Source organism: Ascidia mentula, chromosome 3, assembly GCF_947561715.1.
Source record: "Ascidia mentula chromosome 3, kaAscMent1.1, whole genome shotgun sequence".
NCBI classification, from domain to species: domain Eukaryota; kingdom Metazoa; phylum Chordata; class Ascidiacea; order Phlebobranchia; family Ascidiidae; genus Ascidia; species Ascidia mentula.
In genome coordinates this window covers 6868984-6927944 of record NC_138568.1, presented here as the reverse complement: position 1 = coordinate 6927944, position 58961 = coordinate 6868984, and the positions used below count along the sequence as shown (strand labels likewise).

The window sequence follows — 58961 nt, the reverse complement described above, 5'->3', positions numbered from 1 at the left end:
GCGACGCCGGCAACCCCGACGTTGGAGGACTGCAAAAGGCGATTAGAGGCCCTCAAACCCGCATATCTGTGCATGGTCTCCTCATCAACGCCGCGGTAATGGTGACAGATCAGTTCCACATAAGCTAGTGGTGTTTGGTTGCACTTTATAGATAGCTCGCCTGATAAGTGAACAGCCAACGGAAATACACAGGTTAGCCTCCTAAGATAGTATCCAATTGGCTTGATAAAAACCTTGTGATTGTGTTAAAGTGCCGTATTGGATTTCGTTAACTTTAGCATTGGGCAATAACGATGGCGTTTTAACATTTTGCAACACCGAAATACTGTATCGCAAAAATATTTTTTCGGTAGTTTTAACATGTAATAAACCGCATAGCGTGAAGCTTTCCAGGTTTTCTCAATATCCTTCTGCCAATGATTGTTGAAAAACTTCCATCGAAAAGTGACTTTACATATATTCCAACGCGCCTTGTTTACTAACACTAGAAGAACAACGTTGTCGATCTATTCACGTCGTAGGGCCAAGGACACAACATCGTTCCCCTTTAGAAGTAAATTGCCACAACCGATCAAGCCACGTTGGGCTTGAGGTGTTCCTTTTCTGAGAACAACATACATCGTCGAAACGCCATCTTCCTGTCGCGTGCGCACAACAAATTACAGTCATGGAAAGGAAAAAAGGCCAACGAGACGTACATCTCTGTCGGTTCACCGCGACAGAGCAACCAGTACAGTCTGTGGCTTGGAAGGCAGACAGATGGCACAACGCGCCGATAACTTTTAGTTGTTGTTGGGCATTTTGTATTTGCTTGTGGTAAAGTTTCATTCCCTTGGTGGTGTTGAATGTTGTCTGTTACCAGTGTGATATGATAATACATGGAGAATATGTTGATAATGTTGCGAAACATTCCCCTTGGAAAGGCAAAAATCAATGTTTGAGAGCAGTAAAGCGTTTAGCTTAGACGGAGTCGTATTGCGCAAAGCGGTTTATTTCTCTGTCGACAAAAGCGCCAAGTGTTTGAGTTATCGCAAAATAACTTTCAGTCGTTTATTTACTCAGTACCTTTAAATCTATAACGCAACATAACGAACCTTTTGTGCAAACGCAGGGTCATTGTTTTTCATACCAGCGACACAAAACCAAAATCTTACTTGTTACGCCGCAACAGGCTTGACTGTTTGTCATTAGCAAACTTCCGTATTAGGAGGGCAGAGCCTCCTATTAGACAAGCATTCTAGGTGGTTCCTGGCAAAGTTAAACACCAGCCAGGGTGTGTGAAGCTTTTCAGCAAGGCGCCGTTCGAACTGCCAGTCGTCACGAAATGTGTGGGTAATTACGATTTCGCGCTTTCAAAGTGGCCTCTTCGGCGGAAGAGCCAGTCAGGCTATGCCCGCTAATTAGAAATCGTTGCTCCGGCGAAAAAATTCCCGGACCTCTTTGAGTCGTTGGACATCGGTGATATAAATTGTGCGAAGATTCGAGAAGGTGTTTTCGAATGTGTATGGGAGAAATATAAGTGAAGTTGTGTTTGGATTATATTATCTTGTTTGAACGGGACCGAAGCTCGTGACTATTTGGTCTCGCAACAGTGCGCGTCTCATAATGATTACGTATTTATTTGACGTGTCGATCGCCGTTGAGATGATCTTTAACGTAGGCGTTGTCGTCGGTACTTCCAGCCCCATTAGGATCGTATGAAAATCGCTGCACGATTTGAGGAACTTTTCCATATTCGCGTCGACGTGCATCGGGCTCATCGCGGGCGGGGTTCATTCGTACACGACCGCAATCTTCAAACACGGTCAGTGGGCCGAGGCGGCGATATTTGCAGACATGGCTTGAATCACCGACCCGCAAAGGGAAATCGATCAACCGACGGTGACGAGCGATTCCCGCGGGCGCTGCAGGTAGTTAGAGTTGTATCGATGCGTGGTTTTGATGCTGCGCACGACCAGCGCTGAGCCTCGACCCCGCGTGACTTAGGGTTTAATCGATAAGGAAGGAAGAGCGATTGTCTTTGAAGTTGCAAAGACTTGGCGGTCTCCGTCTGGCCGGTAGATCAAGTCAAGACCGAACGATTGATAGAGCTTTTAGAGTGCAGCAACTTTGAGACAAAGGGAAGTGTTGTGCGTTCGGCGTTTAGCTAAGTGCGTTAACATGCGCTTATAGTTGCGAAGTTCTGTTAGCGTCTTGCTCCTAAAAAGGCAAATATGGATTTGGTCGCAGTCAGCTGGTGCAAAACTGATGTATATTAATTTAATGCCTTCAATTAACCGACTCAAGCTCGTTTTACTGCAGTGTCAATTTTAATTCCGCTAATGCAGATTTGGATTGATAGCTTACTCTATTGCAACCTCCTCAAAAGCATTAAATAACACTCTAGTGCCGCAAAAGCCGCGATTTTTCCATTATCGACGTCTTATAATGCATCACTGTGAAGTCTCTGCCATGCCACCGCCTTATGCATTTTATCTGTCCATCAAAAGTATCTACCGATCTCTTATTCAACTTTTCTCGTGCCTTTGCAGGTCCTTTAAATATTTCATGAGCGCTTAGCTTTTAAGACAAGTGCACGCAACTGCAAGCATGGGAGTACTCAAGGAAGGCCAGACGCAAGCTTATTATCCCGCATACAGAAGTGAAAGCAAAGAAATCGACGACGCACTGTTCCTGCAGAGCAAGGGCAGACAACACCGACAAACTCGAAGCAAACGGAACCGCCAACGTCTTGTGCGAATGACGGACAAAGAAAACGAGCTTAACGACGCGCTGACGTCAGTGCAGTGCCGATGTTCCGACGATGATGACGTCACGACGCCGTGCGGTTCCCCCTCAGCACCGGCTAGCAAAGATCCGGTGGTATTTCCAGTTTACGAGAACATTCTCTTTTCGGAGGCTTGCGTGGCAGCCAGGGAGGGCAATCAACAGCAACAGGTTGCAGGGAAAGTGGCAGCAGGCAACGAGTGTTATTACGACGTGAGCTTGGCACAGAAATGCCACAAACTTCTCCACCAGCAAGCTGGGAAGTGCCCGAGCACAAGGGTTATGCTTTTCCCGGAAGAGGAGTGGGCCAAAAACGCACCAGGAATTCAGTGGAGCATCAAAATGAACAGGTATGACATATTCCCAAATATTGTGGAAATAGATAGATTGATATATGCAAAAAAGCCATAATATTGGAGAGCTGCAGACAGGGTGTGTACACGCACTGTTTCGACCTGTAAGGTTTCATCAGTGCAGCTGTTGAAGTGCTTCTACACTAGCAGGCACACTAATTTCCACTCTGTGGTACCGTTCCGATCCACGTCGATCTGTTGGGTAGATAGAGTGACTTGTACATAAAATCCAGCAAATAAAAGTAATCATGTACATTCAAAAAACGTAACGCGTAAACGAGAATATCTCAAAACCAAGCTATCATGAACCATGCAAGTCAGTCATTTCAGATCAAAAACGTTTACTTTCTATTTTGTTCAACTGTCAAATGCTGTCCCATTGCACGTCTTAAGACACGGAACAAGTGCTATAGAGTAACATGTTTTCTTCTTTAACAGATGGTGGAAGCGCTACTGCACTGTAACCGAAACGCGCGCTGGCGGAAGAAGAGTCATCTCGTCAGTAGGAAAAGTCACACAAAACCGGGACGGGACATTGACCATAGCCGGACACTTTAAGCGCAACAAGGATCCAGATTTCAGACTCCACCTGTCCGCGCGCGTCACAAAAGACGATTTCGAGCGGGGCTACGTAATGACGGGGGCCCTGCAGTTGGGGGACCTCAAGGGGGAGGGTCGAATGGAGATCACCCACTTTGCGGTGGTTCCCCGCTACCAAACGGAAGACAAAGATTTGGAGTAAAGATTACTTATCCCTTTTTATTATTTATTCATGGATGCAGTGTTATAAGTGACACAACCGCAAGACTGAGGTGTAACAGCAGTACGGATACAACACGTTCAACGAATGGAATTTCACGTCAAGGCGGTGGTTGGTGTGATTACACCACTTCCAAGGCATTACGTAAGATGCATTGCTCGCCATCCAATCGTCAGCAAAGTCGGTCTTCGGTTTCGAATTGATGCCGTTAAGCCAGGGTACCCCAGCGCCACGGCCTTGACTATCCCCGTTTTCCGCGTATCGATTTATCTGGATTTGCGCGTCGGGCCCTGGACTAAAACCGCCACAAGCCTTCCATTGTCTGGAAGAAGCCGTTTCGCGCCGCGCGACGACAATTTCTCCACAAGCAATGTGACGGATCGTCTCGCAAATTTCGCGATTCGCGCCGGGGAGCGTTGTTGTTCGTTACCAACTTCGTCCATTGTTTCAAAGGGCACAAAAATGTTTAAGAAAACGCGATGACCGCAACTCGTGACGTCGGCGGCAGCTGTCATGGTTGAACACAAGTGCGTCATTGTGTTGTGCCGGTTTTGCGCTGTGGCTCTTCGGTCAACGAACAACAGAGAGTGGTGTGTTCATACCAGCGGCCAAACAATATCGGATTGTCGTCCTGACCAAAAATTTTTCAAAATCTTGCCCGACTGAATTGATTTGCCATTCCCAGCCACCCTGTTTCGCTCTCTGTTGTGTGCTTTGCTATTTTGCCTGTTCGTTAAACATTCCATTCGCTGTGTGTTTGCTTCGTGGGGTCAAGGTTTGGTGTGCATCGTTTTTTATATATTCCCCACATTATGAAAGCACTTCTGCGCAAGTTCCAACGCCGTTTCATCGTATGTCATACAGAACCTACACCGAAGAAAACACACCAAGAAATGCCAAGAAAAAATCTTACTGTAGTCGACCTGGTAATCCGCTGTTAACACTTGAATATTGAAGTCAACCTTTTCGGATTGACAATAAAGTAGTTGTTTAACACCTCCTTTCAGCACGTGATTGTGTCTTCGATTGCTCTAATGAAGTGATACACTAATCGAGTAGCATTCTAAATCAATCGACCCCGGTCAGATTTTCTTTGTTGCTAATTGGCCGACCGCAATTATCGCTTCGAAAATCCTGCATGAGTAGTGGGAGATGATCCCTCTTCATATGTAAATTTTCGATTTTCCACTTCTTCTGATTGATTTCCTGTCGTACATCGATCGTCATGCCCCCTTTCTATCTTGTAGCAACTCACTTACAAAGATTATTACACGACTCTGTCCACTTGTGAGATCCGTGTATGAGCGAATTGCGTTTGACTGCGTTAAAATAAACGTTACACAACTGTGTATAACTTTTGTGCTAAGCAGTGACTTTTAAGTGTTAAGCAGCGTGGTAACACGTATCACAAAAGATATGAATACACAAGTCTTGAAATACAGTGGTAATTAAAGTTAATTCAATTGCGCAGCATTGGTTAGCCATAGTTTTAAAGCATTAGGAGAAGCATAAAACATTGTAATTCGGTTTAACTGATTAAACCCTTTTTGTGATAAACTGAAAGTCAGGTTATATAAAGCGATAGAAGAGTAGTCATCTAACAATACATTTCTACAAACGAAAAAATGATTTACTTAATCAAAAATATAGGTTAAGATTAGAAAGTATACACATGTTTAATGTTTAATATTTTTGTACAAACGAAAATAAACTTTTTTTAAAAACCTAAAATTACCCATACACTAATGTGTCCGCCCTTTCCGATTAGGGCGTGTGTGCATTCATGGGAAATGGGGACTACATGGTCAATCGCAAAGCCGGAATGTCTCCATCTTGAACAGCGACAGACAGTTAACCTGCTTGGGCCTCTCCCAACAATTCAGTTTCGGCCTCTCTGACGTCCAGGGCCTCGAATGGTGCTTGTTTACTTGGCGCTCGAGTTTGCTTGAAGGGATGGAAGGCGCGGTGCTTCCGTTATGTCCGAGTGTTACGCGTGGAATCTATTTCTACCAGATCGGTCGAGTTTCCCCGCGCCTTGTTACACCACTTTCGGTCAAAAATTCGGGAACCAGAGGGAGGGACAATTGCTGACGAGCGATGGGTCTGGGGCTTGTCGGGCTATTTAGTGGCTTATAAATAGAAATTGTTGGGACGTTAAAAAAAACTCCACGACAGATACAGTTTATGTGACGTGAATTGTCACGAGATGGAAAAGTATGTTTTTGATTGCCAATGAGCCGAAAATAACTCGATTTTAATATGTAGTTGAACATTTTCAGCCCATTCCGAATAAAGTTAGGCTCTTCCCCATCCCGCGAATTCGCTAGTTTAAGCAATATTTTTTCAAACAATAAAAAAAATAATAATTGAAAAAGATATGCAACCCTAAAGAAAATTAAATACAACAAAAAATATTTTTTAAAAAGCGAATCCCAATAAAAATTCTGCCAAACGTTCGAACCATCTGTCCAAAGCAACATATCGAGCTGATATACATTACCCACCAAACCGGGGTTCTCCTAACAACCGTTTCTACCTCACAAGTTCACCTGCGCGTAACGCCATGTTGCCAAGCAACTTTGTGGGTTGCGTTTCAAAATGTGATCAAGTTTTTAGGAAACTCTTGCCGGGTGTATTCATAGACAGGTGTCTTGTCGTTTCCGTTATTCTCTCGTGTCAGGTGTGACGTATGTTTGGCGTTAAATTAATTTGATGCGCAGCTATGTGTGGAACAGCCAGGTGCGCAGCCGTATACGTCTTCGCCGAAGCGCATTACTATCGATTCGATTATGGGCGGACAGAACTGACTTTGTACGTGGGACAAGGCGTGGTAATTGGCGAGGGAACAATAAAATGTGTGTTTGAAATGGACGGACGCTAATGTTAATATTTCTTTTTGATAACTAACGCCTCTCGCATTAGCTTGTTGCCAATAAATCAAGACATATATGTCTAAACGCCAAGTTGCTACCGATATATAAATATATATATTTTTATCATTGTTGAAAGAAGGACGCTAAAGACGTATAATTGAAGAAAAGGCTAAGCAAGAAGACGAAAAAAAGGAAACAAAGGTTAAACATAGTGGCGAGAAATCCAGTTGCTACCGATAGCTCTTCACAGATACAAAATTGTCACCTTTGCGACGTCTAGCGGCGATTTAAAAATCGATTTGAGTTCCAGCCATTTGTATTCACTACGTGCACCAGAAAAACGACATTTCAAACTTATTACTACTTCCAATGACTGCTCCGCTTTTCAAGTTTCAGTTTGGTGACAGTCTCATTGGTGCCGCAAACATTGACTAAATTTCCTTAGATATCAAACATGGAGAACATTCGTCAAGAGTTTTGCTTTATTTCGCTTGATTTGGAAAAAAACATACGGTTACAATCAGTCAAAATTTTCACCAGATAAAAACAGCAAAAAAAACGTAGTACAGCATAACAATTGCAAAATAAAAGTGAAAGTTATTTCCACAAAATCTCGAACAATCCTGACGTCATGGTGGTTGAAGAAAACGTTTTAGTTTTCAGTGAGATCGGTCAGGATTTTTACTGGTAATAAGTTAAATCATTGTGAAGGCCTTTCAAAGGCTAATTTAAAAACATTGCCATCGAAGTCGGAAAACCCACGCATGATTTCGAGTACGTGTTTGTAAAATCACATTTTAATGATTTATGGAATCAGCACCCACAAGCACGATAAAAAACATCGACAATGTTAATGGCAACGCGAAGAAAAACGGAGCAAATTGAACAACATACGTAAGTAAAGAAAACATTACTTACTCACAAACGCAAATTTAGGCTGGCAAATAAAAGAAAACGAAGAAAAAATTAGTGCGAAAAAAATTAGTGCACTTTCCCGTATGGTTAAGAAAACCAATCGTCGGTTGAACTTGAAAAATTCTCCTCAGCGATGATTTGGTCAAACTGCTTGTTGATATGCGATTACAGGTGAACCTTTAAAAAACATTTAAAAAAAACTGCTGTACAAAAGATTCATTGACGCACAACTGAGATATGCAGTACACTTTGCGAGTGAATTCAGTGTAATTAGAAATGATGTTTCAAAGCTATTGTTTTTTATGATGTAAAAAATTTAACCTGTATATTTTGAACGATTATGATTTTTATGTAGATTGAATTAGTCTTACTCGTTATTCCGTGGGCGCCAGGTTCCGCTTCGTTGCTTCCTGAATTATCACTGCGACGCTAAAATGAATAAGATTTTGTTTTCACAATCAACGAATAATGCATCAATTTAAGGTTTATTTTCCTCTTCTCAGTAATTAGTTATTTTATTCAAAATAAATCTTTGAGGTTTTGAAAAAAATAACAACACTTAATATCAGCAAAATTGGTTCAGCATTTTTTCAAAAAGATGTACTTAGATGTTGTTGGTTGCTCGAAATGTACATCTAAACTTTATCACAAGAGGCTAACAATTTTTCACCAGATATTTTTTTATCAAGCAAATTTCAATTAAAGAGATGTGTGCTAATCGTGCAAATGCAGCAATATTTTAAAATTCCACAACATGCATTCAATCCAGTAAAATTATTTCCAACTTACTTCTTGCAGGGGATTGAGGTCGAAGTGGGCGTAAGTTACCGGGCATTGTTGAAAAGCTGAAAACTCCGGTTTTAGTTGAGCGGCGTGATAACTTTGCGCAGAAAGGTAGGCACCTGGAAGGACAGCTGACAATCAATCTTATTCCGATATTTGTGGCAGTTTAAATGGGACTTGAGACTTTATCCAAAGAATGTTTGTGACAATTTTATTTACAGGTTATCTCATCAACTCTAACTATGCAAAACAATGAACATAAAAACCAACAGCGTATCACAAAACGCGCCTATACCTGAGGTGTGTTGCTGCATCTGAACATTTAGTTGTTCATGTACCTGTCCCTGCCCTTGGGACTGCTTAATTGGGGTCAGTGAAGTGAAGACAGGCAAAGGCTGTGACGACGTTACGTTGGTTGCTATCAATAATAACAAATAATAATGACCCAGGTAATTTTTGAAGCTTCAAGTGCGCATAAACACAAGGACTGCACTCACGCAAAATGCCGTGCGCAGACAATAGGACCCCATGCGGCAAGGTGGTGTTCATTGGCACGGCTTCCAACACGTTGCCATCTGCGTTCGGTGCGGATGGATGATACGTCATGGAAGTATTCACGATTGGGGAAAGAGTGTTTACTGAAGGTAAACCCCCGTAGCTGGTCGTCTGTGAATAATGTCAGTGCGTTTGTGATTTACGTTGATGACAACGAACCAGTTTTGACCATTGTTGACAGCGTAGTAAAAGAGAGCCATAAACAGTAAGCTAGACCGTTGTTTATGCCAATACGTAATATGGGTTGTTAAAGGCAAAGTAGGGCGTGCGTCCAACTAGGTTGACAGGGCTAAGGTTTGGTTGGACGCTGGGTATAAGACACAATGAACTTGCCTGCCTAAAACCATACTATAGCATTTTGTTAAAAAATTGACTGCTGCGTAAGGATACAAAATACACATCGAGCAGAAGGCATAATTCTTATGGGCCTGATATAATTTTGAAGATAAAATGAGAATCACTGGTTTTATAGCGTGTAAGCCGGTATTTTTGGGGGGAATGTAATAGAGATTGTCTAACCTTTGACGATTGCGAGTTGCTGAGGCGTGGAAACATGAAGTTCCCTTGAACTCTGGGATCATCCAAGCCTTGAGGAAACTGTATCGATGCAGATGAGGCTGCAACATAATGTTCATGACTTAAATTAAAGATCATATACACAGTTTACAGACAACTTTACACAATTATTCTTGCAATCATTGCCAATTAGCAGCAGTTGTTTTTTGGAACGACTGCACTATGAATAAATTTTGAACGATTTGTTTATTCAAATGGTAATATTATTTTTCTGGTCACTAAGTTTTCTTTACTGCTAAAAAAAAAATTTTCGTGTTCAAACTGCAATGCAGGCGGTGTAAAGCTTTAGTCTTGCGTTGTCAGTCCTACGAACATTTGAAACATATACAAAACTTCAATAGTAAACAATCAAATTTCCCAACAAGAGAATTTGACGTTTAGCGCAGATGCAAACTTTCACCGCCAACTTTCATCATTAGCAACAGCATATACCTTGCTTACAATAATATAGACCAGTCCCGATATTTACCTGATACCAAACTAGAAGGCTGCATATGATCTGATAAGGTCGGTTGCTGCGGAGCAACAGCGCGCTGATAGGGTCGAGACGTTTTCTTCGCGCGACTGTGCGATTTTGCCGTATCCGAACGCGATCCGTTGTTGGATGAGCGCAAGACATCGAGATCAGGCCCGTGGGTCACTCGGATTTTCGTCTCACTGTTGCCCTCTCCGGAGATACTGCGTGGTCTGGTGTATTCCGCTGCAGAAGCGGATTTAGATTAGTAAAGATTAAGTAAAAACGGCCGTGATTGATAGTCGAAGATGTGCAAATGACAGATTGACGGCATTCGTTTTCCTGTCATAGTGTTATACCTATCAGTTTTATGAGATATATGGGAATGTAACCAAATATTTAAATGCATTTTTTAAACCAATTACTAATTGGGTAGTAGAATTATCTTTCAATTAAGTCGCAATTTATTATTATTGTAACAAATCAAAGGTTCCTAGAGTTTCACAATCTTACTTTTTGGAAACTCGTCGCCCAAGACTTTAATTTTAGTTGGAGGAGGGCCTTGACTAGAGTCTGGAGACATTCCATTTTGCTGCAGTACGGAATCGTCCTGTGATTTGCGATTGAAAAATTTTATTTAATGGGGTTTACAAGCGTTCTGCAAAACAGCTGTATTGATTGTAAAACGTACAGTTTAATTATACATAACAATGTGGTCAATATTTATTGTTTTGCACAAATCGCTGTAACAATAACTTCAATGCCTCATGCTACCTGATATGAGTCCAATGCTAGTTTGTGTTTGAATGCGTCTTCCTTCCGTCGGTTCGCAAACCAGTTGTAAACACGCACCTGGAAAATGTTAAATCGTACGTCATGCTTTAGCATCAACATTCATGCATTCCCAAACGCTAATCGTTTTCGGAAGCACAAAATTTGCCAATGATTTGACAGAAGAAATATTTCGCTTGCATTACAGTATAAATGTAACCCATACCAAACTGCGGTTTAAATGGACGCTTGAGGAGGTCAAATAACTTCATTAAAATTGACATAAAAATTATTAACAATAAAACCCCATTTCATGTGTAGCGCAAGGGGCTTTACATACCTCTGTCACCAAGTTTGAGCCAAGACCGCTTGCATGGGAGGGTGATACGCCTCTCTGGTGACACTCAGCGTTATTGCATTCCCCTACAAGTGTCTCGCGTTCTTCCTTGGTCGGGTTTCTCTGTCGCTGATAGGCATCGTACAAGATCCGCTAGAGAGAGCAATTGAGCGATACTAAATAGTCGGACAATGCTTCAACGAGGTTGCAAGCTTAAAATCAATTTAAACTGACATTCTTTGCATATGGAACGCAAAACCTAATACGAAAACTTTCCTCGTGACATTACGATACCGAAATATTGAGAGACTATGTCAGTGCAACTTCAGAATAACTAAAAAGGGTATGATTTAAAGCGTATTTCTCAGACATCTCTACCTATTTTGTGCTTACTTGTGAAGCTGGACCCCATTTAAAGCGATTCCTGCGTGCTCTTGAACCGACGCCAGCCGCTTCCTCCACTTGTTCTGCGCCCATCCCAGACTCCGCTATTCTGAATTCTGCAAGACGTTTTGCTTAGACACCTAAAGTCTCTTATACTTTTGTCATGGAGTACGTCTTATGGTATAGCACGTCTTATATGGTACCAGGTGTAATAGGGTACCACGTGCCATGGAGTGCACCGTTGGTGAACAATTTTGGTATATTCAGCAAAAGATTAGTAATTTGTAAGAATCACGATATTAGAAACACAATCGCCTATCTTGCGATACAACTCACGTGCATTAACTTCGTCCTGCTTTTTAGTCCACCAAGCGTAAAGCAACTGGCGTTTCTGGTTTTTCATTGGAGTCCCTTTGTTCAAATGCTGCGAAAGGTGGCTCTGATTCAATCCTGAAACGGGGATTTTTTGAAAAAATGTCCACAAACAAAAAAGGACCACAGTTTCATGTGTCCAAGGCTTTGCGAAACACTTTGTTATGTGAATAACGTTTCTCAACCAACGCGTATTGGGGGACAAATCAACCGCGCTTTTAAATAATCAAATGGATAAAAAAAATAATAAGTGTTATTACCTGTGCAGTCGACCACCTCTCTCTGTGGAATGTTGTGCTGAGCCATGTAGCTCTTGATGTGCTTTGCTGCTTTCCATGGGTCTGCCCTGTAAAAATGAAGAGAGGTTGTTTCTGTGTTGAAGATTTTGTTTCAGGCTTTCTCAGTGTACTGTCGTATGGTGTTTAATTGTAACCAAGAATTAGGGCTAACAGTTGGAACCAAAATACAAAAATCTTTTCAAAGGGGGTTGTAGATCTGTTAAGTAAAACAAGGTACTCACAAAACTAAAGTAAAATATTTGTGATCTAAAGTTAAAAATTTATATTCTCAACGTTTGAGACTCAAGTCTTAAGTTCAGAGAAAGGGCTGCTGATACAGCAGCTGGAATGCCGTACGTGACGCCTCATAAGGTATTCCATATGTGTTCTCACGCACACATGGCCACAGTAACGTTTTGCGCCGTCGCATCCAATAAACCCGTCGTGCATGTTTGCCTTCAGGTAAATGATTAAACTCGGCGTATCGGACATGTTTACCGAGCCTCGCAAGGGCCTGGTATATTCCAAGGAGCGTAGATATGTTGGCCAACTGATCGCGTATGCCTAAGCCCTTGAAAGCTAAAGGCCACCATGTGGTGCATCTCACAACGAATAATGGCATCCCCTCTTTGGAATGAATTGTGGCACCTGAGTTTTATTGTATTGAAGGCAGATGGTCAAAATTATCCAAGAGCGTTGTATGCCAACCTCCTTTACTTTCAGGCAATAGTCCAAATGGCACTTATTAATAGTCACTGCTTGTTTCAACAATGAAAATATTAACTCTCAAGAAGAACATTACCTCTAGTCATTATTCCGTAGCAGATAAAAGGCTGCGACCGATCTAACATCGCATATGAAAGCTCGTCTGCTGTCCTTAATATAGACAACGACATGTACACTCTTTACCAACTCACGTTTTCGTTTAAAATAAACAATTTCAACTGATTGTCTCCTGGAATAAGACGTCTGACTAGTAACGCGGCTGTCACCAAACTGACGGCTTACAACCATACGACGCAAACTACAAGGAAATTTGGGCAAATCATTTACTATTTTGTTTTACAGTTTGGACGCCGGGGCCGCGTCTACATATCGTTAATATTTCACTGAAGCCGGATTTGTGAACGAGAGGATTTCCTTCTCTCGGCAACCACGCACACTCCCCTTGACTCGGGTAAATTTTAACCTAACGGTCCGTATAGTATTCCTGACTTCTGTGGTTGGTGAAAGGCTTGAGCGCACCACGCTCCGTGTATCTTTTGTTGACTGTTTTGATGATAAGGTTGGAAACCAACGTGTCCAGCAGCGCAAATTGTGCTGTAATTTCAAGTTTTAAAGAAACACGGCCAGTATTATTAACGAAAATATAAGTATGATTTTTTCGTAGGTATGTTGCGCAAAAGTTTGTAGAGTGTTTAGTAGTTGTGGAAAGCAGTTGGGTTTTTATTCAGTGAAATTCTTTCCTCTTCAAAAGGGAAAGAAGCAATGTGGGAAATTGGACTTTGCAGCAAACACCACTTTAACGGCGGGAAACTTTCGAAAGAGTTTCACATCTCAGCTAAACCACTCACACGCGTCTGACGCACAACGTGACTTGCACCGAGGGCAATATGGCGATAACATGCCCGTTATGGGGAGGTGTGTGGCACTGTGCAAACTCGCAGTAAAGTTAATGGGACAGGGCAAACAAAGCCCAGAACGACGACCTTGTTTGCGCCGCTGCTGAGCGACCGCTTTCCGGCTGGCAAACATTCCCGTTATCGGGCCAGAAAGGGCGCTTGGTGCCATTATCAAACTGGTACACAATTGATCCTATATAAGGGGCCAGAATCGTAGAGTGGGACAATAAATTGTGCAGGCGGGTACATTGCACTGCAATCAGTGGGTGGGTGATTACGCGGTTTGCTGATATGCGACTGGTTACTTAGGGCACATGCGTGGGAGGCTATCGATAAAACATTAGCATAAATTGGGATAACCCTAGTTTATTAAAATAGGTGTCGTGCAAAAGGAGTTTTTCTAGCAGGTTTCACACCCCCCCCCCCCCCCACCCTACCACCTCGAATCATTTCACTTAATAATATATTTTTCATCACCAATAACTACATAAATAACTACATGCAACCATATTCATTTAGGACTTTGGCGTTCTCGTACAAAAGGCAAGCGTAATAAAAAAAATGTTATTGGTAGGATGACCCAATTGCCAACAACAAATATTACAATAGCTATTTCGCCAAAACGCTGATTAAATACACAGCAATTAGTCACCCATGTGGCTTTTACAACAATGCCATTAGAGCTAAACCCGGTAAACAGCAATTGAACGAGGGGTCATATACCTCTGCATTGGTTTCTGAATTTGCTCCGAGTCATTATGTTTGCTCTCCGAAGTGCAAACATAGGGCGAGGTTTTATGTTTAAACGCGCTCCGAAAGCGATTCGCACAAAGGATTTTTCGAATCAGATAACGGCAGGTATTGCCCGCCTTTCTATTGGGCGTCGTTTTCACTGCTCTGTGATCTTCCTAATACGATCAAACCTTGCGTATTTTGGGCCTCGAGCGCTATAGGACCCAGAAAGTAAATTATGAAATAAAAGAAAGAAGGGTTAGGAAAGGGAATTGCAAAGTTCTTTTATCCCATCTGTCCGGCTAAAAATAAACGCGACCGACTGATCAAACCACAAAACGATCAAAGGTCAGAACTGCGCATTGCCGTTCCTAAAGGTATGACTTATATAGCAATTCTCCTATTTCGCAAGCAACTGACTATAACAAGCCCAATTATTTTTATTCTCATTTACGTCACGCGCACGTGATACAACCTGGTTTCGAACAACACAAATATATCTCCAAAGTTACCTTTTCCCCATGCAACATCAAAACAATTCAACAACCATTCCTCGAAGTTTGGAACTAACAACGACCCTTCACACTATTTTTACTTGTTCAACTACAGCTTGCATCGCAGTTATCAGTGACACGCCTGCATTGCAAACGAAGAACCCGTCTAGGATGCGAGGGATCGGGCAAGTCTATTCGCGACAACAACTATCTCGACTACTGCGCGTTCCAAAGAGGATGAAATTCGAAACGCCGGGTTAGTCATTAATATGATTTTCTTTGTTGCTGGAAGCGCAAAGAGCCCAGCAGTCTCGCACAAGACGGCGAACATCGAGAGCTGTGAGTTAATTTTTAGCCGGATCGTTTTCCATTGTGCTCCGTATAGTGCTCCGGCAGCCGCCATTCAAAAGAACCCGGCCTCTCCGTTAATGCTTAACATACCAAGACGCGACAGTCCGGGGTTTCTTATCGTTTATAGCGTTTAATGTTCCATGACCATTGGAACGCAGCGATGAATAGACCGCGCACTACGCCAGATAGTCAAAGATTTACGTGCGGCTTCGCGAGCTAATGATCTACCATATCCATGCCAGTTGATGTTACTACTGGCGTGGATGAATGGAGGCGACGCCGCTTGAAAGTTGAAGACGCAAGGCCGATCGCATCCGATCAAACACAGCTGAGTGAGGCCCGGGTTAAAAATTACCCCGGCCGTCAACGGCAACAAAAACGACGGCCGGCGGGAAACAAAACAGGGGAAGAACCTTTTGGGGAGTGGGCAGTTCTACTTTATTGCCTTGGGCTAAGTTGCTTTGCTTTTGATTTTTGAGCACTTTCAAGTCACGATTTAAGGCCTTGTCTGTGGAATTAGATATGAATTTGGAAAGACCATCGTGTTCGAAATATGATTAATCACAATGCCAATTTATTTACATATAATGACAACGGTGGCTTTAGACTCTTTTTAGTTCAAATCAAGTGTTCAACTTACTTTAGCAAGCTGTCTATTTTCTCCCTTCGTTTCTCATTTCCAGGTGTTCCCTTTAAAATATCATCGATGCACTTTTCTGGAGCGTGCTGTATCACATCAAAACCATCCTGATCCAATTCATCCCGCTTGTCCAAGTCCCTCTTCCTCACTCTCATGCCGCCCAAATGTCCTTGATCGAAATGATGAGAATGTGCTCCAGATCCAGGATATAAGGGATCGTTGGGCACCTCCGTCTTCGGGATCTGCTGGAGGCCTATGTGGTGGCCGGAGTTGTGCATGTTCTGCATCTGATCCTGGCCATCCATGGAAGTATTTGGGTAAAGAAATATTCCTCTTGTCTGGTCGTACACAGCTGTTGGTTGCTGCAGCTGGATTACATCTTGAGAAATTTCAATGCCCTGAGACTGAGCCTGAGCCAACAAAGCGTCCGCGTCCATGGGCTGGTACTGTTCGATTTCATTTGGTCTGTGGTGTACCACGTGGGACTGGGCAAGGCCTCTGCCATCGGCATTGTTTGCGAGAGTTTGTTCGTGAGGGTAATGCGATATGTAGGCTTGAGACTGAGTGGAGGTAACGGTGGACACCGAGTTGCGGTCGTTTCCCGCAGGCAAAGATAGCACCTGCTGAGCAGCAGTGTTGTCGGCAGCCGCAGCAGTGTAGTCGTTCATCGTTGACGTGTTGGCCATAGCACTGTGCCCGACTGACGTGTAAAACTGCGACAAAGAGTCCTGAGTATATTCAGGTCCGCTTGTTTGATTTTCGCTGGTAATTACTGGTGGCGGAGGAAGAGCTTGTAGATTAAAACCAGCTTCGTTGGTCCGCTCACCAGACTGCTGTTGTTGATGCTGCATCATCTGAGCTTGGTGGTACTGCTGTTCTTTGTTCATTTGTTGCTTTACTTCCTCGTATTGGTCGGCGTCAGTCACTTCGTTATGCGGTATATCCATACTTTGCATCTCCCGCACTGGTGCCTCGCCGTCCTCTTGCCCGCTGAAATACACAGGGTCCTGTTGGCAGTGCTGGACGTCGGTCTGATCCTGATTAAAGCTGGTGGTTGAAAGTTTTCGTTGGTTCTGTGAGCTCTCGTTTTCATACGTCGGCCCCTGTGCGTAGAGATTGGTATCCTGGAGGTTGACAAAAGAGTTCGAAGGCAGGTCGGGCTGTGATACTTTGCCGTCACCGTTTGACGCTAAATTATTGTCTGTGTAAGAGTGTTGGCTTTGATCTTCCAGCGAAAATCGTCTTTCGCCATTTCCAGTTGATTGCGAATCTCTGCAACACGTAAACACCAAATGATCAGTTTCAACCAAAAAAAGTAATATAGCCAAAATCAGGCCAGTTATCACAGGCGTCACGGTGGATATTCAGAGAAACAAGGCATAAGTGTTTGTAAGAACCATAAGTTGTTAAGTTATATGGCAATAAAAATATATCTTATACTAATCAATTATAAATCAACCAACTAATAAACTTTACCAACCTATGAGTTTCCACGCCAAAGAATTTTGGAGTCTGCGTGCTTGTTGTCCTCACCACAGGATAGGCGGAAATTGCAACGCTCACATAATGTTTAGCCCGCTTCGGTTCAGTCCCAGAGCCTCCGAGTTCTGTGACTTTCGCCTTTGTATCATTGGATTTACTTGCCTCCTCTTTGCTTCCACTCAATTTGCGATCAGGCAAAAACTCCTTCGTTTTGAGAAACCTTAAAACCAGAGACTGGGAAAGGCCGCTGTCAAAAACTTCCTGCAGTAGTTGGCGTTGTTGCACAGTCAGTTCGTTGGGTACTCTGCCGGGTGGTTTGCTCCCAATGTTGTTACTGTGAAGACTGCCATTATTGCTGTTGATGTCGTTGTTGTTGCTGCTGTTGTTATTGTTAATGTCAGTTGGCTGTTTGATACTATCAATGACTGAGTTAGTCTGGCTGTAATCCAGTGCGTGTTCACCGTTGATCTTCCTCTCCATGGTTACAGAACCACAGTCAAAGCAAGGAAAATCGTATTTATTTTTAAAAACCTAGGTGCAATGCTTATCATAATACCTCAAATATAAATATCAACTTTGGGAGTCAGGTGATTAGCATGGTACAAATGCAAACGGTTCAAAAACCTTATCTGTGACAATCAACGTGTTTGGGGTTCGTTGCGCCTGAATTTTTGTACATCGAGGTCTTGGAAATGATATATCTTGTATGCAGTAGATTTTGCCCCTTGGCTTAATAAAATGGTTACCAAGATCCTCTTTAAAATAATCTTTTTATAAATAGTACAACATAACCTTTGTTCCTGTAATGCTGGCTTAATTTATTGCATGTATTAGAAAGTCGACGTGTGCGCGTACTTAAGGCTGCGTCGTATGAGTACATGAAGGTGCCTATTCATCGGTGAACGTTGTAAGAGACGCTGTCGGAAATACTATAGTTGTAATCTAGGCCTCCATCAACTGCCGCCTCTCTACACTCACTCCGGAAGGACAAAACGACTGCTCTTCTACGTTTTGTATGTATTTGACTCACGGACTCCCTGGCCGCACAGCCAAACACAGTTATACGCTAAACAACTCAACACATACAGCAATATGCGATTTTGCCATCACAACTCCATGCGTGCAAACTGCTCGGAAAAACCCCTACTGCCCCGAGGGCCCCGGGGCGTGTTTAAATCAACATCTGATTCGCTACATTTGAAGCACATTGCCGCCAGAGCTGGTGGCATTTTTTCATCAGCCAGGAGCAGTCCAGCAGATCAACGTCGCCTACCACGCCGGGCCGCAGTACACGGTGCCAGGTGGGCCTTGTTTGCTCAAAGCACACAGAGCGGCCAACACGACGAGTCATAAACATAGGCGAACGTACACGGATGTATTGGGCCCGTATATAACCCTCTTGATTTTGTAGTACTGTAGTCGTATCCTATCTTGGTACTGTACAGTGACAGGTTTTTTTTTAACACGAAATCTGCATTACGTAAAAAAGCGATAAGGGCCTACACGCATTTTCCAAACATTTTGACCTTAATTCGTTGTTTCTCATAACAAAAAGCCTTTTCGGGTCCGCAAACACTTTTCGACGGCTACAATGCTTTTTATTGGGCTCTGTTCGCTTGTTAAATGGTGGGCAACTTAATTTTAGGGAAAAGGTGAAACCTGTTGCCTGACTAACCGCACTATAGGTAATATTCATTCCATTGATTCATCTGAATTGATTAGTGCTTGTTTGTCTGTTCTTTATGTTTTGTAAACGCCTACACCCTAATGGCTGGTCGAATGTGCCTGCGACTGCTTGTGGCAAACAAATTCATGTTATTGGACCGTTTTAGTCATGTGCAGTATATTTCCAAGCGAGTACATACATCACATTACACCCATACGAGTGACACGAAAGTAGGCTACCCCATAATGACAACCAGCACAAGAAGCAGAATTAAAACGAAAAACTATGTACAGCAAGCTCGTCATAGTAAACGTACAAAATATATCGTTTGGCACTGGGCTAACAGACGCTGTTGAGTGCCACCTGGCGGAAGAAATATTTTACACCTAAATGCAGACATCTGATTGATCACAGAGAGGTATGCAACGGGATGAATTACTAAAAAAAATAGTAGTGTGAGGGTGAAAAATAACCAAATCAATTGACTGATTAAATCGTATCAAACATAGACACACACCGATGTACAGAAATGACAAGAATAACGAAAATATCCCAACATAATTAAAAAACACAAAGGAGCTGCAGACAAAATCGTCTCACGTACGGAAATAAAGGAACATTTCGGGGCTTTGTAATACAATCGAAGAATATGTAAAGAATGGTCTCAAAGGCCGAGAAACAATACGTATAAGCTATAGTTAAGTAGCGAATTTATTACATCAGGTTGATGGCATTGTCTGAAACCTTTTACACTGTACCTAATTGCAATAAAAACGTGATGTATCGTTCTGTTGAAAACACGGCAAAAGAAGTAATAATTAGTTTGTTATATTATATCCCTGAGACTTCAAAGGGTAAAAGACGATCAGTGTCAGTGAAAGATCTTTGTATTTTAACAGAAATATTAATTTCGCCCATTGGCATCCTCAGTTTCTGTATTATACAAATCGAATCAGGAATATAATATATTGATTTGCAAAGACAGATCCACCGGTCACCGACCTGCACAGGCTAATTCCTGTAGTAATATTTTACATTTTTTTTAGTTAGATATATTCGCATTTTGTATCAGTGGATATAACGGATATACCAGGCAACGGCTTCACAACTAATTTCATGATTCGGTGGTCAATATTCCTAATTAATCTTAGAAATTTCATTGTCAAAAACGAGGAAAAAACATAGTTAATAAACAAACATTTCATACCCAAAATTTTAGTGACCTTTGCCATTTGATAAAACGATTTCAATATGAAATACATAATGACATCAGCACCAACCTCCGATAAACAAAACACAAATCAACACCACCGAGAGACTTGCAGCGGCAGGATGTCTTGAAATGTCGGTTTTTATCCACGACGTTAAACATGTTCGTAAATTGAGTTCGTCGGTTACTTATAAATACACCATGACTGTGGCGGAATGAAAAATGACGTCTTCGAAATTCTAGCACGCATATGGTCGAATCACATCCAGAAAAATTCCTAACCGGATACCGCCGGCACTACACCATTGGCCGTGTTCGATTCAGTTTCTGCTTCCAGCTTTACTACGATATCTCCAGTCCAAAACTCCCCTATTCCACCGTTTTTCACCCCACCATTTCCTACCACTGTTTGTTGCGTTTGAACAACGTGGCCATTTTGACCGTGGAGCGCGCTACCGCCGTTAGCGGTCAAGCTGCCATTCTCTAGGCATCCGCTAGGAGTTTCACCATTGTGATTATCGCGACGCCCGATATCGGCCTCGTATTGTTCGATGTCAAGGTCATCAGCAGCATGGATGGATCGTTGCGAGGTCAAATCTGACGGGTCTGTATGTTGGGACAATGATTTTGCCAGTTTTTCCTTGAGTTGAACAAATGTTGGACGTTGGATGGCGTTCCATTTCCAGCATTCAATCATAATGGAGTAGCTGCATATAAAGCAATTATTCCTATTACCGAATTCCAAGGGGAACATATTTTATCATGTAACATATGCCTTTGGATTCAAGGATTTGGAACTAAAGTTGGAATGAGCGACATTTGAGATAATTTTTTTATCAATCGTTTTGGTCATGACATCATTGACTGATTCTCCGTAAGTGACGATTAAGAATTACTTGTATACTTGTATGCAAAAACCCATTTTCACATTCGATAACTTCAACCTAATACCTTGCAGAAAGTAACTACAAAAATGTTCGCCCCACTACGAAAGGCCTCTGCGATCCCAGCTTTCCTATATCGGCAGTAAGGTACAAGCACACGGTACATGCATACTCAATTGTAGTACAATTTCAGCCTCCACTCACAGGTAGTCGTTGCACGATTCGGGTTTCGGCATTCTGTAGCCACTTTCTAAAGCGCGAAATATGGATCGGGGTTCCATGGTGGGGTACGGGGCAGCCCCGAGTGTAACCATTTCGTACAACAGAATACCGAAGGACCATCTACAAAAGAAACGATGTGCTTGTTTGATATTAGGAATTACTATGTTTGTTATTATCTCGGAAATACTTTAAGTAGACTAAAAGCATTTTAACTACGGTCTAAACAACAACAATCCAGACTTACACGTCACTGCGCCACGTAATAGGGACTTTCCCGCCCATCATCCTTTCGGGGCTGACCCACTTGAACGGAACTCGTCGCTCGGTGGCGCCCTTGATCATGCCGTAGCGGTAAACGTCGTTGGCCAGACCAAAGTCGGATATCTTGCACTGCAAGTTCTGTCGAGTGAAAGCACGTTGTGGTTAAGCTAAGTCCGCATATTTGAATGCAGTGACCTTTGTAAGCACGTGGTGCTTGTGGTGCATATAATACCTAATTTCTGCTCGCTGACATTTCATTACAAGAGAGCAGTATTTTATCACTCGACAGGTATTTTTTGTAAATGCCATTGTATAAAAACGTAATAATATAGTAAAAAAACTGCACCCATTTCTTTATGAACAAAAATTGGTGCAAGCGGGTTATAGACGTACAGATAAAAGCAAAAAATTCAAATAATTTTTACCAAAAGTTCAACCAAAACGAACAATGGGTGCGTACCTCGTCCACCAATATATTTCTGGCTGCAACGTCGCCATGTATAATCTTCGAGCTTGATAGAAACAGCAGGCCGTTCGCCACCTGGTGGCCAATATTGTACAAACTGTTTTCGGTGAAATCGTAAGTGGCGTCAGATTCTCGCTTGGATGGCTGGAAAACAAATGTGAATATACACCGTTGCTCTGACAGTTGTCGTGCAAAATAGGCGCAATTAGTTGTAACATTTCCTGTTGGATGAAACTGCCGTATTTTGTACCATCGTACACATGAACTAATTTTCGGTAAAATTTATTACTTTTAAAAAAATTTTAAATATACCAATTTACATTTGTGCACCTGATGAAGCGAGATCAAGCTCGTGAAAGCCTGTGCTAATAAAGTCGTTTACTAGTCAGTCTCTTACAGAGCAGTGCAACAGCAATAGACAAAAGACGGACACGGCGAATTGACGAAATTGAACCAAATTTACAAACATTTTTCGATTTTGGGAGTAATAAATGTGGCTTATTATAAATGCAGCATTTCAGGGTTAATTTTCCAGATACTCAAGTCGTAGACTTAAAGGGGGTACAAAATCGACAATTAAAAAAAATGCCGATAATTAATCGATATGCCCGCCTCTCTCCGGCAAAGGCGAGATGAGGTTGTACGCGGTCCGTTTACCTGAGCTCCGCCTGCAATTTGCGGACCGCAACGAAACGAGCAAAAGGTTCTAAGAACTCGACGCGGTTAAAAATTCTGCGAAAGGGTGTAGACCGCTGCCGCTGGTGTCAGGACAGCTTAAACCCATGCGTGCGAAATGTTTGCAACAGGCGCCGAAGGCTTCGTCGGAATATTTCCGATAAGGATTTAGCCTGTTAAATACGCAGGTCCTGATACTTAATCCGAGTTCATTGGACGTAATAAACATTTTAGAAATTTCAGCAACCACTTGAGTAGTTAAGTGTGCTTTGTACCCACTGTTCCGGGTCAAGTTTCCAGCGATTTATTCCGCTGACGAGACTCGAATAAGGTGGTCCTGCAAGCCAACACATGAACTCGGCTTCAAAGTGTTTTAAACTTAACTGTTCGGATTTGTGGTTTCTATTAACGTGGGCTATAATATTGGGTTTTCCCATAGTCCTTTGCGAAAGAGGATTTAACTTCTGTCAAGTGATGGCGTGCCAACGTTTTTTCTCCGTGTCGTTGTCGCGACTTCGAGGATTCAAGTATGTACACACTATTGAAATATGCCGAAACATCAAACACAACGGTTTTACGCGTACAACGCAGTCAGTGCACAAATATGGTGGCATGCTGAACAACTAGAAGGTAATATCAGTGCGGGCGCGTGGAAATATTGTATCAATTACTCAGTAAAAAAACTCGTTGTTAACTCCATTACCTCTCGCGCATCCCAGAGAAAGTGTAGCAGGTCCCCGTACACCATGTGCTCCGTTACAAGCATTGGTGAAATCGACCCCTCTTCATTTCCCATCTGCGAAGTACACACCCCCACCACGCCTAACACGTTGTCATGGTTTCCGAGCGATATGAGTAGTGCCATCTCGGCGAGGAAATCATCACGGTAGCACGCGGCGTAGTTGCCTAAACAAGTAACAATTTTAGGGTTTAATGTCGCGTGAAGTGAAGCGTTTTCGGTGTAATGTACCCAGCGTGTTTCGTGAACTACGAAGCGCTTTATCTTGATGTTAGTTCTAGGTAAAGATATTTAGTTTATTCATAAAACAAAATGGCCAAATGATGCTATGTTTACCACACACAACTGCAACAGAAAAACTTGTTTCTTTTTCCTTTACCTGTCAGCGACTTGACTGCAACTGTTTTCTGGTCTCCGTTTCTCGTCAACGTCGCTTTGTGCACAACACCAAAGTTTCCACGCCCGATTACACCTGCAACGTCGAACAATTTAATTTTCACCCATTAAATTATAAATTGAGCCAAAGAGGATAAGCTATATAATGTCAAAGGATAAAGTATTCTTATCCCGAAGATTGTGCAGTTGTCTTCCTGGATCAAAACATAAAATATCAAAGTTTTCCAACAAATCAACAAAACACGATATAATTTCAATTATTTCTGTTGATAATATCCTTCCAGTGAAGTAGCATGAACAACCAATGGCAGAACCCAATGGATGTAAGTGTTTGACAGGAAAAGACAGTGCCGACATTCGGACCAAAATCTATATACAGATAACGCATTGCGACAGCCCGAGGTTTACAAACATTCGTCTTCAAGGGACGTGTTCCCATAAACATTTGGCATCTGGCAAAGAACCGATTCAGTGTCCAATTTTTATTAAAAAGGGGCTTTTTCTCAGTCGCACAGAAAACGATCTAAAAGGTTAGATTGCATCTCCGGGCAGCTTAAAACACAACGGCAAGAATCCTTTTCTCACACAAATGAGGCCAGTTTTTGGCTGATAAACGTGCCCGCACCTGCAAATCGACGTGCGCAATCTGTTCATAGGCAAGCACCACGGTGGTAATTAATAAATACGAGGCAATGGATCAGCTGAGTCGACCCAAATTTCAACATCAGGGCGTAGCCAATTTTTCAGAAAATTGAATTTTTTGTTTGAGAACAATTCCAAAAATGAAACCATGAGAATAAGGACAGGAAAATTTCACCACCAAAACAACAAAGAAAACTAACTTTTTCAACTTACAAAATATCCCATTTGCTTTTATTGCTGCAATACAAACAGTTCGGATTGGAATAATGGTATTTGTGAAAGTAACACCCGCTAACCCCGAGGATTGACAAACGGAAAATGCCGGGTGCGGGTGCTTAATCCATCGAAAAATGTTGGCAGGTTTGGATCAAGCATTGGCCAAAACAACAGCCGTGGATCCAAATCGCCGTAAGCGTAAAAGGTGCCTTGGCACTGGAAAGAATTTGAGTCGCTCTTTTGGCATGTTATCGCGCCATGCCACCCCTCTTATCATAATGTCATATCAGTGACCTTCCAGTGGGTTCACGAATACAAGACAAGGGCAACTTCCCAGAAAAAGCACCAGCCGCATGGCGGTTGCACACCTGTTAACTCGTGTTAATGCACTTAATGGCCGTCGACGCTAAATATGCATAACGGCAGCCTTGAACAAGAAGTGGAGATTAGTCAAAAAAGAAGATATAATAAAACGTTTGCAGACCAACAAACCTGCGTTTTAATTAGTGTACTATTTAATGGCTAAACTGTAAGTTAGATTTGCGCCACCGTTTTACGTCACAAATTAAGTGTGTGACGTTATTGGCCTGCAGTCGACTCTGTTCAAACCGAATTACCTGCGGCAACGGGGAATTTCGACCTATGTGACCCAGGCTTTGTGTCGCGCGTCGCCTCTTTGCGGTCGGGCGCGACAGGCGACATGTGTTTTGGCTCGAGGATCAAAACGAGACAAGAAATGCTTGAGGTCCTGCTGAAAATCTCTAGTGCAATACCGAGAACTTGTTCACAGCTAAGAACTCTTTATAACCTTAGCTCCAAACTTACAGCTTTCGGTAGATTAAGATTTGTCCGTGTTTGTTGTAAAGAAGGGCGATAACCTCCATCTCAACAAAACTGGCACCTTTGAGAATGTTTTTCCGTCAAGAGCACAAGGAAAAGTGTAGTGAACTATTGTGAAAATAAATAAAATCCCTTTACAAACGTGTCAGCTAGGGCTGGGAACCAACATCTCCATTTTTCATTGAGAGCAAAAAACTAAATCATGAGCATTGGGTAAATAAGAAACTAAAATCATCACAAATATTTCGCCCCTTTATCATTGCGAAAGGGGGCGGGGCGTAAAGGTTACGACTTTATATAACCCAACAACAGACACAAGCTCAGTAATCTTCACATCAGTCTTATCAAGCAACGAGATCGACCTGCTCCTCAAGCACAGAATTAACCTTATTGCCAACATGCATCTAAACAAACGCTTATCTATTCACTTTAATGGGCTTTTCAGCCAATGAGAACGGGCTACGACTGGAGCTCGATAACTCTTCCTGTTTTTTTGTTTGTAGCTGAGTTGCGCTGGCTGAATAAACAGAAAAGACCCACTGGCATTTCTGGCCTTTAATGCTCTTCTGTGAGGCGGGATTGGTAAAGTGGGAACATGGAACTGTTGGCAACTTCTCGTTTCCAACTGTTTTGTGATGTTTTGAAAGGGTTTATTGTTCTCTAATACAAATATCTAACCAAGTGATTAGACATCAGGATTTTACAAAGTCCGTATTAGAGAGGCCTTGGATAGCTTAAGTAGAGATAAAGAAGCGAAATGTGTTTTTACATCATTTGTAAACAGACACAAGATAAGAAAAAAAATACAGGATAAATTTTCTCCGTTTTTATCCTGTGCATGTCCATTGGAACACATGTATAGCCTCGTTCACTTGCATTCACATCATAGATCGACAACGACCACTTTTAGTGAAATAACTTTTTCATTGCACGATCCAAGAAAATACCTCCCATCAAGAATGAGGAGAAATGAGTTGCATTATTGATACCGGCGTCGACGAAAGCTGAAAGCTTTACGCAATAAACAAACTGCACGCCGGTCTGGTCGTGACGCTGTCTTCCGGCACGCGACAGCGCTTTGTCGCCGGACGCAACAAACTTGATGTTCTTATCAGAAGCTATCCAAAAATGTTGAAGAGCACACCCTGCTCGAACGTTGAAGGAAAACAAAATGCGCACCTGGAATCGTTGCGCCAATACTATGACGTCACATACATAAACACTCCCAGAGCCAAAACAAACCCGAGATCGCTGCGTTTTGTTCGGTAAGAGCTTCGAGGTACAATGGTGTACGATCCAATGATCGACGATAAAACACGAGTTGCTTTTTTCTTGTTTGTTGTTGGCAAATTTCAAGGCGTTGCATCGTCGCACTGGCACTGTTTGTTTCGCCTGCAAACAAAATGATGACCTGCGAGGCAAGTTCTTCGAATAGTGCTCGCCACAAACCGGTTTGAACTGGCTTGAACCGGATTGCAATGTGACGAGCGGATTTTCTTTGCACAGCGGTTTACTAAATTTTTGCGCCAGACACCATGAAGCAGAAATTAATTGAGTTGAAAATACATTGTTTTTCCCTCTTTCTGACTGAACGATATTCCGATACAAGCTGAAAGATTATTCAAAGTAGTGTAAAATAAGCAAAAATCTGATCTAAACGTCAGTTGTCTCCCCAAAGAACGTAATGGCAAATGTAGTATTGTATTGTCCTATTTTCTTTCCTCGAGTGCCTAATTACCACTTACATAACCAAATGTTTTTCTTTATAGCACATTATAGCACATGCTATAAGGAGTTGGCATAGCGTATGCATGTAGCCTGGCACAAAAGGTTACCACAAAACACTAACAAGATGTTTCGATATAAGGCCTAATTTCATGTTTGTTGCTCATAATTAGAGGTTGTTTGTCAGAATAATGACCCACAATGCTTTTTTCCCAAAGTTTCAAAATTTCTTGGAACTGCGATGTGTCTCGCTTTAGTTAACCCGAAGGCATCAAAAGACGTATTTGCGGTGTGAAGATCTAAACAAGATGCCCATTGATGGGATTTTCCTACAGTAATAATGACACTAAACTGTAAAATCTTTTATAAACTGCGAAGTACAAACAAATTGATGTCGAAAATTTTGAGCCAAACCAATGTCCAGTGCGTTAATTGTAATCAATATTTATGCAATATTTTGTATCAAACTAATGTTGGGGTGTACAGTCAGCATAGAGTTGTGTTTTGTTCTGTTTTTTTTACAAGAAATGGTGCACGATGCAGAAAAGCAATCACCACTATTTCAAATCCATTCCGCGTTCCCGCGTATGCATCAAGTTTTTTTTTGCGTTACGTTTTTTTTCTATGAAAAGAGTTAATAATTCGAGGCCATCCAGTGTGCACCCAAGTCGAGATAACGAACGTTCCCAAATACGGTCATAGAAAACATAAACGCCGCAATGCGAAATCGGATCAGCGATAAAGCCGTAGGCTCTTCGGCGGTGTCGCTCCGTTTGCCGCAGCTTTGCTAAGCTTGCCTTGGAGACGACGACAGAGAAGGTACGCGACCTCATTAAAGAAACACGCTTCCTAAACAACAACACTAGCTGATCCGCGGGGAACCTGAGATATTCCTATGGACGTGAGCAACGTCAGATGCCATGTTAAGGGAAATTACCTCACTGTCGGCGTCTTTAACGAAAATGTAGTAAACGTGTTGCCTTTGGTATTTAATACTATTTGCATAGTGGTAAAGAGCTGGAACAAAGCAGCTTATTATATGGTTTGACTGTTACGATATTCAAACCCCTTAAGTTCAGTGTTTCCGAGTCATATATAAAGTCTTCTTGCTTCAATATATCCATTTCTTTAAATATTGTATCCATTACTTTTTTACGGCACATGTCCACACAATTAATAAATAAATGGACGACACCATTCCCATCCGTGTAAAATATATACAACGCCAGAAAACAGGTACGTAATCTCTCATACTGCGAAAGCATATTTTACATTGTGCATTTATCCAGGTTTGTGTTCAACTTTAGTTTGTGGCAGCAGGTTTGTGATGCGCAGTGGTGTTGTATCCGCCATCACCATAAGTGGTGATGTGGAATATTCAGACGAACGTCAAACAAGTGCACAGGCAACGCTTAAGGATCTTGTTTTTTTTTCAACTTGTAGCACAGTCATAAATGTGGTAACATTTGTAGTTAAAAATTTCCTGGTCAATAATTGGATCATTTTGTTCATATTTGCCCGAAGGATCGTAATCTGATAGTCAACATGTTCGCGTTCCAGCGGAGAAAACGCAACATGCCAACGCAATTACTCATTTGCCCAATGTATGAAAAGGCCGTGTGCAACATTGCCCATAAAAATACACGCATTTATACATAAAAAACTGCAGGGATCAGCCTCTGCACGTCGATGTTGACCGACAGATCTGTGTTTGTACGTATCAGAATATTCCGGGGAACTCAAAAACGAGTAAAACCTCGCATATTGGCATTGCCAGTTTCTGTTACTCTTTTTTTAATTTTCAGAATAGAGTAAACACATATTAGTTCTCCAACATGTTGCTTTATCATGGTTCAATTTTAACAATTTATAAACGCAACACAAACCTCCTTGGACGATATCGCTTCGCTGGATTTCCCATTTAGTTCCAAACACGGGACCGTTTTGTGGAAGGTAGCGTCCATTCTGGCCGGACACGTTGTTATTTTGCAGTACCAGGGGCGCAGTGTTGCCATTGCTTCGCGAAGGAACAAACTCGGAAAACTTCAAATCAAGGGTTCTGCAAAAGAATATGATTACACATAGAACGACTACGTTGATGAGCCCTAAGCTCTCAATATATTTTCTGGGAAAAAAATCATAGTTAATTTGCGCTTTGAAACGGCGTGTCCCTTGCTGTTTCACGCGCTTCCCTATCTGAAACGCGCAAACTTTATGATAGAACGATTGCCAGCGTAACGACATCGGCGATTTCAAATCGATTGTAAACATGGCGTATTCAGCATGCGGAATATGCATCGAGCAAACATATCGAGATTGCTCTACCGTTTCTAGTGGCATTCACTTCACCGCGGGTTTTGATAAAATGTCGATTGCCAAAAACGCTAGATTGTATCTGGAGAGGTAAAGCACCGTGTCTAATCGTCGCAGAGTTTCGCAATTATACCGCAGTCGCATGACCCCGCCAATGGCGGTTCCAAAGGTCAATCCTTGATGGTTTGATGAATAATTTGCAAAAAACTGCCATTGGTGTTTAAAATCACGTGCCTGTGAGTATAGCGTAAGTCTGTACATATGAATTTGCGTATTGTTATGTGCTGATTTTAGGATATGTTTGTTAATTCCAGTCAGGTTTAATCAGAAAAGCCTTCGGCGTTTCGAAAGTACCACGTCTATTTGATTCTAGCCACGGTTTTACATATTATACTGCGGTTTATTTCAGTTTGTTTTCGGTGTTTCGTTCATTTTTGACCATTTACAGCCGAGGAAACAGTACGCAAGTTGCAATAATCAGTTGATCAGGAAATATGATGGACTGCCTAAAAAGTGTTCTAAATATCGCCCTTAGTCTAAAAACCATTGCATGTGGCGACAATTCACACGAAATGCCAACAAATCACGTTAACCAGTGCTTCTTGCACTATGCGTCAGCAGGAATTGCTGCACGATTGCACATCAGCAACACCCATCGCGTGACAAGATGCATCCTTGCAATCGAAAAAGTTGGCCTCTCTGGCAGTGTGGCGGACATCTTTAGCAATGACAAAGCAGAAATTCAAAACGACGCTTTCACTGACTCGACCAGACTTGGCACTGCTCCACAAAGTTCAATATCGCAAATTTGTATCTTGCAAATGTTAATGCGTTCAGACAGGCGTAGAAAATTGACGCATTAACAACATGAAGAAGCGAATATATTTAGCCCAATTCATGGAAACCATCAATTAATTTACTCCCATGCAGGCGTTTAGCAAGTAATGGTAAGACCATGCCTTAAGTGGCAAAGCTACGTAGTGTGCAATCGATCCCAATTGATAGTGCGCCTCAATAAAGTTCAAAGCTGGTAATTTTGACATGGTAAAGCGAGGTTTAATGTCCTACTGTCATGCAATATAGTCACGAGTAAAAAAGTTTTATTTGTTTACTGGGTTCGGTAATTGGCCACGAAACCGCCATTAGGAACGTGTTGGCAGCGCAACTGAGACAAAAATACGATAATTTAAGAACGAATCTCCACCGGCAATCCGATAATAGATAAGCACTTCATCAACAATTTACCTTTTCCTGATGATGTTGTGCCTCCAAAGGAAAACGAAAGTGCAGAGAAGGAGCAGCATGGCGAGGGGAATCCCCACGGCGAGGCCGACCACAAGGTTGCGATTGGTGCAGCCGCTCCCTCGCTTCAGACCGTCACCGAAAAAGCCACCTCTGCGAAAAAGGCGAAAGTCAAATTAGCTGGAATTTCCGACCGGCAAATTTTCTTGCGGAGATGGAAATGCTAGCACCTTGCTTTATAAAGCTCCTTACATATTTGTAAGCAAACACTTTCGAGTAGATTAACGACCAGATCGTGATTTGAACTTGGTAATGCATGGTTTCACAAAGTAGCAGCACCAAAAATCGCACATTCTTACTGGCATTGACAAATAAATCCAGTTTCAGGGGCCTTGTTGTCCACGCACACCGCCATCTTGTGACAAACCTCCATGGTCTTATTGTAATCCAAACATGCATCAGTGTCATAGCAACCGGTGCCACCCATCCAAATGGGCCTTACGCCGTTGCCATGGTAACCTTTCCCGCAAGAACAGTTGGCTGGTCGATAGCTGTCCGGCCCAAGGTCGGTGCACGAGGCCTCGTTAACGCAGAAGCTTTGCTCATCTGACCAAGGCAACTCAGCACACCCGTCCACGTCTATCGAAAAGCACACGGATTAAAAGCTGTTGAAAATCGCGCCTTCTGGAGAAAAGTTTGAAGAGTAGGAATACCCAAAGTGGCAACACCGACGCAGAAAAAACCACAGTCTCAAATTTGACAATAAACGCTTAGTATTCTACAAACCACAAAGATGTCGTAATCGGCAGTTCGTAGAACGAAATTTCCATTTAAGATTGGCATTACCGTATTGACATTATCCACGTGTGACAAACAAACGTGTGAATCTCTTTATTTGCCTGTTTGTCCAGCACAAGCCTATCGAAAGAAACTGTTCGTTCATCACTCAGGCACAAAGGTCGAGCACATCAATATTCTAGGGGTTTGTAGCAAAACGCATTGTCAAACTAGTTTATGTTTGAAAGATTTCAAATCGTGAACGCAGAAATGTAAAAACGATTCAAGCCATTGACACGTGCTTGTCCTACATGGTGATTTACTCCAATTAAAGACTCGTTTGAAAGTGCCAAATAAGGCCTAATTTAGATGAAAACAATAGAGTAGGCAATGCACATACTATCTGAGAGAGCGCAACAAAAATCTAAACTCACCAGAGACAACAACCTCAATCGAAGCCACGTTTCCATATTCCGAACAACTACCTTGGAATATACAAGTGTCTGCTTTCCGATTTACGTAAGGAGTCACACGTAACTGGTAGGTTTCGTTGAAGTTTAAATCCCACATGGTGACACTGTAGTAAGGATCGATTGCTTCCTCATCAAGAAGTTTGGCTTGCTGTTAGATACGAGTTTTGTAGGGTTTTAGCTTCAGGCACAAACATACACGCTAGCATGTTGAACTTGGGCCCACGCTTTACTAAGGAGGACATGCAAGCTTTTAAGCCAGCGGGTCAAAAAGTAAATTTATAGTCTGTGTGCAAACGAAAAGCAAGGTCCATGTAAACGAAAGTAACAGATTGTGAAGACAGAAAACGTGGATATAAAGAGACTGGCCCATATTGCTATTAACACTGTCCTGTTCAAAAGAAGACGTTTCGGCAAAAACTTATGCCATCATCAGTTTTTTTCCGAAACGTCTTCTTTTAAACATGACAGTGTTAATAGCAATATGAGCCAGTCTGTTTATACTCAGAATTATGAGAAAACCCGTGAGTTGTGTTCCTAAGAAAACGTGGAGTTATACTACTTTAAAAACAAAACTAAAAATAAAACTAAAACTTCAGATCTGATTTACCACATTTCTCGGGGAAAAGTTGTTATGTCTGCTGCTTAAAATGTACATTTGGATTCTCTGTCCTTTTACAACATCATGGGGGGCTCTCCATCGAACTGTAGCGTTCACCTTGTTCCTTTCATAGTCTGGGGTGAATTTGTGGACCTCCAAGTCCGTGACCGCGCTTGAAACAGTTGCCATTTCTGTTGATGTAAGAATAAGTTTCGCGAAAAGTATACGTCAAAAGTAATAGGTCAATAGATGCAGTAATACGTCAATAGATGCAATCTACTAACTTAATTTTAACAACAAGATATCAAATAGCAATAGAGAAGCAACAGATAGAGAATCATTCAACTTTCATGCAGCTTACCGCTGATCGTTTGAGCCTGTTTGCAATATTGGTATGCCAACATGCGGTCAATACCATGTTCGTTGATGAGATGTTCACCGCAGAAAAGAAATACTTTTTTGGTTGTATACAGCTCCGTTGTAGTAGTGTGCTTTATGTAGGCAGCTATTTCGAAGGAGTAATGGCGCCCAAATGATACATCGAAAGTCAGGTTACGAGCGTTCTGCAACATGAGATATAGGCACCCGTTCACCAAAGAAGCAATTCACAAAATATATATGCAAGGATTAAAAAGTCGGAAGATCAAAAAAACAAAATTATACGATTGCCAAAGAGTGGAAGACAAGGTTTTATCCTCAGATGCGTGGTCTCACAGAAAAGTATCTTGCTTGTTACGATAACTATTTAAGTTGTGCTTAAATATTTGTTATAAGACTGCTTGTAGTGTCGTTATCTACATTACACCAAGTTTGGAGCATATAACAAACAATTTGACTTGAATTGCCATAACTCATACCCTGTGCAACAACTTGTGTCCATCCCTCAACATGTTGCACAGGCTAGTCCCTGTGAAACACGGCATTCCAAAGTGGTCAGTGCATGGGAATGGACATTGAACGTACGTTCCGTTGTCTGCCACCGTCCACACAGGCTTGTTCCAGTGGTTTTTGCATCTAAGGAATTACAAAGCGGTTTTTACAAAAACCGAATGCAGAAATTGTGTGGCAATTTGGAGACAACTTTATCAACAATACATTATGAGAAAAAAAATACAGTGTAGTTCAATCAAGTTAAAGCCCATTCAACACAAAAGAAACCATAGCTGCATTTGTTTTGCCATAGATTGAGAAAGATGAAGTTTACTTACTCTGCCAGCCTAATTCTAACGTCCTGGTCTGGACCACCGTTAAAGAAGTTGAAGGGTCCAAATCCTTCGTTGCGCAAAAAGAAAAGAGTTTGTTAAAAATATTTCAACAGCATTACCACACAAATACCACTGAAAAGAACCCCATTCAACGACCTAAATAGGGCAACAAAGTAATAAGCGAGAGCATGATGTGAACTCAGTGCCAAGGTCAGTCGGGGTCTTTCTTTAGTGAGCAATTTCACTGGAAAGTTTATTAGCGAATACCAGCATATGGAAAATGTAATTGTTTTATATGTTACTTGTGAGTATCCAAATCACATGTTTTAAATATGGATTCATCAGGAAAGTCTGGCGTATTACATACCACGTTGAATGAATGTTTGTATGGGTATGCCTGACTGAAAACAATAACTTGATACGTGCGTCTTTGCATAAAGCAAATACTTTTCTTCAGCTTTGTCTTTTCTACATCAAACTCATGGAAATTTAAGCACATTTGGCAGTGGTTTAAACTTGTTCAAGGGACATTGGCGCGAGTTACGAACAGAGGAAGCATAAAGCTCAAATCTTGCGAATGATTATAAAATCCCGCCCGGGGCCCTAATAGCTTCTCTTTGTCTTCTCGGTGGTAAACTCGATCGGTTATTTCCAAAGTCCGATCAGATAAGGAAGAGCTTAAACAAAATGGCAGTAGTTCCTTTTACTCCTTTGGCGCTTAATCCGCCCACTGGCGCTCAATTTTCGACGAAATTCTGGCTGTACGTGCGTTTGATGCCTTTACAGTTAGGCGATCAATAATGCAGCTTTGAGACCAACGTTTGCTGGGCGTATTTCAATTAAATGCTGTCGCAGTCGCTCATTAATTAACTGGTATCGCTTTGTGATCATTGAATGTGCATGTTTTACTGGTATGTCAAAACTGCGCGCACGTACTGTTTTTTATACATGTACATGTTCCTTTTATCAAAGTTTTGTTTGGTCATAAAAAGGCGATTCAAAACAACATGGCTTTATCCAATATTTTTATCCACATTTTTTTAGAATTACCGGTAAAAAAATTCATTGCATCAACAATAGTTTGCCAATGGGAATGCAAACCAATCTCGTATGGATCCTTTGTAAGGATTATTTGAATAAATACAAATCCTTGTTAAATAACGTACCAACGCTTCTTGTGTCTCTTTTGGACAGGCTGTTGTATGAATTCTCGTCTGTGTCGTAAAATTTGTACAGAAATCCGTCGATAGTTTGCTCTGCAAGAAATAACAACCTTTTTTAGAGTGGCCTTGATCAGAACCTGTTTCGCAGAAAGAATGCGCTTTCCAATAGGCGAAAAAGTTTTAATTGCACGATGTTTTGAGTGGAACATAAAGCCTTGACATGGATCTTCAAATGTAGGCGCCCACCTATTTGCTGATTAAGCACCTGCAAATTTATCCTCGAAGATAATTTATGGGTGCCCATTTTAATGATTTTTTTTACTTATTTCTGAGGATAAAGATTGGTACATGTTTTCAGGAATGCTTGTCTTAAGTCTTCATAGAAACAAGCGACACAGATTTAAGACTCGAAACAAAAAAACAGCCCGAAGAGTCTAATAGTTTAAAATTCTGATGGTTTCTGTTCCACCCGTAATGCCCAAGTAAAAGATCTTTGAGACAGTCTGGAATCTAGTTTTATTTATCACTTCGACAACAAGAGCGATCTAAAGCGTTTTGTCCGAAAGTTTTTCTGTAAAGTGATTTTTTAGTTGATTTTACAGTTGCTCACCGTCCTCAACCGAGAAATCCCAGTTATACGTGACGGAGATTTGATGCGACGACAAATCCGATCTGTTGGGGAGTTGGAAATCAACTTCCTCTGTGACGTTATCCACCGAGACTCTGGCTGTGGAGAAAATAAACAAGTTGCATCACGAACGTTTTACAGAGGAAACCGTTTCCAACGGGAAACGAATTGAGACTACTTCAAAAGCTGTGTTCGCCATGTGATGTTGTTATCCAGAGAAAGGATGAAAATATGCACTATGTAGCGAGTGTTACAATAATAGGAGAATCTCAATAAACAAGTGGACAAAAACGCGAAAAAAAAGGAAAATCGTCCACTCGCAAGCGAACGAGCGTCAAAATCGGACGTGAGCTCGTGGCAATGCACAATGACCGAAGGTCAAGCCGGACAGGCTTTTGTCCTCCTTCACGAAAACGCCTCTTCCATTCACGTGAAGTTGCGCACACCTCAAGATGTTATCGCATTAGAACAACGTCACAAGCACGGAGAGGCGTAGTAAATCGAGCAGGGCGTGCAAGAATTCGGCGCGAAAATATTTACTCCTGCTAATCAATTGTGACGGCGCTGAGAGTTTGTTTACCACGCTCTCAAACAAAGAGCTCGCAATCTCATTATGAGGTAAACAATTGACCTCTTCGGATCCGGATCCAGTGCCTAGGATTGAAATGTAATGAGCAATTTGCTTTTTAAATGCTTTGTTAAAGAAGTAAAATAATACCTTAATTATTAAACGAAGCCCTTGAGATGCAGATGTTTCAGGAAACAATTGATTAACCGGATTTTGAAGTTGGTTTTATCAACAAGCAGGTATATTTCAAGCTTTAAAACATTTTCGTGTTTAGATTGTTTTTGGTGCAAATTTGAAATTCAACATCGAAGCTCATATCTTGCAGTACCTATTTGGTTACGTTCCGTGGTAAGAGTTGTTGCTTATTATGTCACCTTATTAGTGTTAACAAGAAAAAAATCCCAACGCCATTACGTTTTGCAATCCGTCGTGCCAAACCTATCTTCCAGCAAATGTCCCACCTATTTTAAGGTTCATAATACTGAGTAACGGAAACAGAGCCAAGTTTTAATGAACGCGCGCGGAAGACCTAATGCATTACATGCGTCATCAACTCCTGAGTCACGCTGGTATTTGGCATAGGGCCCATTGAATGCGTACCCAGGATGAAGTACTTACAAGCCGGTTATGTATAGTGGTTGGGGCCATGATGCACCATTTGTCAAGTTTTTGAAGGTTACTAATGACAGAACTACTTTAAAAAGAATCGCACGCACTCTCGTTTCGAACCAAAAATGGCGAAAAGTTTCAGGAAGCTGCGATGGTCCGCGTAACTCTTTGCATGTGTTTTCATTTCAAAAATGGCATTGTATCACACGTATTCTGCACTGAACGATTTTAAATCTTAGTGTCAAACCTACTAGACAACGACGTCCAGAAACAGCCCAGAAACAAAAAATCTCCTATAGCTAAAAATGCATAGCAAAAAATGTATCGCCCCCCCAACAAAAAAAATGACAGCGTACTTACAATCCGTCTGGTCGTGCGACCGGGCAGATATTCCCCGAACCACTCGAGTACGTGGGCGGGGGGTACGTAAAACTTCTAAGTTTTGCTCCCCGGGAACTTAAAACGTGAATACGAGCCCACGAAAAGCGAAACGTAAAACCCGTATCAAATCTGGGCTAGGTTGCCCATCGATAGGCGCCTCACGAAATATCAATTATCTAAGATCACGTTAAGTCGGTATCCGAGCGTCAAGCTAATCAATGCAGCCCCTTTCGGAGCCAAACGTGTAGACGAAGGGATACAAACAATTTATTTATGCTAAAAATCGTTTACACAGGAAGGGGCGAGACGAAAAGCAAGCAGAAGGGCAAAATTTCTGCGAAGTTACCAATCAACGAGGGGTCGGCTGCACGTTTATTGTGACGTCATAGAGAGAGTCGCTATTTGTGACGCTTACGTTTCCGGCTTTTGCAACGAGCGCAAATACAGCGCTTTAGCACGCAATCTTTACATCAGGCATTCTACGGAGCTTCGTATTCGCAATGCTGTTATTTTAGGGCCAATGAAAAATGAGAGGGAACCAAAAACCATAATTACAATGACGAACCCTCGTTCGGTTGAGTAAATTCGATGCAAACCTTACACATTAATCGTGAATGAATTGCCAGCATTGACATCACGAACAACTTTCTACGGTTGCACTCAAATCATTTGATCCAGCACAATACAAAAGTTGGCCTCGGCATTTGGTGTAATGTTACAATTTCTATCCAAAAATTGTGGTTCGATGACATTTTGTAAAGGTAAGTACACTGGCCACAGAGGTCAGTGACTCATAACCGGCCGAAATACCCAAATTAGTTTGGCGCAAACTGTGAGCGGGCATATTGTGGTGAGGTGAATGTTTGGCTACTTTGAATGAGCAACGGTGAAGAAACGTCTGTGGAAAATCGTCTGCACCAAACAGATTGTACTGCGTTCAAACAAAGAAATCGCGAGAACTACGTGAGCGTATTTACAAAAGTTTTGAATTTGGAAATGAAGTGAAAATTTCTCCTTCCTTACATTTAAAACATCCAGACATGATTTTATCTTTGCGCAAATATCGTTTCGAGGTACCCCTTTTGTTTCTTTAATTTGAAATATCATACAACAAGTTTAGCGGTAAATTGACTCTGAATTCGACATTAGAGTCACGTTTCCCTGTTTTAGGAATTCTGCAATGCTCGTTTGCAAGGCATGCTAATTCAGGAATGCAAGTTCGGCGTAAGGTCGAGTGAGGGTGCGGTAATCACGTCCTAATGCCACTAAGACGGCGTTTTGTTATTGTTAAAGACACGAATAATCAGCATCAGCGGGAAAGCGGTTGCGGGCCCGGGGCGCAAATTGATGAGAAGTGTAGATTGGTCGCCACTCTGTGTATTTTAACTTCGGTGTATTAATGCGACGAGGGTCACTGTTTAGGTCAGGTAAATGAAGAGCAAAACACATCTTGATCAATGGCCTATTTTTGGATGTGATTACTTCTGTAACTATTTTAAATTAAGTCTCCCACACTAGAGAGATTGTTTCCTGGATAGAGTGACATACCTCTGATACATTTGTATTTTCAGTGCAATTAATGACACTTTCGGAAGGAAAAGTAAATTGTAAGTTACTAAAAGGTTTTGGTAAATGTGAAACACCATAAATAAATTTACAAAAAAAATGTTTAAAGACACAAAGCATGAGCCACTGTCGCCAACTTAATACATGTTACAACGCCGAGCTCCCGCATACAGTGACTGCTCCTCGATTTCCATTTTAAAAGGTTATACGCAGTAAAGCATTTACTTAGGCACTAATGTTTCAACAACAATCGTGAAATGGGTGTCGTTTTCCGCTTGTGCGAATAAACCTTACGCGAATGCATGTATGAGCAAGGAAACCTTTGACTGCGGTTATCTTTTACCTAATTGTAAAGCAGCACTACGTGCCTTGCCCAAACACGAAGGTATATCACGCCTGATTTGCCTCCTCACGAACCCGCAGAAACGGAATCACTACTCCGGTTGAGTCAGACGCCGGAAAACCGCAAACTGTCGTTAAAACACCTGGGAAGTTAAACGTTTGTAGGTCGAGTTGTTGTGTCACTGTGAAAGACGTGCATGCAACGGTCACGACCCAGGCATTTGATTGGGCAAGAGCAAGTCCCGCTTAACAAGAAAGCCCTGTTCAAGGCTTTGGCTCTGTCACGATTATTGTGGGCACAATTATCAATCCGTATGTTTTGAGAAAAGATGTCTTTACCAAAAAACGTAGGATTTATTTAAGGGAAGTCTTTAGTGTCTTCGAAGAAAATTGCTAACAAAAGACGTTGGGCATTATTTAAAGTGCTTCTAAACCTTTTTGAACTATACGCTCGCTCCACACAAGGTTGTGAAAATCGTTCACCCAAATGTTATACAATGCATGTTTGTGTAACATTTACCTAGGTTCAAGAAGCCCCCAAAATAAAATGTAAGCACAAGATTTCACCACCACTTGGTGCTTGATTGCTAATATAATTTGGGTAAAAAAGATTTAATGCAGCATATAGTAAAAACAAACAATTTACCCTGCTATGGAACCGAAACAAGCAGTTGGTCTCAAACTAAGAACTTAGAACAGTGCTTCCCAACCAGTGGGTCGCGAAGAATTTCTGAATGTTACAGTTTTCTTTTAGATCACGCTTGGTCATGTCATTGTGGGTCGCACAATAAAACTTGCATTAAAAGTGGGACGCGAACTGAAGGGATCACTGACTTAGAAGAAAGTAACGCAAGTCGATAAACCGCATATTCTTAACAATCAAATCCCTCGTTATTCTCAACTGGTTTAGACATGGAATATGCGACACATTAAAATGAAAATACGGCTACCAACAGCCACAAAGCGGTGGCGGAGATAGCGCGCTAATCTGGATTACGAACCGGAGCAGTGTATCTTAAAGTTTACAAGCTCAACCCACAAAAACACAGTGAAAAAGGTACACACGACAAACGGTAGGCGCGGTAAAGGACTTCGCCTAAATTGTGCACAAGTTAAATTAAAGACTGAAGGGCATTAAGGCGCTGTTGGATTGTTTGTTTTTGGGTTATTAATCAACTCTGATAAAACTTTACGCTTGTCGTTTCTGTTAAAGGCATCACAAGGTGTCTTCCACATATAATGTAATTTTACAGGTATAATTGCTTCTTAACAAAACCAGTTGCTTCTGAACTAGTGACAAAATATAGTAATCAGATATGGAAAATTTATCATCGCTACATAACGACAAGGAAGATAATATGATGGGTTTATCCAAACATGTCCTGCGCAGTGATCAATTATATTATCATCTAATTTCTACGTTTCAAAACATTCTGTTCCGTTTACTTTTTGGCAAAAAATAAAACGACAAAAAATTACAAACGTTATTGCAATAATCCTTAAACGTAGGTGGCGTAATTTTTCTTCCCATGCTTGTGTAGGTTATTTTTCGCAAGAATTTTTTTCGATCTTGACGTCTAGCGCCTATTCTTTCTCATTCACAATCAGTGTACAACTCGGGTCACCATGTGCATTCAATAATGTCAAACATAACACGTTTTTTTCACCATATAGCTGTGAGTCGTGTTCTACTGTATTTAGGACGTTACGTTAGTGTTTGGCTACGCACCATCAGTGTTGCCACACGGGTTGCCTGCATCGATTTCTTGCATGGAAGCGAGAGTCAGAAGCAACAAAATCTCCAATGTTCTTCGTCGAAAATCCATCATCAGCCGACAAGAACAGAGTTAACAACCTTATTTATTGCTCCGTTCAGAAAAACACCCTGGGAGCTGGATCTTTCTGCAAAAGGCATAACAACGTTAGTCATACTGTATCATAAATTGCTGTTAATTAAGTCAAGTGGCTTGTGGCCAAGTACGCGCTTTATTTCCACCGCTGTTTGCAAGTCCTAAACTATTAACCAACTGCATAAAGTTATATTTTTTGACTTTACGCCTAAAATCTGAAAACTCTTGATCTTTTTCATTAGTAAAGCAAACTACGATCTAAAAAAATGGATTCTTCGCCTCACTCATTACTGAATATATAGCTATAGAATACCGCAACGACAGGTTCAAGAAAAAGTTTTTTTTTTGCTTTTGTGGTTTCCCAGTCTTTTGCATTTTTTCTCGAAAGGCTGTGGAACTGACAATTAGTTTGCCTGTTAGTACGTAATATATCGTGCGGTAATGACGTGTACATCAACTTTAAGTGCCTAAAACACAACTTCAAGATTCAAAACACACGACAACATGAATTTGGCCCGCGATCAACTGTGAAGACATCCCAAAGCATAAAGCTCCTATTCGACATGCTTACAAACTGTTCTGCTGATATGTAGGCGGCAACCCAAAGGCAACGAAACTTTGAGAGAAAGGAAAAAAAGGCGGACATGTTTGTCATAATCCAATCAGCGCCGCTCAATTAAGATTAAAGCACTTCGCGCGCACCGCGCGTGTCACGAAACTTCGTTCTGTTACGTCATAAAGCAATCCAATTGTGACAACACTTATCTCGACGTGAAAACAGCTTCGTCAAATTTTCTTCTTGCATGAAAATGCTGGGTTTGGTTAGTTGAGCGAGACTCAATTATTGCTTGAAAATTACCAGTGCCCTTAAACAACCAAGACTTAATTTGACACAAGGTTTTGATAAGGTTTGCAAACACTTATATACAGAGTAGCTTATGTTGAACATAATCAAATATTTTTTTCCAAAAGAAGCATTCCTCCCAAAAAATAATAACAATAATAATCACATAACTTAACACATGTCAATTACGCCTTGTATATCTTTGTATGAAACCTCAAAGCAAGGGAAAGCCCCTTCTTCAATATATGCGCCTTGATCAAATTCTTCATGTAAATTCAAAGCACCCCAGGCAAAAGTTGTGGGGCGTTTCTTAAAGGGCAAAAGGTCTATTTCTTAAACTTGGCTGAACTATATTTCGTCAAACTCTTCTGTTTTCTCAAAACATTTTTATCGCAAACCGATTGTAAAACTAACAATCATCAAAACAAATCAAAAATATATTCTTCAAACTTAACAACATTTTAACCACATGCTACAGTTGCTGCCAGACATGTTATACTTGCAAAACGGTTATTCTGGCGATAAAAAACTGTTAATTTCGTCATTTTAAATCAGTTTGTTCATCAACATATTTTTTATTTAATTTTGTTCAAGTTTTTAATAAAATCTGACGCAATATAAGCACCTTGTACCGAAAACTAGATACTATCAGTATCTGTTCAGATTCGCATTTGACAAACAATGTATGAATTCCACGATTGAATTTAGACGAGTTTATTTTCCGGGTATCCCCTGTGAGCCTTGGGAGAAAAGCAACAAGTTGTAAACAAACTGTGTGGGTTTATGACGCGGTATCCTGTCTCCTTTCGTAAGCTTTGTGCATTTTACTTTCTAGGCTTGAGCGGAACGTTTATAAGTGAATGTATTACAGTTAACCCGCATTGTTTTTTGACTATAATGGAATGGCGCTTTTTACGGATAAACATGACATAGGATGTATAAAACTCTACTAATGTTACAACACTTGTCAAATAACCAGATTTTTCTGTTTACTGGAAACACTGCCACAGTAAACCACTACAAGTTCAAAAGCAAAATTGTACATTTCGACTCAACTGAACTAGTCAACAACTATTTATGCGCTTTTATATATTTTTGTAACTTTCACTAGATCAGCGACCGCTAACTGCACCGTCCTTACTCTATATATTTAACTGATAAAAGCCCATGCGCTGAGCCTTGTGCTGGCACGCTCTATTCATCTGATAATCGACCATAGGCTTCTCAGTATCGGTCCATTTGCATTGCGACCTGGAGCCTGTTAATCGCCTCTTCTTGGCTCTTCGCCTCGACTCACGAATCCTTTGCGATTCATTGCGTCATAATCGGTTTATCAACGCAAAAGTATTGTTTCTGGCCAACAGCAAGATCTCCGGAATGTGGCCAAGGCTGTTTTAACAGGCGAGCTAGCGCGCGTTACAAAGAGAGATGGTGCGTAGAGATTAAAGCGCCCATCACGGCACATTGCCGGAGGCTTATTAAAGCATCTTGACTGCCGAAAAATCCTCGTTGTCCGCTGCCCAGTCGCTGCCTTTCATTTCCCGCTCAACATAAACGAGTGAATTCCACAGATAACCGGGCCTTTTTGAGTAAGCAGGTAATTGCCGCTCTGCCACGAGCGCATAGTTGATGCCTACTGTGGGCGGCCGCACAAAGCGTCCGATCCTCGCGGAAAAGGACCTCCGAAATCTAACGATGTAATCCTAGACATTACAGGACGATAATTCCGCAATTGATCCAGCAATAAAGGTTTCGCGCGTCCTGAAAATTGCTGACTTCAGCAAATACTGCGAATATTGTGTCAGCCTCTTTGCTAACCACACGAAGATCACAGAATGCGGGAGTGTGTCTGTTTTCTTGACACACCTGCTGGGCGACGAAATCTTGTAGCTTGTAACAGGCTTTTACATGTTTACGTCAACCCAAAGTGGATCATTAAACCACAAATACTCCGTTACGATAATAACTATGCAAGATGCGCAGCACAAAAAGTGCTACATTTACTCGCTTTGTTTGTATTCGTGGCTTTCTATATCCGAAAGTGGGACTAACTGTTCCTACGACAAACACCTTTTCATTTCAAAAATGAATACCATCACTTATTCAAAATGCACACCAATAATGTTGTTTCAACAATTGGTAAATAATCGGTAATTTGTATAGTGTGGAAACGGCAAAGTTTGGATAAACAGGAATTATAAAAGAAACTTCGTTGTTTTAATGGCGTCTACCAAATTAAGCCATGGTTTTATTTTCTAGTGCGTTTCATTTATTGTCGACGGATTAACGGAAATTCAATTACCGAGACCCCGTTGTAATGAATTTCAAGAGACACTTTATTGACACCGCCCCTCGTAATCGAAAAACATCCGTATTGCTGAACGTTCTTATCAACAGGAAGGGTCATTGGCAGTGCAAGATCGGTGAAAACGGATATTTTATTCTCGCAGACAAGGACTTGATTGCACAACCATAGTGTTCCTTTGAACTGTAAGTAAGCCAACAGGTTATCTGCCTATATCCGGTCGGTCAAATCATAAAAATACATTACATAGGTTATCCTGGCTACGAATCCCTGTCAGGTTTGCTTTTTTATATATATATATATATATATATATGGGTCGAGCGCCAATGTTTCCACTCGTTTAGCGGTCTTCAACTGCTGCGACCAGGATGACACCTAACGGTAAACAACATCCTTCATTTTTAATTCGAACAATTTGAGTATGGATATTAATCAGAATTAAACATAAAAAAGAAACTTATCGAAACGATTGAATTTACAGGATAAATAAACCAATTTCTTAAATAAATATGTGTATAAATTTACTTAATTCAGGTATTTGGGGCACACCGGCCGTGGAATTCTTACTGGAACGGCGTACCGACAAGAATTCTTTTGCCGGATCGTTTCGCTTACTTTTAGCACTAAAAAGAAATGGAACAAGCACCCAATAAAAGCTGTAAATAGTTTTAGTTCGGCCCATGTCACAAAATACGAAAAGCCAAGGTGATATAGTTTGTACTACTTATTTTACCTAGGAGTTTTTCACCAAGAATATCTGCAATTCTGATGGCTTTCTAAATGGGCTATACGCATATACAATAAAAAAGTAGGTCAATCACACAAAACAAAAATACGCAGAGTACTAATGTGCAGTGTTATCTTGCTAACAGGCATAGTAATTAAGAAGAATTGTTCTTCGTCCACCATCCGGCGAGATGTATCGTTGCATTCATTGCTAATGCATTGGCGTTTCCTCCAAATGTATTTGGCAATATCTGTATTCAACTTGATATTTGCTTTTATTTGCGATTTGTATAAAAAGCATCCATGCAAATATGAAACAATGATTTTACTGCCAACGGGTTTCGGTTACTTTAAAAAAGTCAAATACCAAGGAGATTTCTGGGTGTCGTTGGAAACCCTGAATAAAACCGTGTCCGACATATGTGGCCATTTGTATGTAATACGTATCAGTAACTTATGGTGGTTTGTAAAAACTTTTTTTCTGCATTACTATATACAGAGGCTGTGTTCATGCATGAGGAAAACTCATTTTAGTAATTCTACTGCTTTAAACATGTGCCAGAAACACAGCAACGGGACACGCAAAATATGTTAAGGGGCAGAATGCTGGGAAAGAGTTGTCGCTGACATTGGATAGTACACTATTCGTTTTTCCATTGTCACTTAGTGTGTTCCATGAGATCAGAATGTTTATTGTACTTCATTCGCATTGGTGTAACGATGATATCCCTACAAAAAGTGCAGAAACAAATCAGTCTATATGTAAACATATACATTCTTCAACTTCTGCTTTGACTACTACTTCAACTACTAAAATTACACATGTTTCGCCTTTACTGATGATGTCGTGTAGGCTTTACCTTTTCTTGATGATCCTGTGCTTTCGAAGAATCACTACAGTGCATAAAAGTAGAGTCAGACCCAGGGGAATCCCCACTGCGAGGCCGACCACGAGGTTGCGATTGGTGCAGCCGCTCCCTTCCTTTAGACCGTCACCGAAATAGCCGTCTCTGTAAAATCAGGGGAAAGTCAATTTCACCAGGATGCATTTCCTTGCCACTGGGAAAATGTGAACACGTCGTCTATCTTTAGTTAGAGGGTGTGCTTCAACGCACTCCTATTACATTTCAACGAATGTAAATTGAAATGGATAATTTACAGAACGCCAGTGACCCAAGCGGGATTCGTGTGCAAGGAATTATGAAGCAAAAAACAAAAGCACGCATTCTTACTGGCATCGACATGCGAATCCAGTTTCAGGGGCCTTGTTGTCCACGCACACCGCCATCTTGTGACAGATGTACGTGAACTTGTAGTAATTCGAGCAATCGTTTATGTCGATGCAACCGGTGCCACCCGTCCAAATGGGCCTTACGCCGTTGCCATGGTAACCCTTCCCGCAAGAACAGTTGGCTGGTCGGTGGCTGTCCGGCCCAAGGTCTGTGCACGAGGCCTCGTCAACGCAGAAGCTTTGCTCATCTGACCAAGGCAACTCAATACACCCGTCCACGTCTAAAGAAAAGCACACATGGCGAATATTTAAGAACATAACCTATTGATAAAATGCATTGGAAACGTAAGATTTGCACTAAGTGAGTCTTTAAATTTTATTATCCGGATTCAAGCGTGACGAATATTTGTAATTGCGTTGATGAAAATCTAGGAATGAATCAATACAGAAAATAATCGAATCCGCATATTTATTGAAGACGCTATAATTTTGCGTATTTGTCGATAAAATACCTACTGTTGTTATTGTGCTAACTTTATTTGTGTTTTTTTCGTGCTTAAATCCTGACGACAACGCACGATTCCAAACTTAGTGGTTTAATTTTGGGTTAAGAACATTCTATAGGGTTCAATGTCCATATTCAGCTTTTCGCAAAAGTGCACTCATGTGCACCAGGGCCTTGCTGTGTAATGCATACCAAACTGGGGGTTTTCTTTCAAAAGAAAATCGAGGCATGCGCCACTGCTTGAATCCAATTGAAGATTTGATCGGGTGTGCTTAATAAGGTTGTTTGTGAACGAAGGTAAACTAAAAAGCATGCCCATACACAAGTGGTCTACAAGAACCTAATCTAAGCATAAAACTCACCAGAAACAACAACCTCAATTGAAGCCGAGTTTCCGTATTCCGAACAACTGCCATGGAATATACAAACGTCTACATTCCGATTCACGTAAGGAAGCACACGCAACTGAAAGGTTTCGTTGAAGTTTAAATTCGAAATAGTTACGTTGTAGAAAGGGTCGATTGCTTCCTCTTCAGGAGTTTTGGCATGCTGTTAAAAGTAAGATTTGGAGAGTTGTAGCTTCAGGTTTCACTTTCGTGGTTTAAAGTGTGAGTTATCTAACACCGAGAAGTAATGTAAGCTGGTGTTTATTTATGGTGAGATATAGCCTGTAGCTATGTGGACTGGGTGGTCCCCAAAACACACGCTGAAATAGTGAAACGCATAGCTCTTAGTTTTTAACCCAAACTTGCAAAAGAAACGGTCTGATTTACCACCATTGTCTGTAGGAAAGGGTTGGGTTGGATGATCAAAATGTATTTCTTAATTCTCTGTCCTTTTATAACATCATGGGGAGCTCTCCATCGAACTGTAGCGTTCACCTTGTTTCTTTCATAGTCTGGGGTGAATTTGTAAACTTCCAAGTCCGAGACTGCGCTTGATACAGTTGACAGTTCTAACGGTGTAAGAATTGCGAATGAATATTGCACAAAAACTATTTAATAATCCACACGGTACGGTTACAGATATGCATACACGTACGGTAAAGCCTTATATAAATTTACCACAAAGCTTTCCCCATCAGTTTTACGTGAAGGTGTTGTATAATATGTCAAACTACGTGGAATTTTTCAAGCACTTTTCAAGAAATTAGGATCGACGAGAATTCGGTTTAAAAAAATTAAATCTAAATAAAAAGAAAACTTAAAGGCAAATAAATCTAAAAAAATCGAAGTTAAAAATCAAGGGCGAGCGAGTCATCATGTCAGAATCGAGAACAAAATAACCAGTCTTCTATCATGTGCCAGCAGCTGGCCTGCGGTCATCTACAGTTACGTCATCATATGTGACTCTTCTTGCTGCAGTGCCAAGCGTTAAAAAGATACAAGGGCCTAGAACAGCTATCAATGCTAAGTGAAAGCTTATAGTGTTGGATGTATAGAGTTTACAAAATTAGAAACAACATTTTACCTATCATGTAATTTACCGCTTATATTTTGAGCCTGGCTGCAGTATTGGTATGCCAACATGCGGTCAATACCAACTTCTTTGATGAGATGTTCACCGCAGAAAAGAAAAACCTCTTTGTTTGAATACAACTTCTGTGTAATGGAGTGCTTACGGTAGGCAGCTATTTCGAAGGAGTAGTGACGCCCATACGATATTTCGAAAGTCATTTTTCGAACATCCTGTTACAGTAGATATATAACAAAACTACTAAATATCAATTGAACTATGTGTATCGTAAACGGTTGAGGAAAATAGTTGTAAATATACGCTTGCAAACAATTGAACGATAAAAAGTTGTCTCTTGAAATTTTAAAACGGAATAGCACCACAATGCCAAATATGTCAAGATTTTACGACGGAACGTGTTACATGTTTGGTGCATTCAACTTTTGTTACAACCGATGTTTTGGGGTTATTTTTCATATTGTCCCTTCGTTAAAGGCAACACATTAAGCAGAAACAGAAGGTGATGACACGGATTGTACCCTTCTCAACAAGTTGTATCCATCTCCTAACTTCGTGCACAGACTATTCGGAACTAAACACGACGTTTTAAAGTGATCAGAGCATGGGAATAGACATTGAACGTACGTTCCGTTGTCTGCCATCGTCCACACAGGCTTTTTCCAATATTTTTGGCATCTAAAAATTAAAATTAGGAGGAAGTTAGGACAAATTTGCGGGGTAGTTCCTTTACATATATTAACAGCGTGAAAGCTGTAATATCCAAATGAAAACCTATACTGAATTTGTTTTGTCTATAATTGAAAAATAAATTTAACCTACCCAGCCATTGTCATAATGAATATGTCGGGAATTAAATCCGGGAAAATAGACGGCAAAGAGGCCATCACCCCTACAAAAAATCAGGTTTTTATTGACGTATAAACACACATAAAAAGAAAAAAGAAAACAAAGAAAAAGAGTATCTTTTTGTCACCCAGGCTGAACGCAACGACATGCAAATGCTAATAATAAGTACATTTGCTGGGAAACATAAATACCAACATAAAAAGATATCATACTCCTGGTACTTGTATAGCTCGTTTGTTCAAGCTGTTGATACATGCAACTTCAATGTCTGAGGTTTATTGCCACTGATGCATCACAGTGGCAGCATTTAGACATACCCATGTTTCTTGGTAAACTACGTTTGGAAATGCTGTTGTACGCATTTTCGTCTGTGTCGTAAAATTTGTACAGAAATCCGTCGATAGTTTGCTCTGCAAGAAATAAATATGTTTATTTCTTGCAGAGCAAAAAAAATTGTTTCACGTTTTATTCTGCCAAAGGAGCTTGGCAATGTTTAATTACAAGATACATGCATTTAGAGTGGAACATATAGTCTTGACATGAGCCTTATAATCCTTATTGTTGAAAAAGTTGTCATTTGCAAATTGTTCCTCTAAGATATTTTTTTTTAGTTCCATATTACTGGATTAATAAGACTATTACTACCTTTCCGATTCTGATACATACTGTTACAAGATTTTCGAATGAAGTCCATCCTTATGTACACGTAGCACACGGAATTACCAATATTTAGAACAAAATACAGTCTTACCTGGTCTAAAAAATACAAATCCAACTTTCGGAAGATGAATTACTGATAGTTAGAAAGACAAACACAATGTTTTATGATTTGATTCTTAGAGACAAGACTTTCTTTTTGACGAGCCCGTTTTACACACAAACTCCGTGCTAAGTTGCTCACCGTTCTCAACCGACAAATCCCACTTAAATGTGACGGAGATTTGATGCGACGACAAATCCGATCTGTTGGGGAGTTGGAACTCAACTTCCTCCGTGACATTCTCCACCGAGACTCTGGCTGTGCAGAAAAATAAACAAGATTGTATTCAAATTACGTTCCGCATCGGGTTGAATGCAATTTGCGTTAGTTTTTGCGCCAGAAGGTCAGTAATGGGAATTTCATTACGTTTGTCAGCAAAAGCAAATGAAAATAAAAATCAAATCAGGTCATGAGTATTTTCCGCAAAAATAACAACCACGCACATGAACGATAAACAAAAGAAATAAAATGGCATGGGCACCGAATAAACCAGAAAAAAAAGTCAGGCGTCTATAAAGGTTATCAACAGCAGCACAATAACCATGACATGATTTTATATTTTAAATCAGCGCCAAACTGCTTGTGTGGCTCAGAATTCGACTTTAGACACCACATGTTACTGCGGTATATGTGCTGTGAGCATCGGAATCACGTTGTTTCTGTCAAAGGAGCTAGAAAACGTTTTATTATTATGTATATGCAAATCATGGAATACGAAATCAGCGAATAATTTGTATTAGCGGGATAGCTGTGGCGGCCCTGGGCGCAAATTAATGAGAAGCATAGATTAGACGCCACGCCGTGCATTCTAACTTTTAGACTTAAAACATGAGGTTCATCATATGAATAACACAAGTGTCAGATAAAAAAAAACCACAAACATGTATCCATCGCACATGGACTACTTTTTTACCTTTACGAGTGAAAAGATGTCTTTTACTTATGCCAGAGAGTTGCACACACACTTTGATAAATTTATTTATTTTTCAGTGTAACTATTACAAAATGCCGATCGGGTGTATTTCCGAGTGTCTCACAATCAAAAGCACTATCAAACAGAATTTATATCGAAAATATTCAATCATAAAAGAATTTACAAAACATTTCCGAAGACATACAGCGTGAGTCACTGATGTATACTCAGCAAATGTACAAGAAACACGACGGATGGCTTACACACGAAGGCCTGTCACGATTTGTAGAGATATCGTGCCAAAGCTGAATCACAGTCCCGGTCATTTCCACTGCACGTTTACGGACTGTGGCCACAAAAGCAAAGAAAGTTTTTTACATAACAAACACAAGTTAAATTAAAGACTGCGGGGCTTTAAAGCGTTATTGGATTCAGAGGGAGGCAAATTTTTTCCATGTGATTTTTGCGCTTTCAAATATCTGCATAGATAAATATGTGACATTTTTCGTTTTCCAGTAAGGTAGGGGGGTATAACGCCCATGAACAAATTGGGGTTATCCAAAGAAATAAAATTTATTTGCGAATTTGTGCAGTTTAAAATATTTCTTTACTATCCCGGTTGGTGTCTGAGAGAAAATAGGAAAAAGAACGGATTACACCAAGAAAGCGCTTTTACTGCCTCGAACTTTAATCTGAAGAAAACTTGCTTTACCTTGTCTGAAGTCCCGACACGCATTTCATACGCTTTTTAATAAAAATGTTATGCTAATGTTTGGCTACGAACCATCAGTGTTGCCACACGGGTTGCTCGCATCGATTTCTTGCATGGAAGCGAGAGTCAGAAGCAACAAAATCTCCAATGTTCTTCGTCGAAAATTCATTATCAGTCGGCAGAAACAGAACATAGAGAATAACCTTAAATATAGCTCCGTTCGGCAAAACACACTGCGAGCTGACTACTCATAAACGTTAAAAACGTTAATTCTGTAATTAGCGGGAAAAAAATTCTTTCATTATACCCTGTTTCCATGTATCCGTTTTCATTTACAACAAATTCAGACCTGCTTCATTCGTCGCACTCACCATGCGCTGTATTTATACGCACGAGCAACCACACGACGTGATGAAGAAAGCCCTTCTTGGCTTCTGCGGTTTCCAAACCCGTTGCACTTTTTCTCGTAGGTGGATATTTATCTCGTTGTAGGCTGGCATTTGACAACAATGCGGGAATAAGAACATTAAAGACTTTCCTCAACCAGCCCTGCGAGAATATCACCTACATGTAGAACAAACACTAATTGCCACGTCAGTTACAATGAAAGAGATGTAACTGTGCAGCATAAAAGTGATACACTTAGCTCTGGTGTACATACCAAGTTGTATAGCTTTTAAAACCCTGTGGCGTACAAAGTGCGTTAAACACCTTGAATTACAAAAATAAATTCTGCAGCTCAGGGTCAAAATGACTTCGCAATGCCAGTTTCATATGACTGGAGATATGCCAGTTTCGATGCACTTGGAAAGATTTATCGCACGTTTGACACACCAATGATAAACCTATCACGATTTGTTCCTGTGATTACAATTTTCAGTCGCAGAAACTCAATATTTGCATATTATATTGCGACACACTAGAAGCTCAAACGCCGCGAAGCATAGTTTGAGAACCACTGGGCTACAAAAAGCATGAAAAACGCGTTTAAATAAGAACACTTCGTGCTCGGTCAAACAAAGCTGTTGAATCTCAATTGCAATTTGATGTTGCTGGATCAACTCTATCGTTGAGTTGAACGCACTGGAAAAATAAAACAATGTTGACTTTGCATGCATTACATCTATACGCATTTTGCAGCAGCACATCCCAGCTGTGTTGGAAGTTTATACAAAGTTTCTGTAAACAAACAAACACGAAAAGCTGCATATGGAGTTACATGCACCACTGTTTATGTTATGTGACAAAATTCAATTGTTCATTCATCCCGTTGGAACTCGGTTAACTGCATGAGTTCTCGAAGTATACAATTTCTGTACTGATATATACTAAAATGCGTTTTTTGCATTTCTATTGACTTGGTAAGTAGTAGGTAATATGAGATCTGCGTTATCTATTGGTTGGAGAAGGATAAAATACCTAGTCCATGTTCCAAGACAACAATCAAACAACGTCGCTCACACGCAATACGTCATGAACAGGGAAAGTCATTAACAATCCAAAATCGATGCAATTGGTCAAAGATAAACAATAATCACGACGGGGCAGCGCAGAGCTCGTTTGCATTGGAAGCAGAACCATTGGATTTTTTCATTTCCTCAGTTCCAGGTACGAGTGGCGTTGACTGCACTCCGCTGCGGTTTTGGTACAATAATGCTTGCTGGTGCACTGTAAACAACTTTATTAGCACGAGTTTTCGCGAGCTTGATCTCGCTTCTTCAGGTGCAGCAAATTGCGTGTCAAACAAAATGCGGCAACCGCGCTAAAAACAAGAAAGAAAAAAGAAAAAAACGCACGAGATGCACACTGTGCCACCTGATAAACCGGGCTAATCAAGTCATGACTAGGTATGGCCAACATTTTTCAATACAAGGAAAATTTTCCTGCAGGTCGACTAACGTCATTTACGCCTTAACCTGTTCGCGCTGTCCACTAGCTTTGTACATCGGACAAACTGGACAAACACTGAGAAAAAGGTTGAATTGACACAAGAGTGATATTCGGCACAATAATACCGAGAAACCGGTAGGAGCTTATTTTAAGGAGCCTAACCACAGTGCGGAAAACATGAGGGTTATGGTTCTGCACAAGATAAAGAGAGGAACTAGACTAGCTAGAGAGACGACGGAACAACGGCGCATTGGAAAGTTTGACTCTATCAATCAAGGTCTTAATAGAGACTGCGGTGCGTGTAGTGACTCAGGTTATAGAGACCTGAGTCACTACACGCACCAAGATGCCACTTCACCTCTTCGTGCGTGTTTCCTTTTTTCTTTCTTGTTTTTAGCGCCGATACCGCATTTTATTGGACACGCCATTTGCTGCACCTGTTCAAGCTCGCTCGTGCTAATAATATCCTTTACTAGTCAGTCTCTTACAAAAGCAGTGCAACAGCAAGCATTCTAGGCATAGACCAGAGACGGACACGGCAAATTGAAGAAACTGGTTTTGGCGCAGTGAGACGAAAAAAGCCACATTTCCAGTTAAAAGCGCCACCGCAGACCAGTATAGAAGTGAAAGCTGTTTGCCTGCATGACTTAGTCACCGTTTTCATATAATGTTGTACCCCAAAATCGCATTAGTTTGGAATGGCGCAGCAAGTAAGCTTGGAAAAATGCCCCTGGCTGCAACTTAGAATTGAATGATTTGTACGAGCTAATGTCTCTACTCAGTAGATATGCAATAATGGTAAATCCGTAAGTTGTCAAACTCTGGTCCTCAGCTAAAAGTATGCGTAAGGAAATGTGATAAAATAAAAAAAAATCTGTTAAAAGCGATAAAAAATAATTTTGCAGCAACCACAAATTTAGTTTAATACATGATGTGGAAACATTCCCCGTTCAGCTGTTTCTGCATTTTTCTAGTGGCCACGACCCAGGCACAACAAACTGCAAACAATTGTTCAAATGAAGATCGTAAGTCAACTATAAAATATATATTATAACTTCTATTAAAGTTGGTCGTTCGTTAAATCTAAAATATCTTAGCCTTTGGTTTTCTATTAAAATCAGGCCGTAAACTACATGGATGGCGTATTTCAGGGATAACAAGTTTACTCAAAACTAATGATGCACCAAATGGTAAGAAAACGCACGAAGCGACAAGTTGTACGCGACATCCGACACAAATGTCTACGACATAAAGAAGTGCAAGGGTGTTAATAAATGCTGTTTAATTGCAAGATTGCCGTTAAGCAATATGTAAAGGTCTAGTGGTATTCGGATGGGCAAAAAAATGCATTTGTAGAATGTCTGAAATTTGCAATGGTCGGTATATCAAGAATAGGGAAGGTAGTAATTATATGATATGCTTTAATCTTAGTGTTATACCAACAGGGGTTGGAGACTTGAAGGAAATCCAGATATCCCATAACCCTGAACTGTATCTTCCCAGTAACAAAAACCTCTCGACAGTTAAACTCAGCGTCACCTTCAACTGGACAGTGGAAAGTAAATAGAAATCACAGTGTTTTGAGTACAAATAAACAAACACGACATGTTGCATACGAAGTTTTTTAAAGTCATAGGAATTTAATGCAAACCTGTTTTCAATAAACTATACAGTTATTTTAAACTGCGCAAAGTTAAAATTAAGTGTTTTCTGTGCAATTGAGTATTAAGTGTTGTTTCAAATACCGAAAGAGTTGAGTAATTTGGTTTTTAGATGAGGATTACGATGGTTTTATGTACTGTTTTTTCGACCGGGACAACCACATTTCAGTCAAAGGCAAGTCTTTCTACATCAAATCAGAGAATGGCTTACTGTACAGCACAGAGTGAACACGTTTCGTGTGGTTTAAAAACACAAACCTTTAATAAATAACAATAAAATTCAAATATCGAGATAAGACATCAAGTTGGTCAGATCATATCTTTTTTACTAAAATACATTCAGATTGACACGTGTGCCACAAAACCATTCGAAATAGTATGCGAAAAATACAGTTTGTTACAAATTGTGTTTAGTTTATCAATCTGTTGCAGGCTCGGATTATTACTATGACCTCCACGACCACTACTGCCAATCCATGATAGGCATGAAAATGTGGGTGACGAACGTTAATGGGGATTATGTGGAGTGCTCCTACCCGTGTGAGTCAGTTGATCTACAAGGTTGCAAAAGTGAAGAAATCTGCGTTACAGCCGCTTATGTTGATCAGCCCTGTCCAATGGGACAAATAAAGGCCATAATGAAGGTATTTTCGATGAGTATTACACACCAAATGCCCCTAAAATAAATTCCGTATGCATGACCAACCATCCTGCCAGACAGGACGATACTCAAATCAGACAACACTCATGATTTTCACATATAGAGTGGTCGACGACAAATGCAACGTTGGATTCGTCTTATTTTCGCGGAATTTATGTCGGTTTTGGTTAACCACCAAATTTGGCATGCCTTTGTTTCAAAAATGGCACGCGTGCCGGTTTCCACCTGAAATGAATATATTTTAAAAATAAATTCCTTATTTGCATGCTGTTGTAGATGGTATAGTCCGTATTCCACAGCCTACGATGAGAAAACGAGCAAAAAAACGAATAACAAATCAAAAACAAGTAATTGTTTGTGTAAGTTTATTTGACCCCAAATGATTGCTGATTACAGAACCAAACCAACATCACGTTTCCTATCCGATTCGGTCGTTCGTATTATTTCAACATTTTCGGGTACCGCGGAAGACGAATTTTCGGTAAAGCTCTACATAGTAGCGATGTCTACCTATTCTGTGGCTATCACCTCATCAACAAGCATCCAGTAGACGAGCAAGCAGCTTACAACTATTGTCGCAGTGAACAAGTACTCAGTAGTGAGTTGTATATTGTTGGAAGTTTCTTTGGTTTTAAAACGTTTGGTAAAGTGCATGTCATAACAGCAATGGCACCAGTTAACGACAAAGTGAAGTTTAAGAGTTTATGTCTCATATTATTTGTGAATGTAATCCGCTGTTGCGGATTCTAAAGATGCCAAAATGCAAAAAAAAGTCATAAAACTTTGACTTGCTTCACGCTATTGTAATGTGTTCAATACATCTGAAACGAGTTAAGAAAATGGTCCGTGATGCAAAAATTAAACTCTTAACCTAGACTTGACATCGTCATCGGGACCACCAATCAACTTCACAATGCTCGAAGCATTCCGAAATCACAAGGACCACACAATAACGGTGATGTTACAATGGCAAGCACCTCATGTCGTAGACAACATTGAAAACCGCTTGCCTGACAAATACATGGTGTTGTACGTGAATCAAACAGGCATTCACTCAAAGGCAGTTGAGGTAATATCCATGTGTAGAAGTAATTCAGGATTTACAGCATGGGTTGATTGTTAGTTGTGCATATATGCAATGAGACCGCAATGTTTCGCATATAGTGTGACCACAACATCCCCTAATGCTGTAGTGCTTCTTTGCCCTACTGCATGTATTCTATTGCAATGTTAATATATTCAACATGTTAAATATAAACGTGCAGGCCGTGCAATCCCGTTGTATTTGAGTGTCGTTTCTGACATAGCACACCAACAAATGTTTCCACATTTCGTTAAAGGTGATACCACTTCCTGGTCAAGATGTGTTCACGTACACTTACCGTGGGCTACGCCCGAATAATACGTACGTGTTTAAGGCATTCGCTTACACGAATCTTAATGATAAGTCCTGTCCTGGTGGAGAGACTTGCGAAAACTTTGGAACCGCGACAGAAATAGAAGAATTCTTCGAAGGTTTGTGCAGAGATTGGCTTAGCTTAAAAACACCTTGCATGATTAAATTCAATTAGAATTATGAAAGAATTCAAAATAAATTATCAAAAACCATTGACTAACATAAAGTGTCTGTGTTGGTGGCGGTGGCTGAGGTGTAATTGCTGTAGAAAGTCGTCTTTTCTATTCTGGTACGATGAAATCTTCATTCGCTTTACGTTTCCACAGATTGGAACCCCTGTTCAATAGACAGAGAAGTGATAGAACGTCATTGCGATCCGCATGCGTTTTGTGAGATCCTGAGCAAAGATCGTTCACGAATAAACTGCACCTGTAAACCTGGCTACAGCGGTGATGGGATTGACCGATCCATTGGGGGAGTCGGTTGCCAAAGTCCCAGTATACAGAATGATGAATTGATGGTTGTCGATATATTCCATTACCCTAATCTTCACCTTTCCGATCATACAAACCACTCCACCGCAAAACTAAGCGTTACTTACAACTGGACAGTGAAGGGTGGGTGGTGTTAATTGTGTATAAGCTGCAGACAGATGCTGATCATATGTGGGTAATGTTGTTGTGCATTCTCTGCGAAGGTGTCAAGAGAGTCTTACACAGAGTTGTTTCAAAGATTTTCATTTAACTCAGCACACGTCTTATTGCAGACTTTTCATCTCATTGCCGACTGTAAATAAATTTTACTGAACGGTATTTTGCGGAAACAGTGGCCCTGTCTGCGCTCACTAAAAATCATTATTAGCTCCATCGCTTAAACATCGATTTGTTTTAGGAGACGATCACGAGGGATTCATGTATTGCTTTTTTGACAGTGACGACGATACATTGGCCTACGGCAAGTACCTCAAATCAAAATTTAAAACAAAAAACATTTCAAGGCACATTACAACATATGAAACAGGATTTTGTCATGCATAATGTAGCACTTGCTTACGCTTAAGTGGAAATTAATCACTTGAAATTGATTCGCATTGAATTACTTAGATCATTAGATCCATATTAAGTGCTGCGGAAAGTGATTATAAACGACAAAGCAGAGAGCCTTCGTTTTTATAATCACGCGATGATTTCTACAACCATATTTTGTTAATAGAAAACGATTATGAGAAGGACGAATACTGCCAGGCGTTGATCGGCATGAAAATGTGGGTCACAAACGTTGAAGGAGAACTTGTGGAGTGCAAATACCCTTGCGAAGCAGAGGACGTGACGAACTGCACAAGCTCGGAAAGTTGCGTTATTGCATTGGAAGAAGTGGACCGGCCCTGTCCAATAGGACAGATAAAAACAATCATGAAGGTATAAGAACGTCCAAATTTTAAATTAGAGGTACTAAAAAATTTCTTGTTCCACCCAGCAAAAAAAACACAAAATTGCCCAAAAAAACACAAAATTTACATAAACACCCTCATAAAGGTGCTGTCTTGGATTCACGTTGGTTCTAGACATTTTACGGTTGTTTTTAGAATCAAACAAATATCACGTTTCCCATCCGGTTCGGTCGTTCCTACACATTCCACATTATGGCTTATAGAGGCCGATGTATGATTGGCGTAGACAGCAATTATGGCCATGACGTGTATCTGTTTTGCGGATATCACCTCATCAACAAGTATCCTGTCGACGAGCAAGCAGCTACCGAGTATTGTCGCCGTGAACAAGTACTGAGTAGTGAGTGTACATTTCTTGTCCAGGCTGCAAGGATTTATATTTTCAAGACCAAATTGTATCTTGTAATGATATTTTCAAAACTTGGGCACA

General features: G+C 40.9%; 3 protein-coding genes across 3 annotated transcripts; 1 reads left to right on the top strand and 2 right to left on the bottom strand.

Annotated features, from left to right (window-relative positions):
• The first annotated feature begins 2503 nt into the window (after positions 1-2503).
• On the top strand, positions 2504-5227 carry LOC145894031 (uncharacterized). Its single transcript, XM_082982466.1, has 2 exons — positions 2504-3116; positions 3558-5227. Exons 1-2 carry the CDS (start codon positions 2590-2592, stop codon positions 3859-3861), a joined length of 831 nt encoding a protein of 276 aa, XP_082838592.1. The 5' UTR covers positions 2504-2589; the 3' UTR covers positions 3862-5227.
• Positions 5228-7726: 2499 nt separating this feature from the next.
• On the bottom strand, positions 7727-17978 carry LOC145895465 (uncharacterized). The gene is made up of 15 exons (XM_082984273.1): positions 17497-17978; positions 16017-17288; positions 12160-12245; positions 11864-11977; positions 11537-11643; positions 11147-11296; positions 10810-10887; positions 10549-10645; positions 10051-10281; positions 9525-9622; positions 8948-9116; positions 8746-8868; positions 8457-8569; positions 8039-8096; positions 7727-7844 (listed from the first exon to the last, which is right to left on the bottom strand). The coding sequence occupies exons 1-15, from the start codon at positions 17976-17978 to the stop codon at positions 7810-7812; spliced, it is 3213 nt and encodes a 1070-aa protein (XP_082840399.1). The 3' UTR covers positions 7727-7809.
• A 1423-nt stretch (positions 17979-19401) lies between these two features.
• LOC145894471 (uncharacterized) lies at positions 19402-41202 on the bottom strand. The gene is made up of 17 exons (XM_082983076.1): positions 41035-41202; positions 35822-35938; positions 35215-35304; positions 34052-34115; positions 33701-33857; positions 33205-33406; positions 32853-33034; positions 32207-32393; positions 31355-31634; positions 30999-31148; positions 29327-29499; positions 24001-24093; positions 23586-23788; positions 22202-22351; positions 21725-21879; positions 21463-21600; positions 19402-21081 (listed from the first exon to the last, which is right to left on the bottom strand). Exons 1-17 carry the CDS (start codon positions 41132-41134, stop codon positions 20652-20654), a joined length of 2871 nt encoding a protein of 956 aa, XP_082839202.1. The 5' UTR covers positions 41135-41202; the 3' UTR covers positions 19402-20651.
• Positions 41203-58961: the final 17759 nt, after the last annotated feature.

Excerpts from the sequence above, each read along its gene's own strand:
- LOC145894031 (XM_082982466.1), top strand. The coding sequence starts at position 2,590 with ATGGGAGTACTCAAGGAAGGCCAGACGCAAGCTTATTATCCCGCATAC. Across the intron at positions 3,117-3,557 it reads TGGAGCATCAAAATGAACAG|ATGGTGGAAGCGCTACTGCA; the intron begins GTATGACATATT and ends CTTCTTTAACAG.
- LOC145895465 (XM_082984273.1), bottom strand. The coding sequence starts at position 17,978 with ATGGAGAGGAAGATCAACGGTGAACACGCACTGGATTACAGCCAGACT. Across the intron at positions 10,282-10,548 it reads GGGCGACGAGTTTCCAAAAA|CGGAATACACCAGACCACGC; the intron begins GTAAGATTGTGA and ends CCGCTTCTGCAG. Across the intron at positions 9,623-10,050 it reads GCCTTCTAGTTTGGTATCAG|CCTCATCTGCATCGATACAG; the intron begins GTAAATATCGGG and ends ATTATGTTGCAG.
- LOC145894471 (XM_082983076.1), bottom strand. The coding sequence starts at position 41,134 with ATGATGGATTTTCGACGAAGAACATTGGAGATTTTGTTGCTTCTGACT. Across the intron at positions 31,635-32,206 it reads GATTGAGGTTGTTGTCTCTG|ACGTGGACGGGTGTGCTGAG; the intron begins GTGAGTTTAGAT and ends GCTTTTCGATAG. Across the intron at positions 31,149-31,354 it reads GGATTTATTTGTCAATGCCA|AGGTGGCTTTTTCGGTGACG; the intron begins GTAAGAATGTGC and ends CCTTTTTCGCAG.